The sequence below is a fragment of the Salvelinus namaycush genome, chromosome 18, assembly GCF_016432855.1.
Source record: "Salvelinus namaycush isolate Seneca chromosome 18, SaNama_1.0, whole genome shotgun sequence".
Lineage (NCBI taxonomy): Eukaryota > Metazoa > Chordata > Actinopteri > Salmoniformes > Salmonidae > Salvelinus > Salvelinus namaycush.
This window is the reverse complement of record NC_052324.1, coordinates 40,755,200-40,827,288: the sequence shown is the minus strand read 5'-3', so window position 1 is coordinate 40,827,288 and position 72,089 is coordinate 40,755,200. Positions and strand designations below refer to the sequence as shown.

General features: G+C 45.5%; 1 protein-coding gene across 1 annotated transcript; it reads left to right on the top strand.

Annotated features, from left to right (window-relative positions):
• Positions 1 to 13,267: 13,267 nt before the first annotated feature.
• Positions 13,268 to 51,277, top strand: rusc2 (RUN and SH3 domain containing 2). The gene is made up of 13 exons (XM_039013008.1): positions 13,268 to 13,512; positions 13,633 to 14,770; positions 15,050 to 15,243; positions 16,778 to 17,373; positions 28,465 to 29,166; positions 34,226 to 34,378; positions 36,528 to 36,604; positions 37,309 to 37,483; positions 41,660 to 41,765; positions 42,005 to 42,051; positions 47,461 to 48,631; positions 48,822 to 48,998; positions 49,145 to 51,277. The coding sequence occupies exons 1-13, from the start codon at positions 13,316 to 13,318 to the stop codon at positions 49,353 to 49,355; spliced, it is 4,944 nt and encodes a 1,647-aa protein (XP_038868936.1). The 5' UTR covers positions 13,268 to 13,315; the 3' UTR covers positions 49,356 to 51,277.
• Positions 51,278 to 72,089: the final 20,812 nt, after the last annotated feature.

Sequence of the window (72,089 nt, the reverse complement as noted above, 5' to 3'; positions counted from 1 at the left end):
CTGTCATCGACATTCTGAACTAAACAGAAACAACGGCCGAAAATGTTCTTGACACGTTCGGTACGTTTGTGGGTGTTTTAAGACTAGAGTATTGAATATTTTCTATGTAGCCGTTCTGGGACTGGAAAGGAATCATACGTTGCCATGTAACGGGCCTTCCTTTAGCATACCCAGTTACATTGTCTCCAAAACCCTCATTGTATCGATTTGGGTGCGCGCATTCCCAGTGATCACCACAGATGGGAGGGGTGTTGTTGGGGATATTTATATTGTTGTTTTGGGAATAGACAGTGCACGTCAACGCTCACGCGGAAATATTAACAGCTATTAACATAACAAGATATCCACATTGTTCAATTATGGATACTCTATATTTACTATGTTATCGATTAGTGAGAGTATAGCGTAGGTCTATATGATAGCATAGATGCTCTATAGCGTAAGCGATGGATTTTAAAAAATATTCCGGCTCGTATGACTCATAACATCAATATATTAATATGATGGATCACTTGGCCTGCTATCAGAAATATTCTATATTGCGATAACAAAATCAGCGCTTTTTCTTGCCCCATATTTCCCTTTCGCTTCTGGGTGTTTTCATTGCCATGTAACCTATTAAACCTCTATCGCGAGAGAGCGAAATGCAACCAAGCGTTTCTGCGTATCGTCCGGTTATGTATCCCGCATTTTTCCATCTTAGTTCTGGCTGTCAGGAACTTTCATGACTGATGTGATATCTGTTCAACACAGACAGGGCAAGTACATAATTTCAACAGCAGGCCTATGCTACCACGCTGCTGCTTCGTAGCTTTACATGTCTGTAGGTCTACCGGGGAATGTCTCCCATAACACGGACAGGCGTGCACATGTCCGGGCGTGTCAACCCCGGCCTTAAGCAGCGCAGCTGTGGCTTAACTGTGTCTTTCTCGTCCCTGATCTATCAAGTTATCACTTGTCCTGGCTCTATGGCAGGGGGTGATTACATCAAAGCTCTACAGGATTTTGAGACTGAAACAGACTGGGTGTCTGTAGGTAGTGAGAGTATTGGTGGACTGGTGGGGTAGGTAGGTGTGTGTGTGTGTGTGTGTGTGTGGGTGTGGGTGTGGGTGTGTGTGTGTGTGTGTGTATTGGTGGGGTTTGGGTAGGTAGGTGGGCGGGCGGGCGGGTTAGGTGTGTGGGTGTGGGTGGGTGGGTGGGTGTGTGCATATGTCTATCAGGCTGTATAATACATTGTATTACATCCAGTGTATTTCTTATGAGACAGGGGAGAGGAGAAAAGAGGGGAGGAGAGGGGAGAACCACTGTATCAGCATTCCCAAAGCCTGATAGATGTGAGGCTACAGAATGTTGAGAAACACTGTATCAGCAGTCCCAAAGCCTGATAGATGTGAGGCTACAGAATGTTGAGAAACACTGTATCAGCAGTCCCAAAGCCTGATAGATGTGAGGCTACAGAATGTTGAGAAACACTGTATCAGCAGTCCCAAAGCCTGATAGATGTGAGGCTACAGAATGTTGAGAAACACTGTATCAGCAGTCCCAAAGCCTGATAGATGCGAGGCTACAGAATGTTGATAAACTCTGTATCAGCAGTCCCAAAGCCTGATAGATGTGAGGCTACAGAATGTTGAGAAACACCGTATCAGCAGTCCCAAAGCCTGATAGATGTGAGGCTACAGAATGTTGAGAAACACTGTATCAGCAGTCCCAAAGCCTGATAGATGTGAGGCTACAGAATGTTGAGAAACACTGTATCAGCAGTCCCAAAGCCTGATAGATACGAGGCTACAGAATGTTGAGAATGGAGGGGAGGGAGGGAGGGAGGGAGGGAGGGAGGGAGGGAGGAGAGAAAGAGACATGGACAAGGAAGGGACTGGGTTGGTAGTGACTTGTCGTTGTATCTGGGGGCTCTATCAGAGACGTAGTGCTTTCAGAAAGTATTCATGCCCCTTGACTTATTCCATATTTTGTTGTGTTGAATTCAAAATTGATTAAATTGATGCTTTTTCTCACCCATCTACACACAATAATACTCCATAATGTCAAAGTGAAAACATGTTTAGAATTTTTTTTTGCAAATGTATTGAAAATGAAATACAGAAATATCTCATTTACATAAGTATTCACACATTTGGCAGTGATTAGAGCTGATGGATTGTACACAATTTGCACATTCTTCTTTTTAAAATTCTTCAAGCTCTGTCAAGTTGGTTGGTGATCATTTAAGTCAATACTGTAACTAGGCCACTCAGGAACATTCAATGTCATCTTGGTAAGCAACTCCAGTGTATATTTGGTCTTGTGTTTTAGGTTATTGTCCTGCTGAAAGGTGAATTTGTCTCCCAGTATCTGTTGGAAAGCAGACTGAACCAGGTTTTCCTCTAGGATTTTGCTGGGCTTAGCTCTATTCCATTTCTTTTTATCCTAAAAAAACTCCCTAGTCCTTGCCGATGACAAACATACCCATAACATGATGCAGACACCACCATGCTTGAAAATATGAAGAGTGGTACTCAGTGGTGTGTTGTTGGACTTCCCTCAAACGTAGCACATAGTTCATTTCTTAGCTTTTTTCAGTTTTTACTTTACTGCCTTTTTGCAAACAGGATGCATGTTTTGGAATATTTTTGTTCTGTAATATTTGTTTTCTTTTCACTGTCATTCTGTCATTTAAGTTAGTATTGTGGAGTAACTACAATGTTGTTGATCCATCCTCAGTTTTCTCTTTTCACAGCCATTAAACTGTGTAACTGTTTTAAAGTCACCATTGGCCTCATGGTGAAATCCCTGAGCTGTTTCCTTCCTCTACGGTAACTGAGTTAGGAAGGACGCCTGTATCTTTGTAGTGACTGGCTGTATTGATACACCATCCAAACTGCAATGAATAACTTTACCATGCTCAAAGGGATATTCAGCATTTGCTCTTTTTTTTACCAATCAGTGCCCTTCTTTGCGAGGCATTGAAAAACCTCCCTGGTCTTTGTGGTTGAATCTGTGTTTGAAATTCATTGCTAGACTATTATGTGACATATTAAGCACATTTTTACTCCTGAACTTATTTAGGCTTGCCATAACAAAGGCAAATCTAAAGGAATACTTATTGACTCAATACAATTCAGCTTGTCATTTTGAATTCATTTGCAAACATTTCTAAAAACACAATTCCACTTTGACATTATGGGGTATTGTGTGTAGGCTAGTGACACACAATTTCAATACAATCCATTGTAAATTCAGGCTGTAACATAACAACATGTGTAAAAATTCAAGGGGTGTGAATACTTTCTGAAGGCACCGTAGTGTGGTGTTGGTAATAATATCCATCTCTGCAGCTGCTCGGGGTGCACTGTCTCTGGGAAGGTCTGCTCTGAGTCCCAGCCCTGTCCTTATGATGTAAGACCCGAGGAAGAGAGGGAGTGGGTCAGAGGGAGGGAGGCAGGGAGGAGGCTGATGTCCTTTGTTCACACTAATGATGTAAGAGTGAGGAAGAGAGGGAGCGGGAAAGAGGGAGGGGTGGCAGGGAGGAGGATGATGTCCTTTGTTTGCAGCTTTCTCTTAAAGTGTGTGTGTGTGTGTGTTCAAATTCCTTTATTGGCATGGCAAGAAAACCTGTGTGGCCTCTCTCTCTCTCTCTCTCTCTCTCTCTCTCTCTCTCTCTCTCTTCTCTCTTTCTTTCTCTCTCTCTCTCTTCTCTCTCTCTCTTCTCTCTCTCTTCTCTCTCTCTTTCTCTCTCTCTGTCTCTCTCTCTCTTTCTTCTCTCTCTCTCTGTCTCTCTCTCTCTCTCTCTCTGTCTCTCTCTCTCTCTTTCTCTCTTTGTCTCTCTTTCTTTCTCTCACTGGGTGGATAGATAGAAGCAGACAGGGGATATTCGAGGAGAGTGCTTTCAGAGAAACAGACAGAAGGTCCGGTCATTGAGGCGTGTGATAGACTAACTAAAAGATTGTGTGTATTCCTGCCAGTGACCCAAAAACACAGAGCCGTTTGAAAATAAATAGTTTGGGTTTGTTCTGCTGTCTGTTGTCTGTAATGGAGCTTCCTGTATGTGTTGGGCCTCCATGAGTTCACCATCAACCCTGTACAGAGATGGGTATGGACACTTCAGCCCTCATTCAGACGCAATGTTTTCATATTGTGTTTATTGTTTATTTGGTGTTTGGTGTGTGTGTGAGTTCCTGTGTCCTGTCTGCGTGCACTTTTACGTGTGTGTGTTTGTGTGTGCGCCTGTGTCTGTTTCATAGCCGGAAACACCTGACCCGTGGTCGAACACTCAGGAGACGTCTCACTGTGTACGCCGGATGGCCATCGATGACACGGGGAGGAGGGGTGGGCCTGGAAATACAAGACAAAGAGCTGTGAGACAAGGGCTTAATCCTGGACACATGAAGAGTAGGGTGTATACAGAGGGTACGGGGTAACAGCAGACGGACAGCAGTGAAACTAAGGACTCTGGAGATGGGGAAAGGACCAATGAAACGGGGGGAAAGGTTGCCGATGCTTGTCAACGGTACCTGGAGGTGGTCTTGAGAAGAGCCGACCGAGCTGACGAACATCTGGGCTGAGGGTGACGAACATCTGGGCTGAGTGTTTGTTGACTTCAACTTCTTGCTGCGGGAAGAGCTGGGGCTGATATCCCATGGAGCAGTTGAAAGGGGAGAGCCCAGTGGCCGAGCAGGGAAGAGCTGGGGCTGATATCCCATGGAGCAGTTGAAAGGGCAGAGCCCAGTGGCCGAGCAGAGAAGAGCTGGGGCTGATATCCCATGGAGCAGTTGAAAGGGGAGAGCCCAGTGGCCGAGCAGGGAAGAGCTGGGGCTGATATCCCATGGAGCAGTTGAAAGGGGAGAGCCCAGTGGCCGAGCAGAGAAGAGCTGGGGCTGATATCCCATGGAGCAGTTGAAAGGGGAGAGCCCAGTGGCCGAGCAGAGAAGAGCTGGGGCTGATATCCCATGGAGCAGTTGAAAGGGGAGAGCCCAGTAGCCGAGCAGAGAAGAGCTGGGGCTGATATCCCATGGAGCAGTTGAAAGGGGAGAGCCCAGTGGCCGAGCAGGGAAGAGCTGGGGCTGATATCCCATGGAGCAGTTGAAAGGGGAGAGCCCAGTGGCCGAGCAGGGAAGAGTGTTCCTGGCATACTCCACCCAGACGAGTTGCTGGCTCCAGGTGGTGGGGTTGGTAGAGTGACGAGACACCAACGTGTCGTTTCCATGTCTTGATTGGCTCGCTCCGACTTGCCGTTGGACTGGGGATGAAACCCGGACAACAGGCTGGCCGACGACCCAATAAGGGGGCAGAACGCCTTCCAGAATTGGGACGAGAACTGAGGACCACGATCACAGACAATGTTGCCCGCGAGTCAATGAATTCGGAAGACGTGCTGCACCATGAGCTGGGCCGTCTCCTTGGCTGACGGTAACTTGGGGAGAGGGATGAAATGGGCGGCCTTGGAGAACCTGTCCACCATAAGGATGGTGGTGTTGCCATCTGACGGAGGGAGACCAGTGACAAAATCCATTGAAATATGGGACCAGGGGCAATGAGGAACAGGGAGTGGCTGAAGGAGGCCAGACAGAGCTTGCCGCAGAGTAATATTTTGAGCACACACCGTGCATGCAGCGACGAAGGCTGAGACGTCAGGAACCATAGTGGGCCACCAGAAGCGTTGTCGGAGGAAGACCAGGGTTTGATGGGCGCCAGGATGACAGGTAAGCCTGGAGGAATGAGCGCATTCCTGGACCTGAGACCAGGCCGAATCAGGGACGAACATCCAGTTAGCCGGGCCCCCCCCACTGGGTCCGGCTGGGAACGTTGTGCCTTGCGGACCAGGGCCTCAATACCCCAGACAACCGAAAGCCGCAAGACATGAGGTAGGGAGGATGGTCTCAGATTCAGAGGATGTGGCAGCAGAACTGTACAGGCGAGAGAGGGCATACGGCTTCACATTTTTGGACCCTGGGCGGTAGGAGATGGTGAAGTTGAACCTGGTGAATAACAGGGCCCACCGGGCCTGCCTAGAGTTAAGGCGCTTGTGGAGGAAGAGAGGTAGCACGAGCCTTGCTGAAAACCTCCAGGTCGTGGTAATCTACGGGAACGGCAGAGAAATCCGAGGCTGTACTTAATCCTGGAGGCGGACGTTCCGGGGCAGGCGACGCCACCTTAAGGCAATGTGAGTGGCAGAACGGGCTCCAACACAGGATTGAACCCGTAGTCCAGTCAATAACGGGATTGTGCTTCTGGAGCCATGAGAATCCCAAAAGAACAGGGACGTGGGGAGATTTGATGAGGAGAAGGTGTATGGACTCACTGTGATTGCCTGATACCCGCAGTTTATTGGGAACTGTGCTGTGCGTGACCCTGCCAATAGAGCGGCCGTCCAGCGCTCTGGCGTCCATGGGAACGAAGAGGAGTTGTATGGAGATACCTAGCTCAGATACCAGGGCAGCGCCCAGAAAACTCTCATCTGCCCCAGAGTCGATAAGCACCCGGAGAGACTTAGACCGGTCACCCCACAGCAGGATAACAAAAAAGGGAGTGCTGGTAATGGGAGTTAGTAAACGGGTCACCTGTAGCTGATGATTCCCGCGGGAACTCGGGTGGCTTCGGCACAAAGACAAGTGAAACAGACCAGGGTGTGACAGTACTCTTAAAATATATAGATATGGAGCTGCCATATCTATATACAGATTTGACCATTAGGGCATGGCAGCTACTATAACGGCAAAACAAAAAAAAGATATGAAGCTTCCAGTGTATTCCAAGTATGCTCTCATCTTTCACATACAATTGGAACTAAGTTAGTATCCCATATAGCATTGCAAAGTTAGAGCTAAAAGTCTGATGGCACTTGCGCCCATAGCAGTGGCCATCATAGGTCGTACCGGTACAGTATGTCAGATTTAGCTCAATTGACAATTTCTTAGCATCTGAGTATCACAGAAACACAACATTTGAATGAAACAAATGTTTTCATGAAAAGTTGCTATGGATGATTATTAATTTTTTTAAACATACAGAAAAGCATATTAAAACCATTTACTTGTGTTACAAAAGTTTAACACAAAAAAAGTGTTATTTCTTGACAGACATTGTCTCTTTGCAATCATTACCAATTAACATTTTTCAAAATTATCACAGTTGGCACTTTTAGGGTTATAAATATGTTGTCACTTTTAGGGTTAAAAATAATAGTATGGGACATTTAAACCCAACCAGATCCTTCAGACAATCCCTTAATCCCATTTCAAGGGTCAACAGTGGATTGGTGAATGCTAGCACATTAGGCTAATGCTGTTATTTTTAGTCTGAATTTGTGTGGTGATTGTTGGCTTGTTCTCAGTGTGCTAACGCGCTAGGCTATTGCTGTTAGCTTCTGGTGTGGTGATTGTTGGCTTGTCCTCAGAGTGCTAACACGCTAGGCTATTGCTGTTAGCATCTGGTGTGGTGATTGTTGGCTTGTCCTCAGAGCGCTAAAATAAGCTAATAGGCGAGGCTAATCCTGTTAGCACCACTTTCCCTCTCTGGGAACAGAATCATACAAGGAACACTCAGCAACAGTGAAGCTGTCAGGTGGCTAATCATTCACTGTTTGAAGGGTTATTCTTGCACCTGGCAGGAGAGTCATTTCAGTTAGCCTGGGAATTGCCTGCTGAGATTGAATGGACTTGACCTGTAATGCTAATCTGTAGCTCGCTCAGCAGATAGAGCAGTCTACTGTCGTGTGTGTGTGTGTGTGTGTGTGTGTGTGTGTGTGTGTGTGTGTGTGTGTGTGTGTGTGTGTGTGTGTGTGTGTGTGTGTCTAACCAACACCTGCACTGTCAGTCTCTCTTCTAAAAGGTCAACATCTATTTATATATATCTCTGTCTCTCTGTCTCTGTCTCTCTTTTTCTGTCTCTGTCTCAATTCAATTTAAAGGGCTTTATTGGCATGGGAAACATATGTTAACATTGCCAAAGCAAGAGAAGTAGATAACATACAAAAGTATAATAAACAATAAAAATGAACAGTAAACATTACACTCACAGAAGTTCCAAAGAATAAAGACATTGCACATGTCGTATTAAGTATATATACAGTGTTTTAACAATGTACAAATGGTTAAAGTACAAAAGGGAAAATAAATAAACATAAATATGGGTTGTATTTACAATGGTGTTTGTTCTTCACTGGTTGCCCTTTTCTTGTGGCAACAGGTCACAAATCTTGCTGCTGTGATGACAGACTGTGGTATTTCACCCAGTAGATATGGGAGTTTATCAAAATTGGGTTTGTTTTCAAATTCTTTGTGGATCTGTGTAATCTGAGGGAAAATATGTGTCTCTAATATGGTCATACATTTGGCAGGAGGTTAGGAAGTGCAGCTCAGTTTCCACCTCACTTTGTGGGCAGTATTCACATGGCCTGTCTTCTCTTGAGAGCCAGGTGTGCCTACGGCGGCCTTTCTCAATAGCAAGGCTATGCTCACTGAGTCTGTACATAGTCAAAGCTTTCCTTAAGTTTGGGTCAGTCACAGTGGTCAGGTATTCTGCACTCTCTGTACTCTCTTTTTAGGGCCAAATAGCGTTCAAGTTTGCTCAGTTTTTTTGTAGTTCTTTCCAATGTGTCAAGTAAGTATCTTTTTGTGTTCTCATGATTTGGTTGGGTCTAATTGTGTTGCTGTCCTGGGGCTCGGTGGGGTCTGTTTGTGTTTGTGAACAGAGCCCTAGGACCAGCTTGCTTAGGGGACTCTTCTCCAGGTTAATCTCTCTGTATGTGATGGCTTTGTTATCCTCTCTGGGATATGTGGGACTAGCGTCCCACCGGCCAGCATCCAGTGAAAATGCAGAGCGCCAAATTCAAATAAATTACTATAAAAATTTAACTTTCATGAAACCACACATGCAATACACCAAATTAAAGCTACACTTGTTGTGAATCCAGCTAACATGTCAGATTTCAAAAAGGCTTTACGGCGAAAGCAAACGATGCTATTATCTGGGGACAGCACCCCAGTAAACAAACACAGACAATCTTATTTCAACCCTCCAGGCGCGACACAAAACGCAGAAATAAAGATATAATTCATGCCTTACCTTTGACGAGCTTCTTCTGTTGGCACTCCAATATGTCCCATAAACATCACAAATGGTCCTTTTGTTCGATTAATTCCGTTGATATATATATCCAAAATGTCCATTTATTTGGCGCGTTTGATCCAGAAAAACACCGGTTCCAACTTGCGCAACGTGACTACAAAATATGTCATAAGTTACCTGTAAGCTTTGTACAAACATTTCAAACTACTTTTGTAATACAACTTTAGGTATTTTTTAATGTAAATAATCGATCAAATTTAACACGATCTGTGTTCAATACCGGAGGAAAACAAAGTGTAGCTAGCTTTCAGGTCATGCGCCTCTAACAAAGAGTACACTTCCCTCGAGCCTCATTCTGAACAGTGCTACTTCTTCATTTCTCAAAGGAAAAACCTCAACCAATTTCTAAAGACTGTTGACATCCAGTGGAAGCGATAGGAACTGCAAGAAGGTCCCTTAGAAATCTGGATTCCCAATGAAACCCATTGAAAAGAGAGTGACTTCAAAATAAAAAAATCGGAATGGTTTGTCCTCGGGGTTTCGCCTGCCAAATAAGTTCTGTTATAGTCACAGACATGAATCAAACTTTTTTAGAAGCTTCAGAGTGTTTTCCATCCAACTCTACTAATAATATGCATATCTTAGCTTCTGGGCCTGAGTAGCAGGCAGTTTACTTTGGACACGCTTTTCATCCGGACGTGAAAATACTGCCACCTATCCCAGAGAAGTTATGGAAGGTTTGGGAATCGCTTCCTTTTAGGTGGTTGTAGAATTTAACCGCTCTTTTCTGGATTTTGATAATTAGCGGGTATTGGCCTAATTCTGCTCTGCATGCATTATTTGGTGTTTGACATTGTACACAGAGGATATTTTTGCAGAATTCTGCATGCAGAGTCTCAATTTGTTGTTTGTCCCATTTTGTGAATTCTTGGTTGGTGAGTGGACCCCAGACCTCACAGCCATAAAGGGCAATGGTTCTATAACTTTTTCAAGTATTTTTAGCCAGATCCTAATTGGTATGTTTTTTGTTCCTTTTGATGGCATAGAATACCCTTCTTGCCTTGTCTCTCAAATCGTTCACAGCTTTGTGGAAGTTACCTGTGGCTCTGATGTTTAGGCCAAGGTATGTATAGTTTTTTGTGTGCTCTAGGGCAACGTTGTCTCGATGGAATTTGTATTTGTGGTCTTGGCGACTGGACCTTTTTTGGAACACCATTATTTTGGTCTTACTAAGAGTTGCTGTCAGGGCCCAGGTCTGTCAGGGCCCAGGTCTGTCAGGGCCCAGGTCTGGCAGAATCTGTGCATAAGATCTAGGTGCTGCTGTAGGCCCTCCTTGGTTGGTGACAGAAGCACCAGATCATCAGCAAACAGTAGACATTTGACTTCAGATTCTAGTAGGGTGATGCCGGGTGCTGCAGACCTCGCCAATTCGTTGATATATATGTTGAAGAGGGTGGGGCTTAACCTCTCTTGGGTATGTGAGACGTTAGCGTCCCACCTCTTCAACTGCCAGTGCTGGGCGCCAAATTCAAATACAGAAATACTCATTATAAAAATTCAGAAAACAAAACATATTTTACATAGGTTTAAAGATGAACTTCTTGTGAATCCAACCACGGTGTCAGATTTAAAAAATGCTTTACGGCGAAAGCATTCCTTACGTTTATTTGAGAACATAGCCCAGCAGACAAATCATTACAAACAGTAACCAGCCAAGTAGAAGAGTTACACAAGTCAGAAATAGAGATAAAATGAATCCCTTTCCTTTGATGATCTTCATATGGTTGCACTCAGCAGACATTCATTTACTCAATAAATGTTCCTTTTGTTCGATAAAGTATCTTTATATCCAAAAACCTCAGTTTTGTTCGCGCGTTTTCTTCAGTAATCCACAGGCTCAAACGCAGTCAAAACAGGCAGACAAAAAATCCAAATTGTATCCGTAAAGTTCATAGAAACATGTCAAACGATGTTTATATTCAATCCTCAGGTTGTTTTTAGCCTAAATAATCGATAATTTTTCAACCGGACAATAACGTCGTCAATATAAAAGGTAAACAAGAAAGGCACTCTCTCGGTCGTGCGCATGAAAAAGCTCTGTGACACTTTAGGGTCCATTCATTCAGACTGCTCTTACTTCCTCATTTTTCAGAATACAAGCCTGAAACAATTTCTAAACACTGTTGACATCTAGTGGAAGGCATAGGAACTGCAATTTGAGTCCTAAGCCAATGGATACTGTAATGGCATTGAATAGAAAACTACAAAACCAAAAATAAAACGACTTCCTGAATGGATTTTTCTCAGGTTTTCGCCTGCCGAATCAGTTCTGTTATACTCACAGACACTATTTTAACAGTTTTGGAAACTTTAGAGTGTTTTCTATCCAAATCTACCAGTTATATTCATATCATATCTTCTGGGCCCGAGAAGCAGGCAGTTTAATTTGGGCATGCTTTTCAATGCTGCCCCCTACCCTAGAGAAGTTAAGCTGCATCCCTGTGTGTGTTTTTAACCGCACACTTGTTGTTTGTGTACATGGATTTTATAATGTTGTATGTTTTTCCCCCAACACCACTTTCCATCAATTTGTATAGCTGACCCTCATGCCAAATCAACAAAGCATGAGAAGACTTTGCCTTTGTTTTGTTTTGTTTGTTTGTCAATTAGGGTGTTCAGGGTGAATATGTGGTCTATCGTTTAATAATTTGGTAAAATGCCAATTTGACATTTGCTCAGTACATTGTTTTCACTGAGGAAATGTACGAGTCTGCTGTTAATGATAATGCAGAGGATTTTCCCAAGGTTGCTGTTGACACATATCCCACGGTAGTTATTGGGGTCAAATTTGTCTCCACTTTTGTAGATTGGGGTGATCAGTCCTTGGTTCCAAATATTGGGGAAGATGCCAGAGCTAAGGATGATGTTAAAGAGTTTTAGTATAGCCAATTGTAATGTTTTGTCTGTATATTTTATCATTTCATTGAGGATACCATCAACACCACAGGCATTTTTGGGTTGGTGGGTTTTTATTTTATCCTGTCTGTCTGTCTGTCTGTCTCTTTCTTCCTTTAGGATGATTCATCTTTCTAGGATTATTTCTGGGTTAGGATTACTCCTCCTGAGTAGGTGTTGAGTCTGGATTAGTCTGCCCCTGTGTCAGGGTGCTTATGAGGAAGCTGTCTAAATGTACGCATATCCAATGGATTTGAGTAGTTGTTACTGATGAAAGTATGTAAAGATTGTGGATGTCTTAAGATCTGTGAGCTCAAATGAGATGGGTGAGCTCATAGGCCTGTTTGACAGTCTGATGTAGCTGTGGTAGAGAGAGGAGAGTGAGAGGAGGACCTCACTGACTCCACCTCACGTGGCAGTGACTCATGAGTCATCCACTGCCGAACTGAATGACAAGACTAATTATTTAAGACTGGCGGCAGGTAGCCTAGCAGTTTGAGAAGCAAGTCAGCTACCAGAGTGTTGCCAGTTTGAATCCCGGGTCCTACGGGAAATATCGGTTGGCAAAATCAGATGTACAGTATGTAGCAATGACTACAACTAGAGCGCTATAAAGGTGCCATTTCTGACAAAGCCAATTGACAGTGTCCGGTGTTGACGATTAATACCACTCTGTCTGGATCAGCAGGGGGTTGTCGAGTCTTCAGAGTTCGAATCAGAGCTGGTATCAAATCCTAGATTCCATTACCTGCCGTTGTGCGTTTTATCAAGGCACTCAACCCCACACAACTACAGCTCCCAGGGTGCCCCTGGTGGCAGCTCCTGCACCTCCCATAAACCTGTATGTACTACATGTGTCTTTGGAGGGGGTGGGTTAAAAGCGTAAGTCAAAGTGATGTTAATGTTGAGGATAGTGTCTTTTGGAGCCAAACCACAAGTTTCTTAAGATCTTCATATATCACATTGATATAAGTATTTTTGAAATGTGTGTTTCTCTAATACCATCTCTCTCTCTCTCTCTCTCTCTCTATCTATCTATCTCTCTCTCTCTCTCTCTCTCTCTCTCTCTCTCTCTCTCTCTCTTCCAGATGTACCACTCAGACCACAGAGTCAATTTCCCTGACCTCTCCTTCAGCATTCCAGGCCCTGGAGCCTTGGGTCTAGCATCTAACCACTGAACCAACTCCCTGTCCGATACCCCTCCACATATCCTATACCCACACCCCAGCACCCACACAGCCTTTCCCCCTGCACCTTGTCTGAACAACCCTACACACGGGTACACCCAGGGACCATGGACAGCCCCCCCAAGCTGTCTGGTGAGACCCTGATCGTTCACCACATCCCCCTGGTACACTGTCAGGTGACTGGGGGCCGGCAGGGCTGTGGGTCCCTGAAGAGATCAAACCCTTTCAGCTACCCAGAAACCCTGGGCTTGAGCCGCACAACCTCCCTTCCTGAGCAGGATGTTCTCCAGAGGGAAGCCCTGGTGTACAGCAGCCTCATCCAGACCTCCACAGGAGGAGGAGGAGGAGGAGGAGGAGAGGGAGAGGGAAGAGGAGGAGGGAGAGGAGGCAGCACGGGGAGCGATGATTCGTCGGTGACGTCCAGTAACTGCGAGGACCAGGTGATGGTGATGGTGGCCCACACTATGCCCAGGGTGAAGCCAAGGGAACAGGTCAACAACCCACTCCGGCTCCGTCACAACCCTTTTCTGCTCAACACGGAGGAGGATGATGATGATGAGGATGAGGAAGATGAGGAAGATGATGGTGATAACCTGAATGGTTACTTGGAAGACTCCTCCTTTCATCTCCATGGCAATACAAACTCCGCCCTGGACGAGGAGGGAGACGGGATTGCACCCTTTCACCTCCACGACCTGGGGTCCACCACACACAAGCCCTTCCTGTTGCACAGCACCCTGGGTAAGCACTCTTGGGGCTGCTCAGGGAGGCTGGACTCCCTTAGGGGCGTGTCCTCTGATCTCTCCACCCACCTGGAGGGCCTGGACTTGCTGGGATTGGCCAGTCCACGTCGCCACGGCAGCAGTGGCTCCACCCTCTCCATGGACTGCGGAGAGCAGGAGTGGGGTGAGGATGAGGAGGAGGAAGAGGATCACCCAATGAGGGGTGGGGGACGGGGCAGTAGCCAAGCTGACTCCTCCTCTGGCTCTGGTGCCGCCCACCAGCGCTGCTCCTGCTGCGGCCTCTCCCAGACATATCTTGAACACTTCCCGGAACCGTTTTCAGAGTCGTCGGAACGCCAGATGGGCTACGCCAGCGACTCTTCCTGTAACAGCTCAGATGGCGTGCTGGTTAACTTCAGCGCCATCTATAATAACATGAACAACAGCGTCCCGGCAACCTCTACCAAGCCGCCACCGCTGGCCACCACGACCACCAACCTCAACAGCTCCACCGACCAATCTTGCACCTCCTCTGTCTGCATCTGCTCAGTGCTGGATGAGGAGGCAGGGAGCCGAAGAGGCTCCGGAGGTGGGGGGGCTTTCTACCTAGACCTCCACACCTCCCCCACCGAACCCCCCCACCTCCACTCTCAACAACCCCCCTGCCCCTCCAACAACACCCTGCCGTTACTCATCGAACCACACTCTCACCCTCACCCCACCACCTCCTCCTGCACCTGCTCAGCTGAACACCAGGGGGCTCTAGACCTGGACGCCAACTGCAACTCCTATCACCCCCCCCACTCCGACTCAGGAAGTGACCTCATGTCCTGTCTGCAGGTATGAATCAATCAAATGTGTTTTATAAAGCCCTTTTTTACATCAGAAGTTGTCACAAAATGGTTTACAGTGTCAAATCCTAGCTGCTATGTCCTGCTGTTGAGCTAGACATTTAACTACTAAAAAGTGCTTTCTGGGTGGTGTAGTATGGCTGCTCTGTGCTCCATCCTCTCCAAGCTGAGTGTCAAAATTCAGTTAGTCTAGACCTTTGTGTACAATTGTCTTCTTTTTCTTCTTTCTCTTCTTCTTCTTCTTCTTCGCCAACTTCTTCTTCTGCAGAGCCAGGCGCGTCTGGTGGTAACCACCCAGAACTACTACAAGCTGGTGACCTGTGACCTTTCGTCTCCGTCGCCCCCGAGCCCTGCGGGAAGCTCCGCGTCGGTTACCAGCTGCTCTGACGAGCACAGCAAGGATAGCCCTGCCCCTGACACACCCACCGCCACCCAGCCAACCGAATACTACCTGTTCAGCCGGCCACCGGAGGGAGAGGAGGAGGAGGAAGAGGAGGAAGAGGAGGAGAAGGAGGAGGGTGGAGAGTCATCACAGGTGAGTGGAGTAGGATATTAGTTCAGTTCAGAATCAGACATAGTGTTATTGAGTGTTGATAGATAGGTTAAAGAGGTGGATCAGTTACTGGAAGGTTGTTGGTTCAAGTCCCGTTCCAGGCCATATCAAAGTGGGAACCATCCACTACTGTTTGAAGGGGAAGTCCCCTACTGGAGGGCAGCTGGTTTCAGATCAGTACAACCATCCACTACTGTTGAAGGGGAAGTCCCCTACTGGAGGGCAGCTGGTTTCAGATCAGTACAACCATCCACTACTGTTGAAGGGGAAGTCCCCTACTGGAGGGCAGCTGGTTTCAGATCAGTACAACCATCCACTACTGTTGAAGGGGAAGTCCCCTACTGGAGGGCAGCTGGTTTCAGATCAGTACAACCATCCACTACTGTTGAAGGGGAAGTCCCCTACTGGAGGGCAGCTGGTTTCAGATCAGTACAACCATCCACTACTGTTGAAGGGGAAGTCCCCTACTGGAGGGCAGCTGGTTTCAGATCAGTACAACCATCCACTACTGTTGAAGGGGAAGTCCCCTACTGGAGGGCAGCTGGTTTCAGATCAGTACAACCATCCACTACTGTTGAAGGGGAAGTCCCCTACTGGAGGGCAGCTGGTTTCAGATCAGTACAACCATCCACTACTGTTGAAGGGGAAGTCCCCTACTGGAGGGCAGCTGGTTTCAGATCAGTACAACCATCCACTACTGTTGAAGGGGAAGTCCCCTACTGGAGGGCAGCTGGTTTCAGATCAGTACAACCATCCACTACTGTTGAAGGGAAAGGAATTTTTATCGTCGCCTACTGAGGCAGCTGGGTAATCTGTAATGGAGTATTCCTGGAGAGTATGTGCATCTCAGATGGCACCGTATTACTTGCAGTGCATTATGGGCCCTGGTTAAATATAGTGTACTATACAGGGACAACGGTGCCACTCTTGATGTAGCCTTAGTCTCTATGCCTTCAGTGTGGTGTAATGCCAGTCATATTCATGTGTTGTAGTGTTGACACTATTAAGATACAGGTCTATTTATAGTAGCTATCAGAGTTACAGTCTGGGATTCCATCAGCTCTCTGTGGCTCCAGTCATAATGTTTATATTTATTTAACCAGGCAGGCACATGTATATTTGTAATAACAGCCTGGAAAGTAAAGCTAGCTTATTGATGAGCTGTATCATCAATGCTGGTGCTCTCAAGAGAATGACTATGACTGGCCCATGTAGGAGATTTTATTTTATTTTGTGAATTTCTATTTAACACAATGGCAGAGAATGGAAGACATCAATTTCCAATGTAGTTTGATGCAAAACAAACAAGGCTCTTCTCAAGTGTGTTATTTATATAAGTGTCTGCTGTATCAAGCATGAGATCCAAACACTATTGCTGCTACATGAGCCCTGTTTGACATCGATCCAAGAATGTGTTCATTTCTTTGTCTTTTATTCTAAGAGCTTCTCTGTCTTCTCTACCCAGCGTGATGAAGATGAGGAAGAACATGATGACGACGAGCAGGACGGGAAGGAGAGGAAGCAGCAGCAGCAGATGGGTGGAGCCTGTTCAGACCCAATCATTGAGGGCCAGGTGTACGTCAACATCTCCCCTCCTGTGGTTGGCCGAGGACCCATCGGAGGTGGGCCCAGCCGCCCCCGTTCCCGTAGCTACGACCGGAACCTGGACATGTCCCCGCCCCCTCGGCTCGGCTCATTGGAGCGCATGCTGAGCTGCCCTGTCCGTTTCAGTGAGGGCACCGCCCCCCTGCGCCCGTCCCCTCTGCCGCGGGTCACTTCCTTTGCAGAGATCGCTAAGAGCAAGAGGAAAAATGGAGGAAGCTCTCCTTCTCTCAGGATGGGGGGATGTACAGATCCCTTCTCCTCCACCCACTCGGCCCACTCCCACTCCTCGGCCGACTTCTCCCCCATCCTGGAGGGCATGGGTCAGGGTCCGAGCCACAGCCACAGTTTGCCCTTCCAGCGCTGCTACAGCCAGGGCAGTGTTGACCGCCACTCACCTGGTGGTGGCGCCAGAGAGACACGCTCCAAGGCCGAAGGTAAGAACGCTGGTTATAATAATAATAATAATATTATATGTTAAGCGCTATAATGATAATACATTATTATGATTGCGTTCCAAACTGACTACAATGCAGTCGCCTGGCAGATCTCACACTACCTGGATAGGTTTATGATCTATATCAGCTAACCACATCATAGAACATAGCAATCTGATGTCGATTTCGCAATCAATGACGTGGCATGCAACCATTGGTTACTGTGTGCAGTAAAACTGAAATCTAGTCAGCTTGGAACACCGATCAATTTACTGTGTGTGTGTTGGGGGGGTTGGTTTTTCTAACCTGTCAACAAAGATGCTAAAACAAAGACAATTTCCCACATCCCCATGAGGACAAAGGCTATTTTAAACTTAGGGGTTAGGTTTAGGGTTAGGGCTACAATTGGGGTTAGTGTTAGATTTAGGATAAGGGGTTAGTGGTTAGGTTGTGGGTTAAGGTTAGCAGGTAGGTTTAGGTTTGGGGTTTGGGTTAGGGTTAGGGAAAATAGGATTTTGAATGGAAATACATTTTAGGGTTATACGGTTATAGGGTTATAGTGTTATGGTGTTATAGGGTTATAAGGTTATAGTGTTATAGTGTTATAGGGTTATAGGGTTATAGGGTTATAGGGTTATAGGGTTATAGGGTTATAGGGTTATAGGGTTATAGGGTTATAGGGTTATAGGGTTATAGGGTTATACGGTTATAGTATTATAAGGTTATAGTGTTATAGGGTTATAGGGTTATACTGTTATAGGGTTATAGTCTTATAAGGTTATAGGGTTATACTGTTATAGTGTTATAAGTTTATAGAGTTATAAGGTTATAGTGTTATAAGGTTATAAAGTTACAGTGTTATAAGGTTATAGTGTTATAAGGTTATAGTGTTATAAGGTCATAAGGTTATACTGTTACAGTGTTATGAGGTTATAGTGTTATAAGGTTAGAGTGTTATACTGTTATATGGTTATAATGTCATAGGGTTATAGGGTTATACTGTTATAGTGTTATAAGGTTATAAGGTTATAGGGTTATAGTGTTATAGGGTTATACTGTTATAGGGTTATAAGGTTATAGGGTTATACTGTTATAGTGTTATAAGGTTATAGTGTTTTAGGGTTATACTGTTATAGTGTTATAAGGTTATAGGGTTATACGGTTATAGTGTTATAAGGTTTTAGTGTTATAAGGCTATAGGGTTATAGGGTTATAAGGTTATAGTGTTATAAGGTTATACTGTTATAAGGTTATACTGTTATAGTGTTATAAGGTTATAAGGTTATAGGGTTATAGGGTTATAGGGTTATAGTGTTTTAGGGTTATACTGTTATAGTGTTATAAGGTTATAGGGTTATACGGTTATAGTGTTATAAGGTAATAGGGTTATAAGGTTATAGTGTTATAAGGTTATAGTGTTATAGGGTTATAGGGTTATACTGTTATAGTGTTATAAGGTTATAGTGTTTTAGGGTTATACTGTTATAGTGTTATAAGGTTATAGGGTTATACGGTTATAGTGTTATAAGGTAATAGGGTCATAAGGTTATAATGTTATAAGGTTATAGAGTTATAGGGTTATACTGTTATAGTGTTATAAGGTTATAGGGTTATAAGGTTATAGTGTTATAAGGTAATAGTGTTATAAGGTTATAGGGTTATAGGGTTATAAGGTTATAGTGTTATAAGGTTATATTGTTATAAGGTTATAGTGTTATAAGGTTATAGGGTTATAAGGTCATAGGGTTATAAGGTTATAGGGTTATAGGGTTATAAGGTTATAGTGTTATAAGGTTATATTGTTATAAGGTTATAGTGTTATAAGGTTATAGGGTTATAAGGTAATAGGGTTATAAGGTAATAGGGTTATAAGGTAATAGGGTTATAAGGTAATAGGGTTATAAGGTAATAGGGTAATAAGGTAATAGGGTTATAAGGTAATATGGTTATAAGGTTATAGTGTTATAATGTTATAGTGTTATAAGGTAATAGTGTTATAAGGTTATAGTGTTATAAGGTAATAGGGTTATAAGGTTATAGTGTTATAAGGTAATAGGGTTATAAGGTTATAGTGTTATAAGGTAATAGGGTTATAAGGTTATAAGGTTATAGTGTTATAGTGTTATAAGGTTATAGTGTTATAAGGTTATAGGGTTATAAGGTTATAGTGTTATAAGGTAATAGGGTTATAAGGTTATAGTGTTATAATGTTATAGTGTTATAATGTTATAGTGTTATAAGGTAATAGGGTTATAAGGTTATAAGGTTATAGTGTTATAAGGTAATAGGGTTATAAGGTTATAGTGTTATAAGGTAATAGGGTTATAAGGTTATAGTGTTATAAGGTAATAGGGTTATAAGGTAATAGGGTTATAAGGTAATAAGGTTATAAGGTTATAGTGTTATAAGGTAATAGGGTTATAAGGTTATAGTGTTATAAGGTTATAAAGTTATAGTGTTATAAGGTTATAGTGTTATAAGGTAATAGGGTTATAAGGTTATAGTGTTATAAGGTAATAGGGTTATAAGGTTATAGTGTTATAAGGTAATAGGGTTATAAGGTAATAGGGTTATAAGGTAATAAGGTTATAGTGTTATAAGGTTATAGTGTTATAAGGTTATAGTGTTATAAGGTAATAGGGTTATAAGGTTATAAGGTTATAGTGTTATAAGGTAATAGGGTTATAAGGTTATAGTGTTATAAGGTAATAGGGTTATAAGGTAATAGGGTTATAAGGTAATAGGGTTATAATGTAATAGGGTTATAATGTAATAGGGTTATAAGGTAATAGGGTTATAAGGTAATAGGGTTATAATGTAATAAGGTTATAAGGTTATAGTGTTATAAGGTAATAGGGTTATAAGGTTATAGTGTTATAAGGTAATAGGGTTATAAGGTTATACCTTTATAAGGTTATAGTGTTATAAGGTTATAGTGTTATAAGGTTATAGTGTTATAAGGTTATAGTGTTATAAGGTTATAGTGTTATAAGGTTATAGTGTTATAAGGTTATAGTGTTATAAGGTTATAGTGTTATAAGGTTATAGTGTTATAAGGTAATAGTGTTATAAGGTTATAGTGTTATAAGGTTATAAAGTTATAGTGTTATAAGGTTATAGTGTTATAAGGTAATAGTGTTATAAGGTTATAGTGTTATAAGGTTATAGTGTTATACTGTTATAGTGTTATAAGGTTATAGTGTTATAAGGTAATAGTGTTATAAGGTTATAGTGTTATAAGGTTATAAAGTTATAGTGTTATAAGGTTATAGTGTTGTAAGGTTATACAGTTTTAGGTTGTTTTGGGGACATTGATGTGTTATAGTTGTATGATATTCATGTGTTACAGTTGTATGATATTGATGTGTTACAGTTCTATGTTATTGATGTAATACAGTTGTATGATATTGATGTGTTACAGTTCTATGTTATTGATGTAATACAGTTGTATGATATTGATGTAATACAGTTGTATGATATTGATGTGTTACAGTTCTATGATATTGATGTGTTACAGTTCTATGATATTGATGTAATACAGTTGTATGATATTGATGTGTTACAGTTCTATGATATTGATGTGTTACAGTTCTATGTTATTGATGTGTTACAGTTCTATGATATTGATGTGTTACAGTTCTATGTTATTGAGGCATTTTATCTCTAGTTTGGATAGTTTTGTATCAATGAGTTTGGCTCTGTATGTTTTCTCATTTTCAATTAACAAATAATAATGGCTAAATATGACCAAGGCATGTGAAGGATGAAATAGATGGGTATGTGACACCAGGTGATGATCTATATATATATACTGTATATATATATATATATGAACAGTGGCAGCAGGCTCACTGTGTGTCTGCCTATAAAAACACCCTGATCGTTCTATTCAGCCCATAGAAATACAGTAAACAAACAGTGTTTGGAATTCCTATGAATTCCTCTGTGGAACATTGTGTCAGAGGACTCTGAATGGAATGTTCTAGTAGGACAGTCAGACTGTGGGAGGGAGTATACTAGTGGCGTCGTTGCAGTGAGAGAGATCCCCTTTTTAATTCCACTGAGCCAAACCAAGCTAAGCCGAGCTGCACTGCGCTAGCCTGGCTACACGTCAATCACCATAGTTACTAGAACCAACACAGGGTTCTTAGAGCGAGAGATACAAAGAGGAGGAAGAGAGAGGGAGAAACACACATTCCAGTCACTCTAGAGAGGCCAACCCTGATGTCCAAGTGTTTTCTCACAGTAAAACATGGTGACAGCCTGTAATGTACAAACCACTGTGACATAGGAACAGGTTAGAAGCAGATTGAGGACAGGGGATAGGATTTGGTATCGTTGGACGCAGGTATGGGTTGAAAGGATTGTAAAAATGATACGGGGGAGGAGGGGAGAGGAGGGAAACAGTAGATGTGGATCGACAGTAGAAGGGGGAAAGGAGGGAGGACTGAAGAGAGGTGAATGGAGAGATGAGGAAGAGGAGAAGGAAGATAGAACACAATAGCATTTGTTACACAGCAAGTATCCACTCCACTATAGGCCTACACCATTTTCTCTAATGCTGTATAAGAAAGAGACTATTGGAATATATGATAGCTAATCACTTAAAAAGAGCTCAAATAATATCAATTTTAACAATGAAAAGGCTTTGACTAAAATGTAATTAAATGATCTGTGACCCTAGCTAGGTTTCCATGGCGACAGATTTTCACGCAAATATTTTAAAATCCGCATAAACAAAATATACACGATGATCAGATTATTATGGATAAGAGCGAGAATATTTTTGGGGGGTCAAACGGCAATCAAGCATCGATCATCATGTCACCAGAATAAGACCCTCGATATTTATTGTAAAGGAGCATCAAGCTCATCCACCACCCTGTGAAGTTCATCATCATTTATTTAATCTGTAGCCTAATAATCTGCATGCTTTCCCGAGTCGTATTGGGCGGACTACACACCATATCATCACGTGACTCCAAGTTTACTTCGATATGATGGTTATTATATCAATATTTGCACATAAAGGCGTTTCCAACGCATAATACATTTTACCAACACAAATACATCCCACCATGTTGAACAAACCAATTTAAATAATCTGTCAGCATTTATAAAATTGTACCGAAACTTCCTGTTTCCATCAATGCTGTCATGATTATTTTTTTCATACAATATGACTCTACTTGCATAAAAACTGTGGATGGAAATGTGGTTACTCCTACTTCGCCTACTAGGATAGACCATAACATATTTTTTTTTTTTTTATAATACAAAAGTTTTATGACAGTTTTTCGAGTGCACCCGATAAAAAATACCCACCGGTAGCCTACACACACGTTTCATGCGTGTAGCTTGTTTTTATTGTCGGTCAATCAAAGCGGAGCTACTATCAGCTGCTCCATGTGTACAGTCAGCTGCTACGTGTGTTCAGTCAGCTGCTCCATGTGTACCGTCAGCTGCTCCGTGTGTACAGTCAGCTGCTCCGTGTGTTCAGTCAGCTGCTCCGTGTGTACAGTCAGCTGCTCCGTGTGTACCGTCAGCTGCTCCGTGTGTACAGTCAGCTGCTCCGTGTGTTCAGTCAGCTGCTCCATGTGTTCAGTCAGCTGCTCCATGTGTACAGTCAGCTGCTCCATGTGTACAGTCAGCTGCTCCATGTGTACAGTCAGCTGCTCCGTGTGTTCAGTCAGCTGCTCCGTGTGTACCGTCAGCTGCTCCGTGTGTACAGTCAGCTGCTCCGTGTGTTCAGTCAGCTGCTCCGTGTGTACAGTCAGCTGCTCCGTGTGTACCGTCAGCTGCTCCGTGTGTTCAGTCAGCTGCTCCGTGTGTTCAGTCAGCTGCTCCATGTGTACAGTCAGCTGCTCCATGTGTTCAGTCAGCTGCTCCATGTGTACAGTCAGCTGCTCCATGTGTTCAGTCAGCTGCTCCATGTGTTCAGTCAGCTGCTCCATGTGTACAGTCAGCTGCTCCACGTGTACAGTCAGCTGCTCCACGTGTACAGTCAGCTGCTCCATGTGTTCAGTCAGCTGCTCCATGTGTTCAGTCAGCTGCTCCATGTGTTCAGTCAGCTGCTCCATGTGTACAGTCAGCTGCTCCATGTGTACAGTCAGCTGCTCCATGTGTTCAGTCAGCTGCTCCATGTGTACCGTCAGCTGCTCCATGTGCTCAGTCAGCTGCTCCATGTGCTCAGTCAGCTGCTCCATGTGTACAGTCAGCGATTGGTGGTGATTATTATGTTTTGCATGATAGTACTTCAAGAAAGTAGCAATATTTATTAGAATAAAGTGGCAATTATTCGAGAATACATATAAAAACATATGTATCTTTAAAACACATGTATTTCAACTATACGGATAGCAGAAAAAAATCATGATATTATTAAATTGTGAAATAATTTCAAATGCCCATCACTAGTTATTAATATCATACATACTACATTCAACTGCATCGGTCTACTGCAATGTGTTGTGTAGTCTTTAGAAGTTGTGTTTGCTATGATGCTGTGGACATCCATTAATAAGGCAGCCCCTTCTCTGATTCAGAGAGGTTGGGTTAAATGCAGAAGAATGCATTCAGTTGTGCAACTGACTAGGTATCCCCTTTCCCTTCCCTGTAATGATGCCTACAGGAGAGGTGAGCTGGCAAAGAACGCTTAGCTGGATAATTGATTCATCCATGAATAAAGAGAGGAAGGGGTGAGGGGAGAGAGAGAAAGAGAGAGAGAGAGAGAGAGAGAGAGAGAGAGAGAGAGAGAGAGAGAGAGAGAGAGAGAGAAAAAAAGTGGAAGGAGGACGAGAGAGAGGGAGCTGGCTAGAGATAGAGATGAGAGAGGGAGTGAGAAAGAGAGAGAGAGAGATGACAGAAAGCAAGAGAGAGAGGCAGTGAGAAAGAGAGTGAGAGAGATGACAGAGGAAGGGAGCGAGAGAGAGAGAGAGAGAGAGATGACAGAGAGACAGTGAGAGAGAGAGAGAGAGAGAGAGAGAGAGAGAGAGAGAGATGTGGAGGGAGGACAAGAGAGAGACAGAGAGATGACAGAGAGAGAGAAAGAGAGGGAGTAAATGAGAGAGATAGTTGACAGCAATAGAGAGAAAGAGAGAGAGAAAAAGGTGGATGGAGGACAAGAGAGAGATGGCTAGATATATAGATGAGAGTGGAAGATGGCTAGCGATATAGCTGAGAGAGGGAGATGGCTAGTGATATAGATGAGAGAGAGATGTCTAGAGATATAGCTGAGAGAGGGAGATGGCTAGAGATATAGATGAGAGAGGGACATGGATAGAGATGTAGATAAAAGAGGGACATGGCTAGAGATATTGCTGAGAGAGTGATGGCTAGATATAGATGAGAGAGGAACATGCCTAGAGATGAGAGAGGGAGATAGCTAGAGATATAGATCAGAGAGGGATATGGCTAGAGATATAGATGAGAGAGGGAGATGGCTAGAGATATAGATGAGAGAGTGATGGATAGAGATATAGATGAGAGAGGGAGATGGATAGAGATATTGATGAGAGAGGGAGATGGCTAGAGATATTGATGAGAGAGGGAGATGGCTAGAGATATAGATGAGTGAGGGAGATGGCTAGAGATGAGATGGAGACAGCTAGAGATGAGAGGGGAGATGGCTAGAGATATTGATGAGAGAGGGAGATGGCTAGAGATATAGATGAGAGAGGGAGATGGCTAGAGATATAGCTGAGAGAGACATGGCTCGAGTTATAGAGAAGAGAGAGATGGCTAGAGATATAGCTGAGAGAGGGAGATGGCTAGTGATATAGATGAGAGAGAGAGATTGCTAGAGATATTGGTGAGATATAGATGAGAGAGGGAGATGGCAAGAGATATAGATGAGACCGAGATGGCTCGAGATATAGATGAGAGAGTTGGATGGCTAGAGATATAGCTGAGATATAGATGATGACTAGAAATATAGCTGAGAGAGAGATGGCTAGAGATATAGATGAGAGAGGGAGATGGCTAGAGATATAGATGAGAGGTAGAGGCATTGTTTCTTTCCTCAGAGTACAGTCCTGGCTGTGTTGTTTTGGCATCTGTCACTGCAACCATTGCTCAACACTGCCTCTGTGGCTGAGGGATGTTACTACACCCATAGTTCTACACTGCCTCTTTGGTTAAAACATCTTACAACATCCCATAGCTCAACACTGCCCCTTTGATAAAACATGTTACTACACCCATTGCTCAACACTGCGCCTTGTGACAGAGATGTGTTACTGCACCCAGGCTGACTGACATTCCATGGCGGAGCAATTGAGACAAACAGCTGGCGCAATGTCGCTGCCCGACCTCACACACACCCCTGTGGATCACACAGCGACCGGATCGTGGAACCAAACACACATGCTGAAATTCACGCTCACACCACTGATACGCACCACTAATACACACAGAGAGACAGACGGAAGAAAAATGGCTGTTCTTCAATCTCTGGTGCTTCTGCTATAGGACAGAGTGACGCAGTATTATTCAGGTCTTCTCTCCCCGCCCGTGTGTGTGTTTGTGTGTGTCATAGTATACTGTGTCTCTTGAAGGGCAGTCTGGGCTGTTTGTACTAACAACTCTCTGTCTGTTGACTGTAGCAGCTTTCTGGATCATGACTGGGCGATTTGTGTTTGTCTCTGTGAATCAATTCAACTTAACTTTTATTTTCCCTACATGTTTACAAAATATTACATTTAATATTTACTTAAATGCTAGCTTTGTAATACAGACTGTATAATGGCTGATACAATTACTGTTTTACAGTTATCAGACTGTGTAATGTCTGATGTGGTTACTGTGTTACAGTTATTATCAGACTGTGTAATGTCTGATGTGGTTACTGTGTTACAGTTATTATCAGACTGTGTAATGTCTGATACAGTTACTGTGTTACAGTTATTATCAGACTGTGTAATGTCTGATACAGTTACTGTGTTACAGTTATTATCAGACTGTGTAATGTCTGATGTGGTTACTGTGTTACAGTTATTATCAGACTGTGTAATGTCTGATGTGGTTACTGTGTTACAGTTATTATCAGACTGTGTAATGTCTGAGACAGTTACTGTGTTACAGTTATTATCAGACTGTGTAATGTCTGATGTGGTTACTGTGTTACAGTTATTATCAGACTGTGTAATGTCTGATACAGTTACTGTGTTACAGTTATTATCAGACTGTGTAATGTCTGATGTGGTTACTGTGTTACAGTTATTATCAGACTGTGTAATGTCTGATACAGTTACTGTGTTACAGTTATTATCAGACTGTGTAATGTCTGATGTGGTTACTGTGTTACAGTTATTATCAGACTGTGTAATGTCTGATGTGGTTACTGTGTTACAGTTATTATCAGACTGTGTAATGTCTGATACAGTTACTGTGTTACAGTTATTATCAGACTGTGTAATGTCTGATGCGTTACTGTGTTACAGTTATTATCAGACTGTGTAATGTCTGATGTGGTTACTGTGTTACAGTTATTATCAGACTGTGTAATGTCTGATACGGTTACTGTGTTACAGTTATTATCAGACTGTGTAATGTCTGATGTGGTTACTGTGTTACAGTTATTATCAGACTGTGTAATGTCTGATGTGGTTACTGTGTTACAGTTATTATCAGACTGTGTAATGTCTGATACAGTTACTGTGTTACAGTTATTATCAGACTGTGTAATGTCTGATGTGGTTACTGTGTTACAGTTATTATCAGACTGTGTAATGTCTGATGTGGTTACTGTGTTACAGTTATTATCAGACTGTGTAATGTCTGATGTGGTTACTGTGTTACAGTTATTATCAGACTGTGTAATGTCTGATGTGGTTACTGTGTTACAGTTATTATCAGACTGTGTAATGTCTGATGTGGTTACTGTGTTACAGTTATTATCAGACTGTGTAATGTCTGATGTGGTTACTGTGTTACAGTTATTATCAGACTGTGTAATGTCTGATGCGTTACTGTTTTACAGTTATTATCAGACTGTGTAATGTCTGATACGTTACTGTGTTACAGTTATTATCAGACTGTGTAATGTCTGATGTGGTTACTGTGTTACAGTTATTATCAGACTGTGTAATGTCTGATGTGGTTACTGTGTTACAGTTATTATCAGACTGTGTAATGTCTGATGTGGTTACTGTGTTACAGTTATTATCAGACTGTGTAATGTCTGATGTGGTTACTGTGTTACAGTTATTATCAGACTGTGTAATGTCTGATACAGTTACTGTGTTACAGTTATTATCAGACTGTGTAATGTCTGATACGGTTACTGTGTTACAGTTATTATCAGACTGTGTAATGTCTGATGTGGTTACTGTGTTACAGTTATTATCAGACTGTGTAATGTCTGATGTGGTTACTGTGTTACAGTTATTATCAGACTGTGTAATGTCTGATGTGGTTACTGTGTTACAGTTATTATCAGACTGTGTAATGTCTGATACGTTACTGTGTTACAGTTATTATCAGACTGTGTAATGTCTGATACGTTACTGTGTTACAGTTATTATCAGACTGTGTAATGTCTGATACGTTACTGTGTTACAGTTATTATCAGACTGTGTAATGTCTGATGTGGTTACTGTGTTACAGTTATTATCAGACTGTGTAATGTCTGATACAGTTACTGTGTTACAGTTATTATCAGACTGTGTAATGTCTGATGTGGTTACTGTGTTACAGTTATTATCAGACTGTGTAATGTCTGATGTGGTTACTGTGTTACAGTTATTATCAGACTGTGTAATGTCTGATGTGGTTACTGTGTTACAGTTATTATCAGACTGTGTAATGTCTGATGTGGTTACTGTGTTACAGTTATTATCAGACTGTGTAATGTCTGATACAGTTACTGTGTTACAGTTATTATCAGACTGTGTAATGTCTGATGCGTTACTGTGTTACAGTTATTATCAGACTGTGTAATGTCTGATGTGGTTACTGTGTTACAGTTATTATCAGGCATATGGTTTGAGGATGACGACTGAGCTAAAATGGAGAATTGTGTGAACTGAAAATGCTAACCTTTCCTGGCCTTGTCTTTCCTCTCTCTCTGTCTCTCTCTCTCTCTGCATCCAGGTGGTCTCTCCAGCTCTTCATCCAGCTCAGCAGTGGTGCGTTACACTAAAGACCAGCGTCCCACCACCCTCCCCATTCAACCCTTCACCTTCCACCACCAGTTCTCCAAGCCGCCCCAGCCCCTGCTTCCCCTGCTGACAGGCTACGTCTCTGGGATGCAGGCCCGGGGTGGAGGGCCTTCTGGAGGTCCGGAGGGGGGTGAAGGCGCCAACGACCCAGGGGAAGACTCGATGCGTTGGTGCCAGGGTAGTGGTGGTGATGGGATGGTGTCAGCGGTGGCTCGCCTTGGTCCTGGCTCGGTCCGGCCCTCGCCGCTGGGTAGCTATTCCCCGGTCCGCCTCCAGGGAGCGACATCCAGCTCAGGGACCTGTTCTACCTGTACCCCCAGCCCCCAGCCACCTCGTAGCCTCTCCTGCCCCCTCTCCACTGGGCTCCTGCCCCTTCACCATACCCCTCCACCAGCAGCACCACCGGCAGCTGCCCCTCTGCCACCCACACCTCCGCCCCCAACATTGGGGGTGCAGGGTGCGGTGCCCCCCATGTTGCCTCCGGTGCAGGGCCAGGTGCAGGGTCACCACCACCGTGGAACCCTGCCCACTTTACCGGCCGTTCCCCAGGACAGTGAGACTTCGCTGGGATACGAGGAGACGACATTAGACTCCCTGGAGGGGAGCAGAGGATCAGGGCCCAGGACACAACATGGTAGGTGTCTCTGTCTCAGTGTGGTCCGGTCAGGGGTTTGTACTGTATGTGGTTGTGTCAGTGGGGTTGTTGGATGGTGGGTTGACCAGTACTGTCCCCCCCTCATGTATTTTTTAATGGATTCTACTGGTTTCTACTGATTGTACTGTTTCTTTAATTCCTACTCACCTCTCATGGTGATTCAACAGATATACCGTACACGTTTAGTGACTCTCTCTCTCTCTCTTTTCTTTCTTTTTCACTTTCCCCATCTTTTCTTTTGCTTATCCTCCTTTCCTTACCATGTACACTCACCCCATCTGTCTCTCTCTATTTCATCGCTCCTCTTCCTCTGCCTTCTCCCATGTACACTTCATCTACCTCTCACTTCTCGTTTAATCTTGCTTTCCCCAATCCTCCACATGAAAACCTACCTTCCTCTCTCATCTCCCTCTTTCTACCATTACCTCTATATTTTCTCCTTCTCTTTTCCCACCCAACTCTCTTCTCGTCTCTCCGTTCATTCCTCCAAACCCCTCTTCCCCCACCTCTCTTATTTTTTCTCCGTGTCCTCCATCCCCGTATCCCCTCCTCCGTCCATCCTCCCTTACAGGGCACCACCTCTCTCCACAGACTTTGAAATGGAGGGAATATCGTCGAAAGAACCCATTAGGGGTGGAGAGGTGTTCCTTGGGGGGCTCTGCAGGGTCAGGTGAACCGCCTCTATCAGGCAGTCTGGACGGGAACGGTCATAGGGGCGGGGCCGGGGCTCAGCGAATCACACGACGGAACGTGTTTGACTTCCCTCCGGCCTCTAGTGGCCACGCCCCCCTGGGACGACTCAACGGTGTTCATATACTACTAACCCTGTTGATCAGGCGTGTGTGTGTGTGTGTGTGTGTGTGTGTGTGTGTGTGTGTGTGTGTGTGTGTGTGTGTGTGTGTGTGTGTGTGTGTGTGTGTGTGTGTGTGTGTGTGTGTGTGTGCAGGGCCGTGCACAGACATTTTTTTTATTTTTTATATATTATTTCAGCAACACCACACTCACTCATCATCATCTCAAATTGTAAGCCAGCTAGTTACGGCGTCTCCTAAAGACATGATTAACATCTGGAACAGAGGGTGCACTATCAGCTGATCGTTGATGTTGATGATGGATGTAAATATACTAGTTAGCTAGCTACTATATTTCTTTACTGATTGTGGCTTATCTTCAATGCTCTTAAATAATAACTTCATACTATAGCCTAATATTCATAATCGTTTAACTAATGGTATATGGCTGGCTGTCTAGTGGCTTGTATGTATATTTTAGTATATTTGACCGACCGGCAAGATTCTGACTTATGTAGCAACATTTGAAATGGTGTTTTTTACATTGGATAAAAGTAGCGACTCAGAGCTAGAAAATTATATATCAAACACTACAGTTGAGGAACAATGTGAAAGTAATTCTGCTTTGAAAGTTGATAAACTTGTAACCCCACTTTTGAGAAAATGGCCCTTGAGTGTTTTGGTACCTACTGGAGAGCTCTTCTTTGTCTACACCCATTCAGCATCGTTCACACCCTCTTAAGCTTTAGCTCCACCCATCTCTTTAAGGATTCACATGTGAGGCTATGTACAAAACAACCAAAGACTTCAAAACTAAAGGCTGGTTTGTACAGTGGTTCCTCCTTTAAAAGTTGTGAGCTTACGCCGCAGTACTTAGAGGTCATTTGTGGTTTAGAACGGTACCCTGCGTCACCACTTCATTTCTCCAGACCACCACAAGGGGGAGTTAGAGCACTGATTATGCTTTTGGGTCCTACTGTGTCTCTAACTGATAATGAACGGGTGACATAAACCTAAATAGAAACTGATAATTTTACACGACTTCAGTATTACTTACTAAAACTGTTGTTACACTAAGGTTTTTATTATTTTAACTTGTTAGAGTTATTTTGATCTTACTGTAGGCCCCTACCGACGAGTTACATCGTACAGTGCCTGAGTGGCGCAGCGGTCTAAGACACTGCATAGCAGTGCAAGCTGTGTTGCTACAGATGCTGGTTCAATACCCGTCCCGGCCTCGAGTGGGAGATGACTGTAGGTTTTTGCTTTTTCTCCCTCTAAAAACAGAAATAAATAATTCAAAATAACAAAATAATCTTTATTTACAAATTAGTAACAATGTCTCACCCCATGTTCAAGAATGGCCTTTTTCTCGCTCATTTTACATTATTTGAAAACCAAATCATCTCCAAAATATTTATATTTTTTAAACAAACCGATTATTATTCTTTTTATTTGTAGTAATTTAGAATTATTTAAAAGCCCCTTGGATATTCTCACAAATATATTATTAAGCCTGTTATTAGCAGAACAATATATATTGGTCATACTGGTCATGGCTCCTGAGTGGCACACCACAGGAAAATGTTGTTTAAAGAGTTACAATTTCCCAAATATAACTCTTCAGATATTTTATTATCTTATCGATTACAGCCTTCTATTAATGTATTATTACCTCATCAGTCTCATCAGACATTCCTGAATGTCGCAAACCCTTGGATTTCTGCACCAACCCTAGCATAGATCATGAATTAGCTATATACAAATTGGCTTAATTATTTATTTACTAACTAACTAATAAATCACAGAATTACATAAACACACACACACAATAGTTATACATCGGTTACTCAGATGATACACTGAAAAGTCCCAAGTGGGCTAAATCGATATGATGGCTTTGTAGACAAAGGAAAGGGGTGGGGGCGGAAACCTCAGAGTGGACCCACATACATACAGTTGACAACACTCATGGCAATGCTAATACTTTGAACATGCACAGCCGCTCATTCGAAAATAAATTAGAATTTGCACATTTACAAGTGTATGCCTTTGTTGTCCCTCTCTGTGATCGCCGGTCCGTCTGCTGCATAGTCAGTCAACAGAAAGTCTCTGGTTTGTCCACCAGAGATCAAAGTATTTCGTAGTTGTAGCTTGTTATAATGGATACGTCAGGTGTATCATTCGGTCGTTCGATAAAGAATGGATCTTTCAGAGTACCATTGTTCTTAGAGTTGATCTGTTAGAATAGACGCTTGCGCGGTTGTCGGTATCCTCATCTTAGACTTACGCACATTTTCAGCTGCAGACTGGTAAAGCTGCGTCTAGGATTTGCTCCTTCTGTTGCAATCTATTGGTCTCTATTGTCTAAACCATTTTGCAACATCCGGCTCACGCCTTAGTCTGCTTGGTCTGTAGAGTGGTAGCCATTTCAACGTGTGGAACCCGTCCCTGCGTTCTCTTGACTAAATGTACATTTTGTCACGAGTCCTTTTATTAACTCTGTGGAAAGGAGTCGTTCCATGAAGTTTGGGTATAGTGTCTGTGCTCACGGGGGCGTGGCCACTGACTGATCATAAGTTACTATGAAAAATAATTATAATTTAGCAGACTAAGATCACATTATCTTTCCAAAAGTATTCTTATGCTTAATCATTTATTTTAAACAACATTTAGATGTAAACCCCATAACTGAGAAGTGTATACAAACAAAGAAACAGTCATGGGTGTCACCTGTCCTTCATGAGGTCACCAAATGAAACAAACTCGACATGACGGTTCCTTAAGTGTCCACGGACCGGTTCCACATTCTCAAAAAATCCTCACATTTTGGGGATGTCGGAGTTTTGTCAAGTCTCTCTCTGTGTCCCACAGTCAAACATTCCAATCCCAATACTACAGTGCCCAGAGGCAGAGTATTTTACGACCCCTCAAAAGCGGCCCCCTCCACCTCTCCCCCTCTGGTGGGAGAGAGGGCACTGTAGAGCGGACCCACTGTAACCTGATCCTTCACATCTTCACATGAGAGTCCTGACACAGGGCAGACTGGGGGAAAAGGTACAACTGGGCACACGCAAGCTCCGTGCAGGTCAACGGGCAGTGTAGGGGTGGCAAACTTGATGACGTCAAACAACAACTTGGGGTCAGTGGGTTCAGAAGAAAAACAACAAAAACTGTATAAAAAATTATAATAATTACACGACCACCCAAAAGGGCATTTGGCGAGTGGGAGGGCAAAGTGGCAGGTGCTGGGCACAGGTAGACCCTATCTGTGCACGTACCTGTGTGTGTGTGTGTGTGTGTGTGTGTGTGTGTGTGTGTGTGTGTGTGTGTGTGTGTGTGTGTGTGTGTGTGTGTGTGTGTGTGTGTGTGTGTGTGTGTGTGTGTGTGTGTGTGTGTGTTTATTCATGTATAGTGTCCAAAGACATAGCTGCCAGTGTGTGTGATGAGTGTATGTTGAGCGTGTGTGTTTTCTCATCCTAAGTCTGTGTGTGCTTATCCTATGTGTGTGTGTACTTATCCTACATCTGTGTGTACTTATCCTACGTGCTTATCCTACATCTGTGTGTACTTATCCTACGTCTGTGTGTACTTATCCTACGTGTGTGTGTACTTATCCTACGTCTGTGTGTACTTATCCTACGTGTGTGTGTACTTATCCTATGTGTGTGTGTACTTATCCTACATCTGTGTGTACTTATCCTACATGTGTGTGCACTTATCCTACATCTGTGTGTACTTATCCTACGTGTGTGTGTACTTATCCTACGTGTGTGTGTACTTATCCTACGTGTGTGTACTTATTCTACGTCTGTGTGTACTTATCCTACGTGTGTGTGTACTTATCCTACGTGTGTGTGTACTTATCCTATGTCTGTGTGTACTTATCCTACGTGTGTGTGTACTTATCCTACGTCTGTGTGTACTTATCCTACGTCTGTGTGTACTTATCCTACCTGTGTGTGTACTTATCCTATGTCTGTGTGTACTTATCCTACGTGTGTGTGTGCTTATCCTACGTGTGTGTGTGCTTATCCTACGTGTGTGTGTGTACTTATCCTACATCTGTGTGTACTTATCATACGTGTGTGTGTACTTATCCTACATCTGTGTGTACTTATCATATGTGTGTGTGTACTTATCCTACATCTGTGTGTACTTATCATATGTGTGTGTGTACTTATCCTACGTGTGTGTGTGCTTATCCTACGTGTGTGTGTGCTTATCCTACGTGTGTGTGTTCTCAGGCCAGTCTGTGAAGCAGCTGCAGCAGTACTACAGTGACTTCCTGCCAGACTACTTCTCCCTGACCGAGCGTCCTCCAGAAGAGTTCTGTCTCTCTCCGGATGCCTCCTCTTCCTCACAGTCCCACATCGCTGTGGACCTGCAGCAGAAGAGAGGTGAGACAGCCACTAGGAGTGGTGTAGTTTGTGTGTGTGTGTGTGTATGTATGTACACTACATGACCAAAAGTATGTGGACACCTGCTTGTCGAACATTTCATTCCAAAATCATGGGCATTAATATGGAGTTGGTCTCTCCTTTGCTGCTATAACAGCCTCCACTCATCTGGGAAGGCTTTCCACTAGATGTTGGAACATTGCTGCAGGGACTTGCTTCCATTCAGCTACAAGAGCATTAGTGAGGTCGTGCACTGATGTTGGGTGATTACACCTGGCTCGCAGTCAACGTTCCAATTGTTCGAAGGGGTTGAGGTCAGAGTTTTGTGAAGACCAGTCAAGTTCTTCCACACCGATGTCGACAAACCATTTCTGTATGGATCCTGCTTTTTGCACTGTTGCCACAAAGTTGGAAGCATAGAATGGTATAGAATGTCATTGAATGTCATTTTATTCCTTCACTGGAACTAAGGGGCCTAGCCCAAACCATGAAAAACAGCCCCAGACCATTAGTCCTCTTCCACCAAACTTTACAGTTGGCACTATGTATTCAGGCAGGTAGCGTTCTCCTGGTATCCACCAAACCCATATTCCTCCATCGGACTGTCAGATGGTGAAGCGTGATTCATCACTCCAGAAAACGCGCTTCCACTGTTCCAGAGTCCAATGGCGGCGAGCTTTACACCACTCCAGCCGACGATTGGCATTGCACATGGTGATGTTAAGCTTGTGTGCGGGTGCTCGGCCATGGAAACCCATTTCATGAAGCTCCCGACAAATAGTTATTGTGCTGAAGTTGCTTCCAGAGGCAGTTTGGAACTCGGTAGTGAGTGTTGCAACCGAGGACTGACAATGTTTATACGCTAATGCGCTTCAGCACTCTGCCGTCCCATTATGTGAGCTTGTGTAGCCTACCACTTCGATTTTATACACCTGTCAGCAACGGGTGTGGCTGAAATAGCCGACTCCACTCATTTGAAGGTGTGTCCACATACTTGTGTATATACAGTGTATGTGTATTCAAATAACATTTTTCTCCATTACATTCATTGTTTGATCGGGAGAAAGCCATGCATAAACGATGAAGCATAGCCTTCAGTCATATCACATCGAATGGAGAGAGAAGGTAATAAAGGCTACATTATGTACAGTATTAAAACACTTTGTCTGCTCCTCCTTCCCTTTACTGCTGTATGCGGAGTGGAGTCTCTCTCTCTCTCTCTCTCTCTCTCTCTCTATCTCTATATCTCTCTCTCTCTCTATATATATCTCCCTCTCTCTCTCTCTCTCTCTCCCTCTATCTCTCTCTCTCTCTCTCTCTCTCTCTCTCTCTCTCTCTATCTCTCTCTCTCCCTCTCTCTCTCTCTATCTCTATCTATCTCTCTCTCTCTATATATATATCTCCCTCTCTCTCTCTCTATCTCTCTCTCTCTCTCGCTTTCTTTCTCTCTCTCTCTCTCTCTCTCTCCCTCTCTCGCATCTCTCTCTCTCTCCTGTCTTGCATCTCTCTCTCTCCCTCTCTATTTCTCCCTTTCGCATCCCTTTCTCTCACTTTCTCCCCTCCCCCTCTCTCTCTCTTTCTCTCACTTTCTCTCTCTTCCCTCAGTCTCTCTCTCTTTCTCTCTCTCTCTCTCTCCGAGTGTGTGGGTGTCTCCAGGCCTTTGATGTCGGTACTGAAGGGGCCTTCAATCGAGACCCACTTTAACTCCTGCTAGTGACTCAGAAGCTTCTGAAGCTATTAGAAAGTGTCTGTAATGGAAAAAAGAACGTTGACTCCAACCCATCCTAAAAGCCCTACTGTTAAATATGCCGTAAACAACATATACAGTAGCATGCTGTGTGCATGGTAGGAAACTGAAGTAGATAGTATAATGAAGAAATCTCCCTCTACTTTCAAGCCTTGCGAATGAAAGTTTTCTGCTTGAGGTTGGCCATTGGTGACTAACTGATTATCATTGTGGAAAATAGAAAGAGGGCGATAACAGTCAGATAAAAGCAGGTGCCTGTGTTAGACCATACTTACTGCTGAGAGGCTGTTTGACATGTGAAGTGCCTCTTGTAATTGACTACCTCTTTTACATTCCTCCCCCCTTCCTCTCTCTACCTCCTCTCTCTCTCTCTCCCTCTCTCTCTCTGTCTCTCTCTCTCAGGTTTAGTCAAAGCCATTAATACAGCGGTAGATTTAATCGTAGCTCATTTTGGCACCAGTCGGGATCCTGATGTGAAGGTATTTTACTGTGTGATTTACCCCTTAGCCATAACTAGATAATACTGTTCTATTTCATCCTTTTGGTTTCTATAGTTGCTGTTGCTGTTTTTTTACAACGTAACAATGTTTATCGCTCTTCATAAATAAACTTATGTCAATGTCTTTTTTCTCCCCCTTTCTCCTCTCTCTTGGTCACCCTCCCTTTCTCCTCTCTCTTGGTCACCCCCCCTTTCTCCTCTCTCTTGGTCACCCCCCCTTTCTCCTCTCTCTTTGTCACCCTCCCTTTCTCCTCTCTCTTGGTCACCCCCCCTTTCTCCTCTCTCTTTGTCACCCCCCCTTTCTCCTCTCTCTTTGTCACCCTCCCTTTCTCCTCTCTCTTGGTCACCCCCCCTTTCTCCTCTCTCTTGGTCACTCCCCCTTTCTCCTCTCTCTTGGTCACCCCCCCTTTCTCCTCTCTCTTGGTCACCCCCCCTTTCTCCTCTCTCTTGGTCACTCCCCCTTTCTCCTCTCTCTTGGTCACCCCCCCTTTCTCCTCTCTCTTGGTTACCCCCCCTTTCCCCTCTCTCTTGGTCAACCCCCTTTCTCCTCTCTCTTGGTCACTGTCTATCTGTTGTTCTCTTGCTCCTGCTCTCTTCTCTGCTCTTGTCCTCATTCCTCCTCTACCTTTCTTCGATTTCTTCTCCACCCCCCTCTCTCTAACCCCCCCCCCCCCCCTCTTCCAGGCAAAGCTGGGTAACAGTTGGGTGAGTCCCAACGTGGGCCACCTGATCCTGAAGTACCTGTGTCCGGCTTTAAGGGAGGTGCTGGGGGATGGGCTGAAGGCCTATGTCCTGGACCTGATCATAGGACAGAGACGCAACCAGCCCTGGAGCCTGGTAGAGGCCTCCACACAACTAGGTAATGATGATGATGATGATGATGATTAGAGCATAAGCCCTGGAGCCTGGTAGAGGCCTCCACACAACTAGGTAATGATGATGATGATGATGATGATGATGATGATTAGAGCATAAGCCCTGGAGCCTGGTAGAGGCCTCCACACAACTAGGTAATGATGATGATGATGATGATGATGATGATGATTAGAGCATAAGCCCTGGAGCCTGGTAGAGGCCTCCACACAACTAGGTAATGATGATGATCATTTTAAGGCCATAAGCCCTGGAGCCTGGTGGAGAGAGCGAGATGGTCGAAACAGCATGTTCAGGACAAGGCAGCATGACCGGTGAACAGGTCAGGGTTCCTTGGCAGAACAGCAGAAACTGGACGGCATGGAAGAGCACCAGTAAGCCAGTGACTCAGCCCCTGTAATAGGGTTAGAGGCAGAGAATCCCAGTGGAGAGAGGGGAACCGGGCCAAGCAGGGACAGCAAAGGTGGTTCTTCACTCCAGTGGCTTTCCGTTCTCCTTCGCACCCCTGGGCCAGACTACGTTCACTCATAGGACCTAATGAAGAGATGAGTCTTCCCTAGACTCAAAGGTTGAGACCGAGTCTGTGTCTCTCACAAGCCTCGGCAGAACATTCTATAAAAATGTAGCTCTATAGGAGAAACCCCTATCTCCAGCTGTTTGCTTAGAAATTCTAGAGATAATAAGGAGGCCTTGTGACCGTAGCGTATGTGTAGGTAAGTACGGCAGGACCAAATCAGAGAGATCGGTAGGAGCAAGCCCATGTAATGCTTTGTAGCTTAGCAGTAAAACCTTGAAATCAGCCATAGCCTCAACAGGAAGCCAGTGTAGAGAGGCTAGCACTGGAGTAATATGATTTAATTTGGAGGTTCTAGTCAAGATTCTAGCAGTCGTATTTAGCCCTAGTTGGAGTTTATTCAGTGCCTTATCCGGGTCGCCGGAGAGTAGAGCATTGCAGTAGTCTAATCTAGAAGTGACAACAGCATAGGTTCGATTTTCAGCATCATTTTTGGACAAAAAGTTTCACATTTTTGCAATGTTACGAAGGTGGAAAAAGGCAGCTCTTGCAATATTTTTTATATGTTTGTCAAAAGAGAGATCAGGGTTAAGATTAACGGCAAGGTCCGTCACAGTTTTGTTTGAGACGACTGTACAACCATCGAGATTCATTGTCAGATCTGACAGCAGGTCACTGTGTTTCTTGGGACCTAGATCTAGCATCTCTGTTTGTCCGAGTTTAAAAGTATAAGCATTTCCTTATGTCTGAAACACAGGCTTCCAGGGTAGGCAATTTTGGTGCTTCACTATGTTTCATCGATATGTACAGCTGTGCATCATCTGCATAGCAGTGAAAGTTGAGACTAACTAATATCTTTCTTACAGAGAAGATCTCAACCAGGCAAGAATTTGTCCGCGTAGACCAATTATGGTTTCCAATCTCTCCAAAAGAATGTGGTGATCGATGGTGTTGAAAGCAGCACTAAGGTCTAGGAGCACGAGGACAGACGCCATTAAAAGGTCTCGTGAATGGAAAGAAGTGCGGTCTCAGTACTATGATGGAGTCTAGACTGGAGCGTTTCCTAAACATTCTTTTTGTTTTCAGGAAGGCAGTGAGTTGCCGAGCAACAGCTTTTTCCCAAAAAATTGAGAGGGAGAGAATGGGTCAAGGTTTGGCTTTTTAGAGACTTTATTACTGCCACTTTTAGTGAGTTTAGTACACAGCCGGAGGAGAGGGAGCCAATTATTATGTTCAACATAGGAGGACCAAGCACAGGAAGTAGGTCTTTCAGTAGTTCAGTTGGAATAGGGTCCAGCAGGTAGCTCGAAGGTTTAGAGGCTATAACTATTTTCGTCAACTTGTCAAGAGATACAGAATTTAAAATCTTTAGTGTCCATTGATCCGAGATGCTGGCAGTGTTGTGCAGACTCAGGACTACTGAGTTTTTGAGAAATACACATATTCAAAGAGGAGTCCGTAATTTGTTTTCTAATGATCATATATTTTTTTGTCAAATAAGTTGCTCCTGAAGCGAAGGTCATCCTCACTTAGGGAATGTTGCTTTTTAGTTAGTTTTGCGACAGTATCAAAACAACATTTTAGTTTTTATTCTCTTCAATCAGGTTGGAAATGTAGTCGGATTGAGAAGCAGTGAGGGCTTTTCGATATTGCACATCACTGCTAGTCGGAAGACCTCAAATTTGGTGGAGCTCCATTTCCGTTCCAATTTTCTGGAAGCTTGCTTCAGGGTTCGGGTATTTTCTGTATACCAGGGAGCTAGCTTCTTGTTTTTTGTTTTTAGTGATGCAACTGCATCTAGGGTATTACGCAAGGTTAAGTTTAGATCCTCAGTTAGGTGGAAAATGGTGCAGTTTCAGGCCATGTGGTGGAAAGTGATGTGGGCGCTGGAGATAGAGGTGGGGGCTAGTGGGTCTGGGCAGGTGTGATGTAGTTGATGTTTGTATGATGTTGTCGTTTGTATGTGTATGTTTTGTATTGTTTATAAAATATCAAATAAATATTACCCCAAAAAAGGAAGGGCATCTAGGAATCTTTGGGTTGTCCCAGAATTTATATCACGGCTTTTGATAATCCTTGTTTGGCGTCTCAGCAAATAATTAGTGGCAACTGCAAACCTGATAAGGTGAGGTGGTCTAATAGCCCTGGATTATGAGGAAAAACATTTAGATCCACAATATCTATCTCCAAAACTAGATCCATGTTACGATTGTGACAATGCCTAGGTCCTGAGACATGTTGGACAAAACCCACTGAGTCGATGATGGCTCCGAAAGCCTTTTAGAGTGGGTCTGTGGATTTCTCCATGTGAATGTTAAAGTCACCAAAATGTTGAATTTTTATCTGCCATGACTACGAGGTCCGATAGGAATTCAGGGAACTCAGTGAGGAATGCTGTATACCGCCAGGAGGCCTGTAAAGAAAAGGTATGTCTGGAGGGACGAGGGATTTGTTCATAAAAATGAAGGCAGATGATGATGTAGATGTTTCAGAGGAGAATCAGGTTAATTTAATTTATAAACTAGGTGGTTTGAGCCCTGAATGCTGATTGGCTGACAGCCGTGGTATACCAGACCGTATACCACGGGTATGACAAAACAGTTATTTTTACTGCTCTAATTACGTTGGTAACCAGTATATAATAGCAATAAGGCACCTCGGGGGTTTGAGATACATGGACAATATACCATGGCTAAGGACTGTATCCAGGCACTCCGCGTTGCATCGTGCTTAAATAACAGCCCTTAGCCGTGGTATATTGGCCATATACCACACCCCATTCGGGCCTTACTGCTTCATTAGAGGACGAGACGTAAGTGGGTGATTTTGATTATATTTTGATAATACGATGTTGGTCGTAACAACATCATTATTGTGATCAATGCTGCAAAAAAAAGGAAATGTAAGATTATAATACAACTAAAACAGTCTGTGGTGTAGTGGTGGTTGGAGCAGTGGGTTTTCTCTAATTTTGCCCAAGATTTTTTTCCCAAATGGCCCTCCCAGCGAAGGAAAAAGTGCCCTGTTATGAAAACCTCTATGAGAAACAGTGATATGATATCCTGACAGGTAGGCATTCATTCTCCTGTTCTATTGGTTTTCTGTCAACTTTCTTTCATTGTCTAGCAGCCACAGGAATTATCCTAATCAGTATTAGCAACCCATGGTAGTTCTTGTATCTTTAACCCCCCCCTTTAATCCCCCCCCCCCTCTTTCAAAATTGATATTTCCATCTCTGTCCATGAAATCGCTCGCATGTGTGCAACGCATTTTAGAAAGGTGTTTGGGAACATTCATACACAGGCCTACCGCCATGTGGACATTGCAGCCCCTCAAATGTGAAGAAATAATAGTTGATCCACATTTTCAGGAAAACGTTCAGAGCTATTTCATCAGCCTTATTAATCGATACGCCGTACACCTCCACTACATTACTTTGATACGTATCAGTGGGGATTAACAAGTGAGTAGAAGCAAAGCCCACTGAAAAAATAAGTGGGTTATGTGGCGTATACCTGCGTACACCTTCCACTACACCACTGAATCTAATATTTAATTGTCAAGGTAACATTCTAATAAATCATCTTACAATGCAGGAGTTATAACCCTGACCTCCCTCCCTCCCCCATCCCTCCCTCCCTCCCTCAGGCCCGTCCACCCGTGTTCTCCACAGCCTGTTCTCCAAGGTGTCCCAGTACTCAGAGTTCACCAGCCACAGTATGAGACTGAACGCATTCATCTTCGGACTGCTCAAGTGAGTACGCTAGCTCTATGTTACCGACTTCTAGTAGTCATCACTAACAGTCCTGTACTCTGTGTCTCCTTCCTGTACAGTACTGTATCTCCCTCTCACTGTCACAAACCTTAACAATAGCCTTGTTAATAGCCTAAACAACTGACCGGGCAAGGCTCTAACTCAGTAATGGTTTCCGTAGCGATACAGTGTAACTGACTCCTTTCTTGTTTATCTCTTGTGTTTTTCATTTGTTTCAGCTTGCGATCTTTGGAGTTTTGGTTCAATCACCTCTACACTCATGAAGGTATGCACATCTTAAGTGTTAAGGGTCAGACACACAGAGAAATCTGACTGCAGATAGGTACTTAGCACCGCTGCCCAGTGTTGGCAGTTAGCTTGTTGTGTAACCACAGATGAAATACTCCAGACCACAAGGTGGCACAATAAAAAAAAAAGAAGGAAAACAGGTTGCCAGTCAGCCGTGAATCAATACAATGTTTTTAAGCACCAAGGACAGCACACGTCGTTTTACAAAGCGCAGCGGCCGGGAGAGCTCTGTAGGTAGTCGGCACCAAGGACAGCACACGTCGTTTTACAAAGCGCAGCGGCCGGGAGAGCTCTGCAGGTAGTCGGCACCAAGGACAGCACACGTCGTTTTACAAAGCGCAGCGGCCGGGAGAGCTCTGTAGGTAGTCGGCACCAAGGACAGCACACGTCGTTTTACAAAGCGCAGCGGCCGGGAGAGCTCTGTAGCTAGTCGGCACCAAGGACAGCACACGTCGTTTTACAAAGCGCAGCGGCCGGGAGAGCTCTGCAGGTAGTCGGCACCAAGGACAGCACACGTCGTTTTACAAAGCGCAGCGGCCGGGAGAGCTCTGTAGGTAGTCGGCACCAAGGACAGCACACGTCGTTTTACAAAGCGCAGCGGCCGGGAGAGCTCTGTAGGTAGTCGGCACCAAGGACAGCACACGTCGTTTTACAAAGCGCAGCGGCCGGGAGAGCTCTGTAGGTAGTCGGCACCAAGGACAGCACACGTCGTTTTACAAAGCGCAGCGGCCGGGAGAGCTCTGCAGGTAGTCGGCACCAAGGACAGCACACGTCGTTTTACAAAGCGCAGCGGCCGGGAGAGCTCTGCAGGTAGTCGGCACCAAGGACAGCACACGTCGTTTTACAAAGCGCAGCGGCCGGGAGAGCTCTGCAGGTAGTCGGCACCAAGGACAGCACACGTCGTTTTACAAAGCGCAGCGGCCGGGAGAGCTCTGTAGCTAGTCGGCACCAAGGACAGCACACGTCGTTTTACAAAGCGCAGCGGCCGGGAGAGCTCTGTAGGTAGTCGGCACCAAGGACAGCACACGTCGTTTTACAAAGCGCAGCGGCCGGGAGAGCTCTGTAGGTAGTCGGCACCAAGGACAGCACACGTCGTTTTACAAAGCGCAGCGGCCGGGAGAGCTCTGTAGCTAGTCGGCACCAAGGACAGCACACGTCGTTTTACAAAGCGCAGCGGCCGGGAGAGCTCTGTAGGTAGTCGGCACCAAGGACAGCACACGTCGTTTTACAAAGCGCAGCGGCCGGGAGAGCTCTGTAGGTAGTCGGCACCAAGGACAGCACACGTCGTTTTACAAAGCGCAGCGGCCGGGAGAGCTCTGTAGGTAGTCGGCACCAAGGACAGCACACGTCGTTTTACAAAGCGCAGCGGCCGGGAGAGCTCTGTAGGTAGTCGGCACCAAGGACAGCACACGTCGTTTTACAAAGCGCAGCGGCCGGGAGAGCTCTGTAGGTAGTCGGCACCAAGGACAGCACACGTCGTTTTACAAAGCGCAGCGGCCGGGAGAGCTCTGTAGGTAGTCGGCACCAAGGACAGCACACGTCGTTTTACAAAGCGCAGCGGCCGGGAGAGCTCTGTAGGTAGTCGGCACCAAGGACAGCAGCACCCGAGCAGAGATTCATCAAAAACCATTCATCGCAGCACATGAAGTGCTCATTTAGCAGACAAATAGATCTACTGCAAGTAGGAAAACGCCCATTTGGTAATGTCTGATTTTTCTGATTGGCTGACCACGTCCACCACACATTTTCTTCTTTGCCTCACACAAGTCAACGAGGTCTGTTTTTTAACATCCATTGCGAATTATAATTCCTCAGTATCTGAAAATGTTTCCAACACTCCCGGCCTCGATAATCACCAAACCGTTTGAAAAGCTAAATATCATGATCTGATGATCCCATATATCCAGTGTAAAAGTAATAAAAAACATATTTCTGTCCCAAGCTCACTGGTGCAGGAAACTCTGAGGGCCCGGAATAGTTAATACAATGTTGCATGTTCGCTAGCAAGACGGATGATTTTATACAATGTTGCACTTCACTAGTGATAGCTCAAGTCAGGACAGATAGAGAGGCAGACAGGCGGAATAGAGAGCTGAATGTGATTGAAATAATCAGAATGTTTAACAGGACATTTTCTAGTGTTTTTATTTGTTGGCTTTAGGCCTATATATTTTACTGAGCTGACGATGGAAGTTATAGGGTTACTGCTGCATCTCTGAGTTCTATGTTCTCATTTCTTTAGCCGCCAACGGATCACGGTGTATCAATGTGTCCATATGGCAGAACCTAATGCTCTCCGCATAGTCGAATTTTAACTTTTAGATTTGTATAATTTTACTGCAGATTTGTACGGTTAACCACGTGACAATGATTGCGAGAAACAAAAACGTTATTATTGAAATGAAACTGTTCCGAGAAAATGTGCATATAAAAATAATCATAACTGGCCCGCAGATCGGTAGAAATGGTAGGATAAAGCTTCCCCAAACTTTACTATTCATTACTATTACAGCCATTAAAACATTTGTAAACGCACAAGCACGTGCACACATAAGAGGTCCCATGAAAGAACATGCCTGTCCAACTGATTGTTTCTGATGCCGGGTCTGCATCATGGAATCAATAGAACAAACTGATTCGTTCTGGCGCCGGGTCTGCATCATGGAATCAATAGAACAAACTGATTCGTTCTGGCGCCGGGTCTGCATCATGGAATCAATAGAACAAACTGATTCGTTCTGGCTCCGGGTCTGCATCATGGAATCAATAGAACAAACTGATTCGTTCTGGCGCCGGGTCTGCATCATTCATTCAATAGAACAAACTGATTCGTTCTGGCGCCGGGTCTGCATCATTCATTCAATAGAACAAAATAATAATCCCAACAGGTGTACAAATCAAGGTCCCATTTTAAAACATCCTCCTCCTCTCCTTCATGTTGGCAAACCTGCCAACCGTTTTGTCTTCGTCGATGTCTATGTTCCGCTCAGTACAAAGAAAAGTGAGGTTGGTAAGTCTGGCCTCATTCATGCAAAGAGCACTTGACGAGCTTCAGGAGGCTGAAACGTGGCTCGTCATTCGGCACTGCTGATGGGAATGGTTTTGTAGATTCTATGGAGAATGGTCAGATTTGGGTGTGCTCAGTGCATGTGGTTGGCAGTCAGTGTTGAGTGAGGAATGGTAGGACTGCGTCAGTGTTGAGATCCATGGTTAACTCGGAATACATTGTGCAGAAAGAGAGGAACTCATCCGCAACTTCCTTAGGCTTGGAAATGTCTTCCAAGTAGAAACGTGTGAACTCAAGCATATTATTTTCTTCTTCAGGGTGCTCATAGCGCTGTGGGTTGAGCACAGAGAATAGTCGTACCATTTCTCTGAAGCCGGCATATCAAACTGCCCCACAAAAACATCAAGTGTGCAATAGTATACATCAGCTTCAAAGCGCCTTCTGCTTTCCAGAATTGGGTCGTCCTCTGCATCCTCGTCATGAAACCTCTTCCTCTTACGCGCTCTCTACTTTGCAAACTCAGTTGTTGCGTTGTTTTGTCAGGCCAATCTGTTTCTCAGTGTTCTCTATCTTGTCGTAGGCCTCATCTGTGCGCATCTGTCTGATCTCAACCATGCAGGTGTCAATGAGATCCTCGCAGTGTTTACATCTATCCAATCCTTTTGCAGATAGTTAGAAAATATGTACGTCTTCTTTAGTAAACTGTTCCCAAACACCAGCATCCATTTTGAGAGCAAGGCGTCGGCTTCAGAGGCCGACTTTGGCGTTGTTATGGTTATGGTGCTTTATTCAGCACAGAGCTTCAAGGATCTAGGTCAGGCTCTGAATAACCGCTTCTCTGGCCTGTTTCCTGCAGGCCCACCTTGTGTCTGATAGGCTCTGCAGGGGCTCCCGAGTGGCACAGTGGTCTAAGACACTGCAAGAGGTGTCACTGCAGTACCTGGTTCCAATCCAGGTTGCATCATATCCAGCTGGGAGTCCCATAGGGCGGGGCACAATTGGCCCAGTGTCATCCGGGGTATGAACATAACAATTTGTTCTTAACTGACTTGCCTAGTTAAATTAAATAAATAAATAATAATATTTCAGGGTGAGAACAGCTCCCTGCATGTGTTTCTATTCCAACTGAAGTATTTTAAACCTTGGGAGGCTAGAAGCAGTAGCTATACAGGGTCTTGCATCGTTCACTAGAATTAAATATATGTTCTGTGCGCAGCACTGCACATAGAAAGCCTTGTTCTTATTTATTTTTGCCACGGGCGCGAGGCCATCAACACGGACGCGAGGCCATCAACACGGGCGCGAGGCCATGCTTCCATCAACATCTGCCCCATTAGCCACTGTCAGGCTAGAGCACTAACAACAGTAGTTGGATGTTCTATGTCATCTTTACAGTTGTCTTGTTGCAAGGACAACGACGGGGAGAAGTAGGTTGTAAGTGGAACACAGAATACAATTAACTTTTCTTATTCTGCCTTTCCTCGCGTTTTACCCGACTTGTACTTTCTATCAATTGTTCACCTGAATGTAACTTAGCAACAGACATGGTAGGCTACACGTCAATCAAATATGACAGGCCCCCCGCCAGTAGCCAACCAGCAGCAGCTGTGAGTCCCAGGGGGCCCCTCAAGGGCATATAGTGAAAGACACAGCTGTACATTGCTTTATAAAAATAAGCAACACCAGCTCAGACCAATTCCAAGATTTAATTAAATAATGTTATATATCAATTCCGACAATGCTTTATAGTGTTAGAAAATATTTTTCCTCCGGTTTGTTGGAACATCACCCCCCCCCCCCCCCCCCCCAGCCAGCTCCGCTTCTGTAGCTAGCTAACTAGTGATCTAGTGCACATTATCAAACCTAACAGAAAATCTTTCTTCAAGCACAAATCTCATTAGCTAGATGTAAAATATGTAAAGACTTATATTATGCAGCTTTATTGTTTTAGTTAGAACAATGAAGAAAATGGTTGATGACACCGGGAGAAGTGCCCTCTTGTTTCCTTTTTGTTGTCACTTCTCTCGGCTCCCCCACATGGAGTTTCGCGCTCTCTGATTGGCTCAAAGTCAAGTTGTCGACCGCTTCCGAGCATTGCGATTCCACAAGTAGAAACGGCAGGTTCGTCGGTACGCAGCAGGTACGTCTGTTGTTCTAGCAAGAGAAAGAACAGCCTCCTACTGTACTAAGTACCCTGTCGGCCATCAGATTTCTCGGTGTGTCTGACCTCTTAAAGAGAAAACCGATACTATTACAACCCATGCCTGGTATGCTTCTGTTGTAAATACAAACTTCTTCTGATTTAAATAAAGGTTAGATCAAATAAAAGTCTAACCATTGTTTGTTCCCCATCCGTCTCTCTCCACCTGTCTTCCCCAGACATTGTAGCGACCCACTACCACCCGTGGGGTTTCCTGCCGTTGTCCCAGAGGCCCTGCCAGCCTCTATTCGAGGAGTTCCTTCTCCTCCTGCAGCCTCTATCCCTGTTGCCCTTTGACCTTGACCTGCTCTTTGAGCCCCGATTGGTCCAGAAGGGCCAGGAACACCGTAGACGCAAGGAGCAGCTCTGCTCCGCCTCCACCGGCGAGGACCTGGACCAATCAGCACGCTCCACCTTCCAGCTCATGAGGGGGTGGAGCACAGAGTCACGGAGGGCGGAGTCTATGAGTGATACAAGGGAAGGGGGCGGGGCGGGGAAGAAAGAGAGGCTGGGTCTGAGACGAGAGGGAACATGGCCTAGGATGGAAGGGGTTGGAGAGAGAGGGAGTAGAGAAGGGATGATGCAGAGGAAAGGGTCTAGGAGAGAAGGGGCGGGGATGGATCGTTTAGGAGCAGGACTTTTAGAAGCACAGCCAATGACGACGGAAGTAGGGACAGGGTTTGCCAATCTGTGGAGGGAGAGTGGGAGGGGGAGGGGCATAGTAAAGAGAGCAAAGGGGGTAGGAGGAGAGAGCCAGAGGGAAGGGGAAAGTGAGGGAGGGAAGGAGGAGAGGAGGAAGGAGAGAGAGAGGGATTGGGCGGAGGAGGGTCGTCAGCGGCAGGAGCGTGATCGCCAGGCGTGCTGGTGGTACCAGCTCATGCAGAGCTCCCAGGTCTACATCGACCAATCAGCTCAGGGGGGCTCAAAGTTTGTCAAGACTGAGAAGAGGAAGAAGTCTGCAGAGAGGCGGAGCCAGCTCCCGCCCCCCAGGGAGGGCGTGGTGGAAGGGGCAGAGTCTAGCCAGGATGAGGAGGGTCTCAGAGAGAGAGGGAGAAGCAGGAAGAGCAGCTCCAGCTCCAGTGGTGAGTGGACGGGGTCCAGGGGAAGAGGAAGACTCTCCTGGATGGGGAGTCCCCCAGAGTCACTGCTCACCCAGGACAAGGAGAACGAGACGGAACTGGGGGCCCCAGTGACAGGAGCACCAGAGGCCTCAGTGGCCCAGCCAGCGGCCCAGGCTGAGTGTCCCTCCCAGGGCCAGGGCATGCGTTGGGGTAGGCTGTTTGGGTCCAGCGTAGGAGGTGGTGGCACCCCCTCCAGGCCAGAGCAGAGATCAGCCAAAAGTCAGAGCAGGTGAGGGAAGTGAAGTGATGCAAATTGGTACAGATGGTACAGTAATAATTTACTCTTTATTTTACAGACCTTTTAAGCATTTGCTGAGTATTAACCGAGACAGTATTTTAGGACATGTAAATAATTTGACACACAAGTTGGCAAGGAATTTTCCATATTGATTTGGCTGTGCTTTGTTTGTCCCTCCCAGGCTGCCGTCCGGCTGGCTGACAGGTCTGGACATGTCCGTGCTGAACTTCGTAGCTCAGACGGTGGGGGCGGGGACAGTTAAGAGGGTGGAGCCTTCAGCTCCTATGGCCCCTCCCACTCTGAACCAACCCTCTCCACCTCTTCAGACAACACAGGAGAGCCACACCAAACAACCCTGGTAAGTTCATACTTAATTCATTTTTTTATTCAACCAATATTTCAGCAGGACTGGTCAAGAGACCAAAAACAATACAGGATGCAAATAAAAAAATTCAGGATACAAGCTACATACAATGACACATATTTTTCTCCCCCCCCCTCCAGTGAAGTGCGAGCCCTGTGCCACCACATAGCCACGGAGCCTGATCAGCTGAGTTTCCAGAAAGGGGACGTACTGAGGGTCCTGAGCCGGGCCGACTCCGACTGGCTCCTCTGCTCCCTGGGGGCCCAGCGGGGCCTGGTGCCTTTCATCTATGTTACCCTGAGGGGCATGGAGGATAGCCAGGCGCCCCAATGGCCTCAGGGGCCACACTGACCTGACAGACTCAACTAGGGTTCCAATATTCTGTTTTTTCAGAAATCACTGTTGGGAGATTCCTGGAATCAAGAGGAAATAAGGAGGAAATCTGTGTTTCCTCCAACTGGGATTTCTGGTAAATCTAGGGATTTTGGGGAAAGTTAGCCTGAACCGAGGGGCCACATTAAGGAAGGGAGAGTGGGGAAAGGAGGAAAGGACTCAGAGGGCCAAATATGGACGTACAGTATATATTCACTGGGTGGATAAAAGACGATGGATACTCATGGAGGATGCTGATATGACTGATTTAAAGTGTAATTATTGTACTGTGGGATGAGTACGAAACACACACACACACACACACGCACACACACACACACACACACACACACACACACAAAGAAACAGATGTAAACATGCATGTATGTACATATACATACACACACACAGGAGCGAACAAACAGACTTCTCTACGCATGCATCTACACTAAACTCATGCATGCATACATTCAAAAACTATACTCACTCACACGCACACACACACACACACACACACACACACACACACACACACACACACACACACACACACACACACACACACACACACACACACAAACCAAACCAAACCAAAACAAACTGTGTGGGAATACCAAACAGAGACACATGGCTAGCTACAGAGAGTGCCTCAGCTCAGCCAATATATATATATACCACACCTAGCTGTGCTTTCCTTTACCATGCACCAGAACTATACTCTATCAATCACCTAGCTGTGCCACACTTTGAATGCAGATGCTAAATTCTAAATGCTAGTGCAAATGCTAGTGCTAGTCCTTGTCCTAGTGCTAAATACAAGTGCTAGTGCTAAAGCTAGAGCTAATGCTAGTGCTAATGCTAATAGAAAACTTCAGGAGACTGGTTAAAGGACTTGTCATTTAATGTATCCACACTGACGTCATGCTACTTGATTTACTTCATTAGCCCAGAGTACCCCTGCTTTGTAGTAGGATGCTAGTATGAAAAGTAGTGTTGTTACAAAACAGAAAAGAAGAAAAAAAAAAGACAATATCGTTTGTGTGATCTATCTCTGGGTGTGTCTTCTGACAGCTGTCGTCGTCTCTCTGTGTGGGCTAAATACAAATGGACAGACAGATAAACCGGTTTGAACTGGCTTCATTAATTCCTCGTCATCTGCAAATTCCTGATACTCATCATCTTGGTAACACAATGATTTTGGATGGACTTATAAACCTGACTGATTGGACAAAGCCAACAACATCCTCTGGTTCCTCCCTTCACTTCCTGTTTGTTTTGGTGGATGGGATGAACTGACCTATCACTGCAGGTGTTGGGAAGGAAAAGGGCAGAGCCGGGCCTAGTGCATGTAACCTAGCAACAAACTGACAATGTTTTTGTGTCTTTTCAACTCTTCTTCACCCCTGTTCGAACCCCAAAACCCTTCGAACCCCAAAGCTCCTCCCACCTGCTCCGCCCCTCTCTCCTTTATCCAATAAAACTGCACAGCTTTCAGGAGGATACTGTACCTCTGGTACAGAGAAAATGAAGAGTTTCAAGAGGCTATGATAAGCTATGAGCTGTATGTGTCTATATATATATCCATACTGTAAATGCATATACAACTTACTTATTTATTGATTAATGACTAATGACGATATAATTTATTATCGTTGAGGAAAACCGTGTAGTAGAGGTAGATAAAGAAGGAAGGATGTCGAATGAAAGCAACACATGGCTTTGGAGGTCTGTTCAGGTGCTTGGGTGAGTTTTTCTGAACGTGTTGGGGAGAAGGCTGTACAAACCAATGGAGAGGCAGAGCCAGCTCCACCCCAACCTCCCTATTCTAAAACGCTCTAAAAGTGGGCTTTTCTAAAACATAATAGAAGTACACTGAATGTTTTAATTTCAAGCAAAAAAAATATACTTCAAATGATTCTGATTGGTTGTATGTAATTGAGAAAGAGAGTATTGTTTATTGCGTATGCCGTAAAGTGCTTGAGAAAGAACCACGGGAGAGCTGATATGCTGGACGTATTTAGCCATGACCATGCCTATGGTCCCTACATGATGTTTTATATACGCGACGGTGCGTCCAACCAGCCACTTTCCCTGGGTTTCAGTCCTGAGAGGTCTCAGGTTTTCTGGTCAGAAATATTTTTGAGGATAGGAGGCATTTTAGAAGAAACCCCGACGCATTTATTGGATTCAGATGTTTCAAATGTTGCCTTAGGTTCAGATTTAGCTGTACAGGTAAACTAGGTTCAGATTGAGCTGTACAGGTAAACTAGGTTCAGATTGAGCTGTACAGGTAAACTAGGTTCAGATTGAGCTGTACAGGTAAACTAGGTTCAGATTGAGCTGTACAGGTAAACTAGGTTCAGATTGAGCTGTACAGGTAAACTAGGTTCAGATTGATCTGTACAGGTAAACTAGGTTCAGATTGAGCTGTACAGGTAAACTAGGTTCAGATTGAGCTGTACAGGTAAACTAGGTTCAGATTGAGCTGTACAGGTAAACTAGGTTCAGATTGAGCTGTACAGGTAAACTAGGTTCAGATTGATCTGTACAGGTAAACTAGGTTCAGATTTAGCTGTACAGGTAAACTCGGTTCAGATTGAGCTGTACAGGTAAACTAGGTTCAGATTTAGCTGTACAGGTAAACTAGGTTCAGATTGATCTGTACAGGTAAACTAGGTTCAGATTTAGCTGTACAGGTAAACTAGGTTCAGATTGAGCTGTACAGGTAAACTAGGTTCAGATTGAGCTGTACAGGTAAACTAGGTTCAGATTTAGCTGTACAGGTAAACTAGGTTCAGATTGAGCTGTACAGGTAAACTAGGTTCAGATTTAGCTGTACAGGTAAACTAGGTTCAGATTGAGCTGTACAGGTAAACTAGGTTCAGATTGAGCTGTACAGGTAAACTAGGTTCAGATTGAGCTGTACAGGTAAACTAGGTTCAGATTGAGCTGTACAGGTAAACTAGAGCTGGTAAAAAAGCCAAAAGCCAAAATAATCCACAATGAAATTATGTAAAGTAACATAAAAAATGATAGGTTAGAAAAACATAACATTGCCAGGACGAATCCACGAGGACAAGAGTTAGGTTCAATCAGATAAGAGTTAATCTAGCTTGTAGATAAAGTTGTATTATTACTCTTAAAAATGTATTTGTAAAAATGTATTTTGTTCTTTTATTTTGTTGTACAGTTTTATTTTTTTATATATTTTTTCTCTTATTTTCATTTTATTTTACATAAATGATTTCAATATTTTGTTAACTCTAAATTAAATATATTTAATATCTTCAATAATTAATTTTGAAAGATAGGGGTTGAAGCTATTGAGATATGGATGTTAACAATTGTACTTTAAGACATTATTGCGTAAATAACAAGCATTTTAAAATGTGAGTTAGTATCATGTTATGGGCAAGGGACATAACATATTATGTTAAATGCCAGTTATGAGGATAAAAACCTGCCCAAATTATTATGACTATAACAATATATTTGTTCTTGTGTTTTGGCACATATCTATCTTCATAACTTGAGGAAAGATGTCAGATGTGCAGAACATTTGCAGGAAAGATGCAGGAAATGCAGGTCAGGATATGTATCAGATGTGCAGGTCAGGATGAGGTTTTTGTTAGTCTTCCAGGTACAGTTTGCTCTTCATTGACATCCTCCTGCAGGGTCCTACTACGGGACAGACAGTATTGTACTGTAGTAGAGGTCTTAGTGATGGATAGAGCAGGGGGAGAGAGAGCGAGGGAGAGAGAAAAGATACAGAGACATTTGTAAAACAGTGCCGATGGATTTTCCCTCATTCATAATTAGAAATGTTTTATTTATTTCAATGTTATTTAACCTTTATAATAGGTAGCGACCCCTTGTGGCCAAAATACGGTACTGGTTCTGGTCTTGTCTCTCTACTTGGGAGTGATAGGCAGAATTAAAAAGAAGCTAATGTATCCTCTCTCTCACCTATTTCTCTCTCTCCGTCTCTCCTGTTCCTCTCGTCCATGTTCTGATAGAAATAAACTGTTACTCATTCTGTATTCTGTATCACCATGGCACTACTACTGTTCTCCGTGCCCATATGACGTGTATAACACGTCCATGTCCATGCTATATCAACGTACTATGGATGTTAATAACAAAATGCTCATGTGATCATACTTCAAATGTCTCCCTTGTCTTTTGTTTCCGTCACAAAATGTCTTCATTTATACAAATTACTTGTGCCCCCTCATACATGTTTGTATCTCTAAATTGCCACTAGATGGGGCCATTGTTCCACATTCCTCATTTGGATACACCAGGTTCAAGGGCTTTACTGACCTGTGGTTTTGGAATTTCACATGCTATCGGGCTGGAAACTTCTGTGGGACTTAGGTTTACATTACTGTTGATGGATTTGAACTGGAAGGGAAGTGGTAGAAAACACTATCCACACTATTTACTTCTTTAAACTCTTTAACTCTCTTTGACTTGTGTCAAATGTATTGTAATGACCTGACTAGATCATAAAAGAACGACTGTCCAGACAGAGGATTGAGTTTACGAATGGACGGTTTATTAAACCAACTTTACACAGGCTACTGTTTGGCCGTAGCCCACGCCAAATAAATGAAAGATAACCCACAAGCCAACCGTGACCTTCTCTTGTGAAGCCCAGACGTAAGAGAGAGAACAAAGGCAAAACCTGGTCTTAACTTCCAATGCTCCATCCCCCTGCCCAACCCCCCTCCACGCCACTCCGCCAACCGCCAGGATGCCCGGCATCAGAACATTCCAGGCATTCCCGTGATTGGCAGATAGCAGGTTGACTGACATGTCGGACCCCGCGAACACAACCACCTACTAGCCTAACACATAACACACAGCTGTCTGTGCGGGTCGCTACACAGCCCCCCCACCACAAAGTCCCTCGTCCCCGAGGGAACAAACAAAGTCTCTGAAGCGACCCGGAGGTCTCCTTTGCCTGCGTGGCCGTGATGGTCGCAGAGTGCCCCTCTGGGAACCAGGGGATGAAGGCAGGGATATGGGGGACAAGGAAGCGGGAACGGGTAATACAGTCCGTGGCTCTGGGGAACCACGCGGTGACACAGGGGGGGAGACAGGGGGAGTGGGCTGTCTGGAGCCTTGTCTGCGGCACCTGGGGGTGGGTGCCTGGAGAATGGCATTGCCAGAGAGGGGAATTGTGGGGGTTCCTGGGGTTTGGGGAGAAGAGGCCCCTCTGTATGGGGCTAACCTGTCCCGGTGCAGTGCCACCTTTCTCCCCCTGGGAGGAAGCTGCACCCGGTAAACAACCTCCCCTACCCTCTCCAGGACACTGCAGGGTCCCACCCAGTGACTGTCCAACTTGGGGCATCTGCCTTTTTTCCTTAGCGGGCTGTAGACCCAGACCAGCTCCCCAGCCACAAAGTGCCTTCCCCGGGTGTGCACGTCATAGTTCCTCTTCTGCCTCACACCTGCATTCACCAGCTGCTCTCTGGCGAAGGTGTGGGCTGTCTCCAGGCGGTCCTGGAGTCTCCGGGCATACTCCGGCCCCGGGGGAACATGAGGGCTATCCAGGGGCCGACCAAACGCCATCTCCGCAGGGGTGCGGATCTCTCTCCCCAGCATGAGGAGGGCAGGCGTGCAGGAGGTGGAGTCTTGGACAGCGGAGCGGCATGCCATGAGGACCATAGGCAGGTGCTTGTCCCAGTCACGCTGGTGTTTGGAAGAGACGATGGCCAGCTGCTGTCCAAGCGTTTTATTGAAGCGCTCTACAAGGCCATCACTTTGAGGATGGAGAGGAGTAGTGCGGGTCTTGTGCATACCCAGCCTCTCACACATGGTGGCGAACACACGGGACTCAAAGTTTCTGCCCTGGTCGCTGTGGATGGACTCTGCAGCTCCAAACCTGCTGAACATCCCCGCTGTCAGGGCGTCGACGATGGTCTCTGCCTCCTGGTCAGGCAGAGCATAGGCCTCGGGCCATTTTGTGAAATAGTCCATGGCCGTGAGCACCCAGCGGTTTCCACTGTCTGTGGTGGGGAACGGCCCAACTACATCCACTCCCACCCTCTCCATGGGAGCCCCCACTGGGAACTGTTGGAGCTGAGCATGAGAGCGGCCTGGGGGGCCCTTTCTCGCTGTGCAGTTGTCACAGCGGCGACAAAAGTCCTCCACATCCCTCTTGTGCTGCCCCCAGTAGAAGCCCTGACGGAGACGGCGCAGTGTTTTTGTGACCCCAAAGTGTCCAGTCCCCACCCCGCCATGAGTACTCTGGAGCACAGCCTCCCGCAATGCTTTTGGGACCACCACCTGCCACCTCTCCTCTCCCGTAGCTGACTCCTTCCATGCCCGCTGTAGCACGCCATCAGCCAGCCGCAGTCTCTCAAACTTTGACCACAACCCTTTGGTCGCGAGTGAGAGCGCTGTCACATCTTCCCATGGTGGCCTCACCTGCGCCTCTACCCACTGTAGCACTGGCTGTAGGTCTGTGTCCCGTCCCTGCTGCTGCCGCCATTCAGCCACGTCGACAGTCTGCAGCTCACAGCAGACAGGCCCGCTCGCCCGACACACTGTGGCACAGACCCCCTCTGCACACAGCTCTCTCTCCCGTCCCTCTCTCCGTTCGCAGTGGCGGCAGCCGTCTGCAGTACAGGGCCGACGGGACATGGCGTCGGCGTTGGAGTGGCGTGCCCCTGCCCTGTGCACCACTGTGAAGTCATACGGCTGAAGCTCCTCCAACCAGCGTGCCACCTGCCCCTCTGGCTCTCTGAAAGACATGAGCCACTGGAGAGCAGAGTGGTCAGTCCTTACAGTAAAGGGCAGACCACCCAGGTAGTACTTGAAGTGTTTGACGGAAGCCACAACAGCCAAGAGCTCCCGCCGGGTGACACAGTAGCGGCGCTCATGTTTGTCAAATGTTTTGCTGAAGTACGCCACCACTCTCTCCCCCGCTGGCCCCACCTGGGCCAGCACCCCACCCATGCCCACATTGCTCGCGTCTGTGTCCAGGATAAAGGGCAAGGTGAGGTCAGGGGGGGCGAGCACGGGGGCCTCGATCAGTGCACGTTTGAGGGTGTTGAACGCCTCCTCACACTCCACTGTCCAAGTGAAAGCTTTGTCCTTCGGCAGCAGGCGGTTCAGTGGAGCAGCAACGCTTGAGAAGCCCCGTATAAACCTCCTGTATTACGAGGCCAGGCCCAGGAAGCTCTTCAGCTGACGCTGGTCGGTGGGGGTGGGCCAGTCTCTGACAGCCCCTACCTTGTCCTCCATGGTGCTGATCCCCTCCTTCCCCACTCGGTGGCCCAAGAAGGACACCTCTCTCCTCATGAAGTGGCACTTCTCGGGGTGGAGCTTCAGACCTGCGGCAGCCACCCTCTCCAGCACACGCCGTAGCGCCCCCAGGGCTGACTGGAAGGAGCTGCCATGGGCCAGGATGTCATCGAGGTATACCAGACACTGCTGTCTGGGGATGCCATCCAGCACCCTGTCCATCAAACGCTCAAAAGTAGCTGGAGCGTTGCACAGGCCAAAGCACAGGACCTTGAACTGCCAGTGTCCTCTGTTAGTGGAGAATGCAGTTTTGGCTCTGGCCTCTGGGGAGAGGGGCACCTGCCAGTAGCCACTGCGGAGGTCTAGTGAGGAGAACCAGGAGGACCCCCTAACCAGGTCCAGCGACTCATCGATACGTGGTATGGGGTATGAGTCCTTCCTGGTTACCTCATTCAGCCGCCTGTAGTCCGCACAGAACCTCAGCTTGCCCCCCTTCTTCGGAACCATGACGACTGGCGCCGCCCAGGGGCTGTCTGAGGGCTCAATGAAGTCTGCCCGCTGCATCTCCAACACAGCCTTGTCTGCCGCCTCCTGGCGTGCCAGCGGGATACGGCGGGGACGCATCTTGATGGGTCGAGCATCACCTGTGTCGATCTCATGCTGCACCAGATGAGTCTGACCCACCTCTTCCTCACTCAGCGCAAAGCTGTCTCTGAATTCAAACAGCAACTGCCACAACCGTTCCTGCTGCTCGGGGTCAAGACCAACACAGTTCCTCCCCCATATCTCCCTCACTGCAGACAGTGTCCTCTCCTCTCCCATCTGGGGTAGCTGGGCTGAGGGGGCGCGGCCTGGGCTCACAGAGGGCTGTGTCATGGAGGTAGCTGGGGGAATGTAACACACCGCAGTAGGTGACAGGGGGGCTGGGGAAAAGTCACACACAGCTGTGGGGGAGGGGGGGCAGCCATGAGTCTCTGCTGCTTTAACTGTTGGAGTAAAGGGTTTGTTGGGTTGAGTGAATGTGACATTAGGGGGGGCCATGGTGACTTCCGGCCCTCCCTGGAAGCTCAGTGTGCCCCTATTTAGGTCTAACTGGCAGCCTGTGCTCCTAAGAAAGTCCAACCCCAGGATACAAGGGTCCTGCACAGCCGCCACCCACACAGGATGACGCACAGTCCTGCCCCCTACTGTCAGAGTCATTATTCCCTTCCCTTTCATGGGTGCCAGCTCACCTGTGACTGTGCGGAGCTGCACAGTTGTAGGCTCACACTGAGTCCAACCTGGCACAATATCTGGCCTCACCAGGGTTACTGTGGACCCAGTGTCCACCAGGGCGGAGCAGGGCACACCCTCCACAGTGACAGGGACATGACAAAAGTCCCCAACACAGGTCCGGCCCACCACAACAACAGGCTCCATTCGCTTGCTCTCGTCTGCTTCTGGGGGAAGTGGAGCCTTGCTTCCCCGTCTGTGCCGGTGGGCTCCTCCTGAAGATGATGGTGGTTGGGATAGAAAGCCAGGGGTCCGCACTACCCGGTCTATGCGGACCCCGAGCCGTTTCCCTGAGCTCTGGGGGACATGGGGCAATTTCGGCGCAGATGGCCTGGCTGGCCACAACCCCAGCAGACCCTGGGACCAGGGTGTGTGTTTTGTGCCGCCTGTAGCGACACAGCACGAATGAGTTCTGTCATTTCAGCCACCCATGCAGGCTTTTCCGGCTCCGGGCTGCTCTGCCCCCCAGCTCGCACAGAGGGTGTGTCTCCCTGCACCCCCACCAAAGCCCCAGCTGAAGTCCCAGCCCACACCAGCTCCCTCTCCAAAGCCATCTCCAAGGCTATCTGCAATGACTCAGGATGAGCCAGCTGGGTCTGTATGCGCAGCTCCGTAGGAGAGAGCGCCTGTATGAACTGGTCCCGTGCTAGCTCGCTCTGCACGGAGGGGGGCATGTGAGCATATGCCCGCCGAGAGAGGCTCTCAATGTCATTAGCTAACACCCGTAGAGGCTCTCCAGGCTGCCTGCGTCTATTACTCAGTTCGGAGAGCAGTAGCCCGGGCTGTACACACTGTCCATAGCGCCTCCTCAGTGCTCCCACTAAAGCGCCATAATCATGTCTGTCCTCGGGGCTAATCAATATCAAACAGGCCAGAGCTTCATCCGTGAGGCATAAAGCCAACTGCAGTGCCCTTTCTTCATCCGACCACCCCCTAAAATGAGCTAACAGTTCAAACTGAGCATGAAAAGCTTCCCAATCCGCCTTACCGGAATACTTCGGGGTCTTAACAGATACGGACGCAGCCGGGAACTGGGCGCCGCCATGTTTGTTTACATCCTGAGCCCCAGATTCCTCGTCCCGCCGCGTCGACGTCACCACTTCGGCCCGCCCACCAGAATCCGCGCGAAACACAGTCGACGAGGCGCTCATGCCCGCTTCAGCCGCCATCACTCTAACGTCCTCCCTCAAGCGGCCTCTGCGCTCCGACGCCCTGGCGATCTCCTCAGCCAGAACCTCCGACGTCCATTCACACGTATCTCCTTGGCCATAATCGTCCCCTACCTCCACCTTCACTTTCGGATTCCCTCGAAGCATTTTCAACCCCCGTTCTCACCTACGGTAGCTAGCCACAGAAGTCAGCTAGCTAGCTGGCAAACTTTTATCAACGTTTTTACTTCTGACACCAATGTAATGACCTGACTAGATCATAAAAGAACGACTGTCCAGACAGAGGATTGAGTTTACGAATGGACGGTTTATTAAACCAACTTTACACAGGCTACTGTTTGGCCGTAGCCCACGCCAAATAAATGAAAGATAACCCACAAGCCAATCGTGACCTTCTCTTGTGAAGCCCAGACGTAAGAGAGAGAACAAAGGCAAAACCTGGTCTTAACTTCCAATGCTCCATCCCCCTGCCCAACCCCCCTCCACGCCACTCCGCCAACCGCCAGGATGCCCGGCATCAGAACATTCCAGGCATTCCCGTGATTGGCAGATAGCAGGTTGACTGACATGTCGGACCCCGCGAACACAACCACCTACTAGCCTAACACATAACACACAGCTGTCTGTGCGGGTCGCTACAGTATTACTTTTTCATTTAACCTTTATTTATCCAGGTAGTCTTATTAACGACGTATCCATCCACAGTTTTTATGCAAGGAAAGTCGTACCCTAATCACGACATCTGTGATTGAAACAGGAAATTTCGGTATAATTTTATAAATGTTCGTTCGACGAAGTGGGAGCCTTTAGTGTCAGTAAAATGAATTATGTGAGAAATGACAGTGGAAACACCTTTATGCGCAAATATTGATATAATAACCATCATATCAAAGTAAACTTGGAGTCGCTCGGTTGCTATGGTGTGTGGTCCTCCCACTACGACTCGTGAAACCATGCAGATTATTAGGCTACAGATTAAATAAATGATGAACTTCACAGGGTGGTGAAAGTGCACAGTATGATCTTGATGCTTCTTTCCAATAAATGTCGTGGGTCTTATTATGGTGACATGATGATCGATGCTTGACTGCCGTTTGACAAATAAAAATCATATTTTGTCCATAATAATATCATAATGTAGGCTATACTGCTAGTTGTTGGCTAGAGTGCAACAAGTCCATTTGATGGAAAGACATCTCTGGTGGGAAAATGTGCATATTGTTTGTATGTGGATTTTAGCATATTCGCCTGACAGTCTGTCGCCAATTGGATGGACACCTAAATAGTGAGACAAAATCACATTTTCAAGAGAGACCTGGTCCAACCAAGACAGCAGTAAGGGGGAACAACGTTTAGACAAATATCAGACCTAACAACTTACAGACATACACACACATACATTACAATTACATACAGAAACGTACAAACATCATAGATCAAATCAATCATGCACCATCGCATGAAATCCTAATGACAATCACGTTACTCAGTAACATGTAAGTCAACCAACCTTTTCAACGTATCTAAACAAACAAGATCCTGGAGTTTTCAAATTAGTCTGTTGAGCATTCCAAGACTATGGAGCTGAGTAACTGAAACACTTCCTGATACGTTCCGATTTTTGGAACTGTTAAAAGTACATGCGACCGTAGCTGGTATTTTATTTTTTTCCTGACCTTATCACAGAAGAACAGAGTTAAAGCGCCAGTTTTCCCACAGCCTATATAGAGCCAATGAAGAACAACCAACAGTGATGTGTCAGACGCTTTTGGTCGGTAATAAACCTAAGGGCTACATGATACACATAATCAACTGAATTCAGTGTAATGCTCGAGGTCTGCTTGTAAATAACAGCACCGTAGTCCAAGACAGACAAGAATGTACACCGTACACTTACTGTGAAGTTTCCTGGGGGGAAAAATGGTAGTGTAACTGTTTATTCAGGAATAAATTGTACCTTGTGGGATGCTTAGATTATCTGTGTGTGTCAAATCAAACATGTGTACTTACGGTCGCTTCCCATCAATGAAAAGAAAAAAATAGAAACATAGAAAAAGAATAGGCCTGAAAACAACATAACTTGGCTATATACACAGAGTGCCTGTACTGAATTGATGTGCAGGGGTATGAGGTAATTAAGGTAGATATGTACATATAGATAGGGGTAAAGTGACTAGGCAACAGGATAGATAGTAGACAGTAGCAGCAGCATATATGATGAATCAAAAGAGTTAGTGTAAAAAGGTTAAATTCAGGTAGTCTGGGTAGCTATGTGGTTAACTATTTAACAGTCTTGTTCAGCAGTCGTATGGCTTGGGGGTAGAAGCTGTTCAGGGTCCTGTTGGTTCCAGAGTTCCTGCATCGGTACCGCTTGCCGTGCGGTAGCAGAAAGAACAGTCTATGACGGGTGGCTGGAGTCTTTGACAAGTTTTAGGGCCTTCCTCTGATACTGCCTGGTATAGAGGTCCTTGGATGGCAGGGAGCTCGTCCACAATGATGTCCTGGGCTGTACACACTACCCTCTGTAGCGCCTCAGATGCAAAGCATTTGCATTACCAAGCGACAGTGGTGGAAAAAGTACCCAATTGTCATAATTGAGTAAAAGTAAAGATAAATTCATAGAAAATGACTCAAGTAAAAGTGAAAGTCACCCATTAAAATACTACTTGAGTAAAGTCTAAAAGTTTTCAGTTATAAATATACTTAAGCATCAAAAGCTTTTGGAATCTAGAAACCGTAGCAACTACAGTTCCATTTGTAAAGGGTTTAGAAATAGTTTCTGGTGTACGTAATGAATGGTTATCTAATCATTTTTTAAATGTATTATAAACCATGCTAGTCAGTGCTTGCCAAATAGTGAGCAACTATATACCTCCAGCTATTTACCGATTATAAATGTTGAACCCTTATGGTATCACCATGATACCTTATTTTCAAAGGTTTCACAGTTGAACAATAGTTAATTTCTCACTTTTTGGGTGTGAGGTATTTTTGCTCCTCTGTCCCAGGAAAATTATTGTTTCAGACCAACGGTCAACTGCCATGATATGTCTTGCCCCACGTTTGAAGCCGTGATGATGCATTGGTACACTTGAAGAGTTTATTTTCAAAGCACTATCCAGTATATCAATTTTCAGAAATGTTGGTCAACTAGCTTTTATGGTGTTTTTTAAATACTCTAATCATGGCATGCGGGTTGTTCAATAACAGACATGTATCTATTTGAAATCTATCACTTGATGGTTTCATTTCAGAGAGACAAATAATACTGTTTTTTTTTTCACAAAACGCTATATATCCGCCTCACTCTCACAGAAATACGTAGGACTGCTAGGTTTTACACAATGAAATGTAACAAAGAACTATTTTTTTTTTTAAGAACTGTGCAAATTATATATTTCTGACATCATTATGTAAGACTTAAAAAAACATGAATCAATACAGTAATATGAGATCTTTATGTAAAACATTTGAGTCATTTAGCATATGCTGTTATCCAGAGCAACTTACAACCACATATCTCAGTCAAATACACAGTACACTCTTAGAAAAAAAGGAGCTATCTAGAACCTAAAAGGATTCCTCGGCTGTCCCCATCGGAGAACCCTTTGAAGAACCCTTGTTGGTTCCAGGTAAAACCCGTTTGGTTCAAAGTAGAACCGTTTTGTGTTCCCTGTAGAACCCTTTCCACAGAGGGTTCTACATGGAACCCAAAATGGTTTTACCTGGAACCAAAAAGGGTTCTCCTATGGGGTTCTCCCGTTTTAACAACACCTAAAATCAATGAATAAAAAATCTGAGAACAGTAGTATTTTACATGCACATGAAATTACTCATAAGCAATCATTTGTGGTGAAAAATTGGTCGATATAGCATTGTGGAAAAAAACTCTTCACTTATTTATTCGAGGAAAGAAGGTCTCATCTCTAGATCTCAAGCGTTTAGCAATATTATTGGTGTGGTTCACTGGTGTCTGAGAAATCCCCCGGACTTTTTGAGATCTGATCATATCTGCCCATCGGTGAAACGCACTTGAAATAACGACGGCCTGGAATGTGCCCAGAAATTTGTGTTGACAGTGATCTCACGCAACAGTGACAGTAGAGGTTGACACACTGGTGTGAAAATCCATTCCTGTCCAATCTTGTTCATGTTTTCCTCTACTGTCCTGATAGCCCAACAGTTCTATAACCCTCGGGAACTCGCCTGTCTTGATAAAAATCACTCCCTTCCCACGCAAAAATCTGAAATAACTTTCTCCATTAGCTGCTCGTCTGTCCCCTGCTCTGCATGTGAGTAGCCCAATGACTGTATAGAGTAGCTATTTTGCTGCTGCTCAGCACTCATTAGACAGTTGCCTGCCCTGCACCCAGCTGATAACAGCCACATTAGTGGCTCGTTTCAGGAAACTAGGCTTTTGTCGTCCGTCAATACTTCACAGGAGAGACATTTGAACTTAAACTTTTTTTTTAAATCAAAATGCATTTTTTGGGGGGCAGAAATGCCTTCTGGAACATGTGTACTTTCATGTGCCTTAATAACAAGCTTTTATGTCATCTGTAAATACGAATACAATTGTTAAATTACGAGCCTAGTTGGTTTAGCCACAGAAAAAGTCAGCAACCTTCCCGCTAGTGTAACGGATGTGAAATGGCGGTGGTGCGCGCTAATAGCCTTTCAATCGGTGACGTCACTTGCTCTGAGACCTTGAAGTAGTGGTTCCCCTTGCTCTGCAAGGGCCGTGGCTTTTGTGGAGTGTGGGTAACGATGCTTCGTGGGTGACTGTTGTTGGTGTGTGCAGAAGGTCCCTGGTTCGCGCCCGGGTCGGGGCGAGGGGACGGACTAAAGTTAAACTGTTACACTAGCAATGATTGGCTGAGATAATGAGTGGGCTGAACATGCCAAGAGATGAGTTCCCATTGGTCTGCCATATAGCATGATTCTGTCTATTTGAGCTGGTCAGTATGTGTAATAGGTAATCCTGTCTAATGCTGCTTTATATATATATACTGTATACATTGCGTAGTAGAACTGCATAAGTGTTGCTCTCCAATTTCTGGGGGACCGAGTTTTGAAATCAGTGGAATTAGAGTCTGATAGCTAAAGAGATGGAGAAAACACCTGTCTCTGGATTACATCTTCAAACTAAGGGTAACCGTGGCATCCGTGACAGAGAGGGAGAAGTGTTCTTCCATGTATACGGGTAAGATAGTCTAGCTAGCTACATTTTCAGATATAACACATTTCTAATCTTGTCATGTTGGATCTGTGTAGTAATATTATTCATATCTCAGAGCCATTTGCTTTGATAGTTATAGCCTAATGTTAGCTAGCTAACGTTGAACCTGGTTGTGTCATGACCACACCGAGTGTGGTTCCTCTCCCTGTTCGGGCGGTGCTCCGCGGTCGGAGTCGCCGGCCTACTAGTCAGCACCGATCCATTTTTCCTTTTCAGTTTGTTTTGTCTTTGGTTCTTTCACACCTGGTTTCATTTGCTTAAATTCCTGTGTGAAATAATTACCCCTGTTCCCTGCTTAGGTTTGTGCGGGATTATTCGTGTCTTGTTGCTTGTTGAGGTTGTGCCTCAGTTATTTTCACGTATATACCGATTGTGTATAAGGTTAAGGAGCGTTGTTTTTCCTCCTTCTGTGAGTAACTGTGTGCTCTTTTGTCATGGGCGATTATTTGGTATTGTACCTGACCCTATTGTTGTGGACTTGCCTATTAAAAGACGCTACTTGGACATCTCTGCTCTCCTGGCTTGACTCCTTCACCTACCTCTAAATACAATAATGCAACAGGTTGGTTAGCTAACTGTAGATTCGTGCAGGGTAGTAACGTCATTAATTGCGATTATGGTTATGGAATGTCCAAGGCCAACAGTGAGGTGGCTCAGTGGAGGACTAAGTATGAAACTGATGCCATCTAGCACACAAAGAGCTGGAGGAGGCCAAGTGAGTCGCACGCAACAGCAAAAACTCATATATAGGGTGTGGATGGTGAGGGTGGTAGTGGGCAGAGTGGAAGCAGAAGTATGAGAAGGGTCAGGCTGAGCTGGAAGGAGCTCAGAAGGAGGCTCGCTCTATGAGCACTGAACTCTTCAAGATGAAGAACTCCTACGAGGAGACTCTGGATCATCTGGAGACTCTGAAGAGAGAGAACAAGAACCTGCAACCTTTGACAGCAGTTCTATTTGGCTCATGTTTGACTAGTATTTTTGAAAATGGAGGGAACTGTAATCAACAAAAATTCTCTCCACCATCATCCCCATGAGAAAACATGTAGAAGTGCAGGAAATTGGCTTTAAAACTGTGATTATTTTTCTCTCAGCCATCATCCCCATGAGAAAACATGTAGAAGTGCAGGAAATTGGCTTTAAAACTGTGATTATTTTTCTCTCAGCCATCATCCCCATGAGAAAATGTGTAGAAGTGCTATAAAATGTTCTCTCTGCCCCATGGCAGAATGTGTAGAAGTGCAGGAAATGTGCACCCCTAGCGAGACACTGTCTCTGTTCATATGTGTGTGTGTGTGTCTCACTGTCTGTGTGATTGTGTGTGTGTGCCTGTGTTCGTGTTCATGTGTGTGTAAATGTGTTGGGTCGGCAGGTAGCCTAAAGGTTAGAAGAGGCAGGTAGCCTAGTGGTTACAGCGTTGGGCCAGTAACCAAAAGGTCGCTGGATTGAATCCTCGAGCTGACAATGTAAAAATCTGTCGTTTTGCCTCTGAACAAGCCAGTTAACCTACTGTTCCACGGTAGGCCGTCATGGTAAATAAGAATTTGTTCTTAAATAACTTGCCTAGTTAAATAAAGGTTACATTTAAAAAATACAATAATCATGAGGGTCGTTGTTCACTCACAGATGCTGCTTGGAGCGCCAGGTCTGCCCTCTCCTGCACCATGGAGACCATCTTCTCCTCCAACTGCTTCTTGGTGGCCAAGGCCAGGTCCGTCTGCATCTTCTCACAGTTCTCCTTCATGTTGGCCAGCTCCTTCTCAGTCGCTGCGCTCTTCAGCAAGGGCTTGATCTTTAAAGTACACCTTCATCCACGGCCAGGTTTTAACATTCATGAATGAGCGGATGTTCTACTGGATGGTGAAGACGGAATCTCTGGTTGACAGAAAGGATAGCGTGGCATAAAGCTACATTCTGGGATTAGAAGAACAACAAAATGGAGACCCCCCCCGCCACTTTGTGCACAGCTAAGGAATGGGGCTGTGGATATGTATGTCACGTTCCTGACCTATTTTCTGTTGTTTGGTATGTGTTTATTGGTCAGGGCGTGAGTTTTGGGTGGGCAGTCTATGTTTTCTGTTTCTATGTTGGTTTTGGGTTGCCTGGTATGGCTCTCAATTAGAGGCAGGTGTTTGACGTTTCCTCTGATTGAGAGTCATATTAAGGTAGGTTGTTCTCACTGTTTGTTTGTGGGTGATTGTCGTCCGTGTCTGTGTCTGCGCACCACACGGGACTGTAGCGTTTGTTTGTAATAGTCTGTACCTGTTCCTACGTGCTTCGTGTTGTATGTAAGTTGTCATGGTTTAGGTCAGTCTACATTCGTTTTTGTTATTTTGTATCCTTCCAAGTGTTTGTTTTCGTGTTTCGTCGTTTGCTTTATTAAATCATTATGTATTCAAAACCCGCTGCACTTTGGTCGAATCACTACTCCTCCTCTTCGTATGAAGAGGAGGAGGAAGCCCGTTACAGAATCACCCACCAAACCCAGATCAAGCAGCGGGTTAACGGACAGCAACGACAGCAGCAGTGGATCAAGGAGGATTGGACATGGGAAGAGATTCTGGACGGAGAAGGACCCTGGGCAGAGCCAGAGGAGTGTCGCCGTCCCAAGGCGGAGCTGGAGGCATCTAAAGCGGAGAGGCGACGATATGAGGAGGCAGCACGGAAGCAAGGCTGGAAGCCCGCAAGTACAACCCAAAAATGTATTGGGGGGGGGGGGCTAAAGGGTAGTGTGGCGAAGTCAGGTAGGAGACCTGCGCCAACTTCCCGGGCTTACCGTGGAGAGCGAGAGTACGGGCAGACACCGTGTTACGCAGTAGAGCGCATGGTGTCTCCTGTACGTGTTCATAGCCCGGTGCGGGTTATTCCACCTCCCCGTACTAGCCGGGCTAGAGTGAGCATTGAGCCAAGTGCCATGAAGCCGGCTCAACATATCTGGCCTCCAGTACGTCTCCTCGGGCCGGTGTACATGGCACCAGCCTTACGCATGGTGTCCCCGGTTCGCCAACACAGCCCAGTGCGGGTTATTCCACCTCCCCGCACTGGACGGGCTACGGGGAGCATGCAACCAGGTAAGGTTGGGCAGGCTCAGTGCTCAAGGGAGCCAGTACGCCTACACGGTCCGGTATATCCGGCGCCACCTTCCCGCCCCAGCTCAGTACCACCAGTGCCTACACCACGCACCAGGCTTCCAGTGCGTCTCCAGAGCCCTGTTCCTCCTCCACGCACTCTCCCTGTGGTGCGTGTCTCAAGCTCAGTGCCTCCAGTTTCGGCACCACGCATCAGGCCTACTGTGCGCCTCAGCAGGGCAGAGCCATCTGTCGGCCCAGCACCGTCTGAGCCATCTGGTTGCCCAGCGCCGTCTGAGCCATCCGTCTGCCCAGCGCCGTCTGAGCCATCCGTCTGCCCAGCGCCGTCTGAGCCATCCGTCTGCCCAGCGCCGTCTGAGCCATCCGTCTGCCCAGCGCCGTCTGAGCCATCCGTCTGCCCAGCGCCGTCTGAGCCATCCGTCTGCACAGCGCCTTCTGAGCCATCCGTCTGCCCAGCGCCTTCTGAGCCGCCCGTCTGCCACGAGCCATTAGAGCCGCCCGTCTGTCCCGAGCCATTAGAGCCGTCCGTCAGTCAGGAGCCGCTAGAGCCGTCCGTCAGTCAGGAGCTGCCAGAGCCGCCAGCCAGTCAGGAGCTGTCAGAGCCGCCAGCCAGTCAGGAGCTGCCAGAGCCGCCAGCCAATCAGGAGCTGCCAGAGCCACCAGCCAGTCAGGAGCTGCCAGAGCCGCCAGCCAGTCATGAGCTGCCCTACAGTCATGAGCTGCCCTACAGTCATGAGCTGCCCTCCAGTCATGAGCTGCCCTCCAGTCATGAGCTGCCCTCCAGTCATGAGCTGCCCTCCAGTCATGAGCTGCCCTCCAGTCATGAGCTGCCCTCCAGTCATGAGCTGCCCTCCAGTCATGAGCTGCCACTCAGTCCGGAGCTGCCACTCAGTCCGGAGCTGCCACTCAGTCCGGAGCTGCCACTCAGTCCGGAGCTGCCACTCAGTCCGGAGCTGCCACCCAGTCCGGAGCTGCCACCCAGTCCGGAGCTGCCACCCAGTCCGGAGCTGCCACTCAGTCCGGAGCTGCCATTAGTACAGAGTTGTCCCTCTGTCCTAAGCTACCTCTCTGTCCTGAGCTACCTCTCTGTCCTGAGCTACCTCTCTGTCCTGAGCTACCTCTCTGTCCTGAGCTACCTCTCTGTCCTGAGCTACCTCTCTGTCCTGAGCTACCTCTCTGTCCTGAGCTACCTCTCTGTCCTGAGCTGTCTCCTCTATGTAGGAGGGGCCTTAGTGAAGGTTCCTGGACCATGGTCGGGGGCGAGGGTCGCCACTCAAAGGACGCTAAGGAGGGGGACAAAGACAGTGGTGGAGTGGTGTCCTCGTCCACCGCCGGAGCCGCCACCGCGGACAGATGCCCACCCAGACCCTCCCCTTGAGTTTTAGGGGTGCGCCCGGAGTTCGCACCTTGAGGGGGGGGTTCTGTCACGTTCCTGACCTATTTTCTGTTGTTTGGTATGTGTTTATTGGTCAGGGCGTGAGTTTTGGGTGGGCAGTCTATGTTTTCTGTTTCTATGTTGGTTTTGGGTTGCCTGGTATGGCTCTCAATTAGAGGCAGGTGTTTGACGTTTCCTCTGATTGAGAGTCATATTAAGGTAGGTTGTTCTCACTGTTTGTTTGTGGGTGATTGTCGTCCGTGTCTGTGTCTGCGCACCACACGGGACTGTAGCGTTTGTTTGTAATAGTCTGTACCTGTTCCTACGTGCTTCGTGTTGTATGTAAGTTGTCATGGTTTAGGTCAGTCTACATTCGTTTTTGTTATTTTGTATCCTTCCAAGTGTTTGTTTTCGTGTTTCGTCGTTTGCTTTATTAAATCATTATGTATTCAAAACCCGCTGCACTTTGGTCGAATCACTACTCCTCCTCTTCGTATGAAGAGGAGGAGGAAGCCCGTTACAATGTAACCCCTCATAGACTGCGTTCTAGATAGATTCAAGCTCATGAGGCATTTTATATTCTTCAAGAATTAATGGGTAAATATCAGACATTTCAATGACAATTGAACAGCTTGCCAAATCCCAAACTACAGTTTTAATAGAGCATTTTAAGTTGTACTTTCTCATTCTGAACAACTCACAGCATATACAGTATGTAATAATGCATTAGATACAGGTGGTTGACAGAAAGCTTTGCCAAGATGTCTCCTATTCCTCACCTCCTCTCCATCATCTTGGTGAACTCTCTCCTCATCAGGAATCCACGGCTGAGAGCCTGGACCATGCCGACCAGAGAGGCCAGCTTCTCATCTCTCAGGACGCCCAGCAGACCGGCTTTGAAGAACACCTGAGACACAGGTTATACATAGTCAATTATGGAACAACAGTCAGAAGGTGACAGAACAGGAAACAACACCACTAGATTGATTTAAACAACACAAACATTGTAATGCTTACAAACAATCCATGGGATAGGTTGTTTATAAGTTGTAAGTTGTTGTACAGTTGTAGATGAATAATGAGTTTAGTTTCTCTTCTAGACTTGTGAGTATATGACATTGAAGAAAAAAACAGTACGATGTTTTTCCACATTTTCCATGAAGAAGAAATAAAAATTAAAATAAAGGATGGGCTGGAGAGACATTGAACGGTATGGGTGGAAATTATCATTGAGTTGTGTTTTGTTGTCAGCTTTTGCAAAGGGTGACTGACCTTGGTGTGTCCAAACTTGTAATCCTCGTGATTCACATCAATGGATCCAAGCAGCTTGTCAGAAGCCTTCTTGTTGTCCATGAACTGGCCCTCGGGGATGACACTGGCATTTAGTACTTTGTACCTGAATTAGGAGACAGTTTTAACATATGTCGTTGTAATAGGTTGGTTAAATTACGTAAAAAGTAAGCCTATTTGGATGTTGGGAAAACCCTTGTAGCAGATCTGTGTGTGTGTGTGTGTGTGTGTGTGTGTGTGTGTGTGTGTGTGTGTGTGTGTGTGTGTGTGTGTGTGTGTGTACCTCTGCTTGAAGTCAGCATAGATGATTCTGCTGGGGAAGCCCTTCCTGCAGATCCTGATCCCCTCCAGAACACCATTACAGCTGAGCTGGTGGATAACCAGGAAGTTCTCCATCAGACCTGGTAAAACAAACAAAGTCTCTTTTATTACTCATAAACAGGTTAAAGATTGGTTCGTTAAGGTTACTGATACTGTACTGATAAGATGTCATATTTAACTGATAATATTTCACACAGTGCTCACATGAGCTTTACTGTTGTGGTCCATTATAATCCTCACAGACAGTTTACCTTCTCAATAAGCTAGGTCCATGCCAAAGTCAATGAAGGCCCAGACGATCCCCTCCTTCTTGTACTCCTCTTGTTCCAGGACGAACATGGTGTGGTTGAAAAACTGTTGCAGTTTCTCATTGGTGAAGTTGATGCACAGCTGCTCCATGCTGTTGTACTGTTGATGGAAGTTCAGAAGGGATCATTTCATCATACAAGACTGTAATCCCTCTCAATCACAACTAATTGTCTTGTTCTGGTCGCATACTCACATCAAGGATCTCAAACCTGGCATTATCCAGTACGTCGATATAGAACTGCCTTGGATTCTTGGTGTCCAACATCTCGTTGATACGGATGACCATCCACAAGAACATCCTCTCATAGATGGACTTGGCCAGAGCCGAGACTGAGTTATTAACCTGCAATGATAATACCGCAAATGAATACGTAAGATATTGTCCGTGTCTAGTGATAAGGTGAGAAGAGCTTGGGAATAACAACATCACAAGAAGAAGAAAAATCTATGGTCCCCAAAAGATTTCCAGTGCTCAGAAAATGGTAGATGCTGTGTTTGGTCGTCCTACCTGAGGCACAGTCTGTCCCTTGGTCACGTACTCGTTACCGACCTTCACTCTGGGGTAGCACAGAGCCTTCAACATCTCAGCTGAGTTCAGGCCCAGCAGGTAGGCGATTTTATCAGCCACTGGAGAGAGAACCAACAACAACAGACTCAGGCACACAAGATGTTTATGATGCCACACTGACAAAACAGTTTGGCCAAACTCTTTTGTGGGTTAGGTTTTGATTTTCACCCACATCCATCATTTCAAATCATTTCTGGAGGTTGAAATTCGGTCTCCTGGATGACTTTCATGTGACACTATCTGTCTTAGGTGTTCTATGTCATTGTTTGGGAATGGGACCAATGCTTTACATATTGTATATCTATGACTGGGCCTGGGAATGGGATTAATGCTTTACCTATTGTGTATCTATGACTGGGACTGGGACTAATGCTTTACATATTGTATATCTATGACTGGGGCTGGGAATGGGACTAATGCTCTACATATTGTACATCTATGACTGGGACTGGGAATGGGACTAATGCTCTACATATTGTACATCTATGACTGGGACTGGGAATGGGACTAATGCTCTACATATTCTACATCTGTGACTGGGACTCACCCTCTGTGCCGTCTGGCTCAGCCTTCTCCTCACGCTGCCTCTGCTTGAAGTGCAAGTTTCCATGGTGCAGTACAGCTCCTGTCAGCTTATAGATGCCCATCTTCTCCTCATTAGTGAAGCCCAGAATTGTAATGGCATCCTGGCATTAGAGATGAAGTACAACAGTGATGAACTGAACAGTAGTTTGCTCAGTTACAGTACACTACAGTTCTGTGGTCACTCCAGAACAAATGGGATGGATATATTTGTCTTCTCTGTTCCTCTTGAGTATGCTTGGCCAACA

What these genes read in the sequence shown, in the direction of transcription:
- rusc2 (XM_039013008.1), top strand. Translation starts at nt 13,316, where the DNA reads ATGGACAGCCCCCCCAAGCTGTCTGGTGAGACCCTGATCGTTCACCAC. An exon ending in GACACGCTCCAAGGCCGAAG is followed by an intron (nt 17,374 to 28,464) that starts GTAAGAACGCTG and finishes CTCTGCATCCAG; the next exon opens with GTGGTCTCTCCAGCTCTTCA. An exon ending in TCAGCCAAAAGTCAGAGCAG is followed by an intron (nt 48,632 to 48,821) that starts GTGAGGGAAGTG and finishes TGTCCCTCCCAG; the next exon opens with GCTGCCGTCCGGCTGGCTGA.